At 41.9% G+C, this 72,089-nt stretch overlaps 3 protein-coding genes across 3 annotated transcripts; all 3 read left to right on the top strand.

The window, feature by feature from the left end:
* The first annotated feature begins 13,920 nt into the window (after positions 1 to 13,920).
* On the top strand, positions 13,921 to 14,859 carry LOC136747156 (olfactory receptor 52K2-like). The gene has a single exon (XM_066700108.1). The coding sequence runs from the start codon at positions 13,921 to 13,923 to the stop codon at positions 14,857 to 14,859; it is 939 nt and encodes a 312-aa protein (XP_066556205.1).
* Positions 14,860 to 31,493: 16,634 nt separating this feature from the next.
* Positions 31,494 to 36,283, top strand: LOC136747157 (olfactory receptor 4D1-like). The gene is given in 4 exon segments (XM_066700110.1): positions 31,494 to 31,905; positions 31,908 to 32,282; positions 35,338 to 35,427; positions 36,123 to 36,283. Coding segments are annotated over 4 exon segments (1,038 nt in total).
* Positions 36,284 to 44,185: 7,902 nt separating this feature from the next.
* LOC136747158 (olfactory receptor 52K1-like) lies at positions 44,186 to 44,998 on the top strand. Its single transcript, XM_066700111.1, has one exon. The coding sequence runs from the start codon at positions 44,186 to 44,188 to the stop codon at positions 44,996 to 44,998; it is 813 nt and encodes a 270-aa protein (XP_066556208.1).
* The last annotated feature ends 27,091 nt before the right edge of the window (positions 44,999 to 72,089 follow it).

The raw sequence follows: 72,089 nt of genomic DNA on the forward strand, positions 1-72,089 counted from the left end.
TGTATACTTACAATTTTTTGTAAAAGTTCTGACATGTTTAAAGAGTTAAATTTTAGGGGTTAATATATTTAATGTACTTATTTAATCTCTCTCTCTCTATATATATATATACATACACACACAGCAACATAGATGTAAGTTAAATGAAACTGTGTTAAACAAATTGAGTTACAAACTTACAAAGATTGTCTGTGTTGCCCTGTCCTTAATTAGCAGTATTCTTGCTGGCTATCTGGGGTGTGTGAATGGGGCAGAGCACAAACATCACCCTATCCATGGCCACCTTTAAGTAAGGAAAGTACAGGTGTGAATGTGTGAACGCTGCAGGGCCTGGGGTCCTGACTGCTGGGGGCTCTCACTCTGCAGGGCCAACTTAAAGTTAGGTTGTTTTTACAGCTTTTAAGGCAAGGCTGTGGTCAGGGCGGGTCTTTCAATGGAGGAGACTACAAAACATCTCCTCCAGGACGCCAAACCCCAGAAGCCAGCAGGGCTCCTGATGGCCATAGTCCCGCCCACCACTTCCCCTATAAAAGGAAGCAGGAAGCGAACCTGTGTGTGCATGCTTGGCTGGGGGGTAGCAAGGTGCACAGGAGGGCGAGAAGAAGAAGAAGAAGAAGAAGAAGAAGAAGAAGAAGAAGAAGAAGAAGAAGAAGAAGAAGAAGAAGAAGAAGAAGAAGAAGAAGAAGAAGAAGAAGAAGAAGACGGAGCGGGAGCGGGAGCGGGATAAGTTGACGGATTCACTGGCTTACGACCCTTTTTCTGGACGTGGACCATTCTCCCTCTTAAACCCTGGACTGTCTGACAACCTCCCATTGGTAACGAACTTTGATTACGGACTGTGACTACGAACCTGCCTTGCCCTTGTCGTGCTTCTGTTTGCCCGGTGTTCAGCTCCATTATTGTTTGTTTTGTAGTTAGGGATTGTTTACGTTTAGTTAGTGCTCGGACAGAGCTAGGTTTTGTTTTGCTTTTTGACACTGTGCCTGCCATTTAGGGAAGCAATAAAACAACAGCAAGCCTGTTTTGTACCCTTTGCCTGCCTTCCTACTGTGTGTTTCAAGACCAGACCCCGCCTACATACAGACTTTTCTTGGGACGGGCCCCCCAACCCGTTACAATACTATATGTGTAAATGTAAGGAATGTAACTTCAGCCTATTATTATGTATTTATTTTCAGCTAAATAAAAAATGGTTATTAAAAGAAAAGTTAAATGTAAAGATTAAGTAAATATAATTGTCTAGTTTTAAGCACATGTTTGCAATACCCTGTTAAGTAAATTAAATGTAATAAGCTGGCTTAATAAATCATAGAATATATATGTTTACACAGGTAACTCGGTAGATGAGAAGGAGCTGCATTCATAGAGGCAACAGTGAAAGATTAACACAGAGGGACGGAGAGTGTCACCCGGGAGTCAAACCGGCTCACGTGGGAATCAAGCACTAGAGTCGTTAGTAAGATAACTTACACATTGTTTTGTTGTTGCTTTTCCCCTGCAAAACAAACAGCTGCAGAAAATAGAGGCAGAGATAGAAATAGAAAATAAACAGAGAGAATGAGGTAGGCAAAGATACATGTGGGTTTTACAGTAGGTTAATACAAAAATAAAATACTAGGAGGAAAAGGATATTATAAATCCAAAACTGACATGGGCAAATATTTGAAGGTTTTATTACTATTTAATTTTAGTTTTGCACTTACAAAGTTTATGTATTTCACACAAAGGGCTTACACAGTCATTCAAAAAAGTCATGAGCCTCAAGGCCTCTGGCACCAATCACACTGTCCGGAGAAGGGGCTTCGGAGTAGGTCATCTGGGCGCCCACTGCCCCAATTACTGACCACAAAACCTGTACAATACTGGTGCCCCTCTCATGTACACTGACAGGGGTCATTCTGATCTACATTAGAGTAACATAAGACCATAACTTTTCTAAAATATGTTCTGTTTTGCAAAGGATGCATTATAATTGCAAGAAATGCTTCTACTTTTCCAATTCTTCATTTAAAAATAAATAAATGAAAATGTGATTAAAGTCTTAATTAAACAGAGAGAAGGCCTACACTCACCTAAAGGATTATTAGGAACACCTGTTGAATTTCTCATTAATGCAATTATCTAACCAACCAATCACATGGCAGTTGCTTCAATGCATTTAGGGGTGTGGTCCTGGTCAAGACAATCTCCTGAACTCCAAACTGAATGTCCGAATGGGAAAGAAAGGTGATTTAAGCAATTTTGAGCGTGGCATGGTTGTTGGTGCCAGACAAGCCGGTCTGAGTATTTCACAATCTGCTCAGTTACTGGGATTTTCACGCACAACCATTTCTAGGGTTTACAAAGAATGGTGTGAAAAGGGAAAAACATCCAGTATGCGGCAGTCCTGTGGGCGAAAATGCCTTGTTGATGCTAGAGGTCAGAGGAGAATGGGCCGACTGATTCAAGCTGATAGAAGAACAACTTTGACTGAAATAACCACTCGTTACAACCGAGGTATGCAGCAAAGCATTTGTGAAGCCACAACACGTACAGCCTTGAGGCGGATGGGCTACAACAGCAGAAGACCCCACCAGGTACCACTCATCTCCACTACAAATAGGATAAAGAGGCTACAATTTGCACAAGCCTGGTCTGATGAGTCTCGATTTCTGTTGAGACATTCAGATGGTAGAGTCAGAATTTGGCGTAAACAGAATGAGAACATGGATCCATCATGCCTTGTTACCACTGTGCAGGCTGGTGGTGGTGGTGTAATGGTGTGGGGGATGTTTTCTTGGCACACTTTAGGCCCCTTAGTGCCAATTGGGCATCGTTTAAATGCCACGGCCTACCTGAGCATTGTTTCTGACCATGTCCATCCCTTTATGACCACCATGTACCCTTCCTCTGATGGCTACTTCCAGCAGGATAATGCACCATGTCACAAAGGTCGAATCATTTCAAATTGGTTTCTTGAACATGACAATGAGTTCACTGTACTAAACTGGCCCCCACAGTCACCAGATCTCAACCCAATAGAGCATCTTTGGGATGTGGTGGAACGGGAGCTTCGTGCCCTGGATGTGCATCCCACAAATCTCCATCAACTGCAAGATGCTATCCTATCAATATGGGCCAACATTTCTAAAGAATGCTTTCAGCACCTTGTTGAATCAATGCCACGTAGAATTAAGGCAGTTCTGAAGGCGAAAGGGGGTCAAACACAGTATTAGTATGGTGTTCCTAATAATCCTTTAGGTGAGTGTGTATTGGGCAGATAGGCTAGACACAAGCTGTATTTCACTTCAATTGTCTAGTTCTGTAGTTATTGTCTACACTCACCTAAAGGATTATTAGGAACACCATACTAATACTGTGTTTGACCCCCTTTCGCCTTCAGAACTGCCTTAATTCTACGTGGCATTGATTCAACAAGGTGCTGAAAGCATTCTTTAGAAATGTTGGCCCATATTGATAGGATAGCATCTTGCAGTTGATGGAGATTTGTGGGATGCACATCCAGGGCACGAAGCTCCCGTTCCACCACATCCCAAAGATGCTCAATTGGGTTGAGATCTGGTGACTGTGGGGGCCAGTTTAGTGCAGTGAACTCATTGTCATGTTCAAGAAACCAATTTGAAATGATTCGACCTTTGTGACATGGTGCATTATCCTGCTGGAAGTACCCATCAGAGGATGGGTACATGGTGGTCATAAAGGGATGGACATGGTCAGAAACAATGCTCAGGTAGGCCGTGGCATTTAAACGATGCCCAATTGGCACTAAGGGGCCTAAAGTGTGCCAAGAAAACATCCCCCACACCATTACACCACCACCACCAGCCTGCACAGTGGTAACAAGGCATGATGGATCCATGTTCTCATTCTGTTTACGCCAAATTCTGACTCTACCATCTGAATTTCTAAACAGAAATCGAGACTCATCAGACCAGGCAACATTTTTCCAGTCTTCAACTGTCCAATTTTGGTGAGCTTGTGCAAATTGTAGCCTCTTTTTCCTATTTGTAGTGGAGATGAGTGGTACCCGGTGGGGTCTTCTGCTGTTGTAGCCCATCCGCCTCAAGGTTGTACGTGTTGTGGCTTCACAAATGCTTTGCTGCATACCTCGGTTGTAACGAGTGGTTATTTCAGTCAAAGTTGCTCTTCTATCAGCTTGAATCAGTCGGCCCATTCTCCTCTGACCTCTAGCATCAACAAGGCATTTTCGCCCACAGGACTGCCGCATACTGGATGTTTTTCCCTTTTCACACCATTCTTTGTAAACCCTAGAAATGGTTGTGCGTGAAAATCCCAGTAACTGAGCAAATTGTGAAATACTCAGACCGGCCCGTCTGGCATCAACAACCATGCCACGCTCAAAATTGCTTAAATCACCTTTCTTTCCCATTCAGACATTCAGTTTGGAGTTCAGTAGATTGTCTTGACCAGGACCACACCCCTAAATGCATTGAAGCAACTGCCATGTGATTGGTTGATTAGATAATTGCATTAATGAGAAATTGAACAGGTGTTCCTAATAATCCTTTAGGTGAGTGTATATCTAAGTAGTGTCCAGTTGTAGTGAAACATGTACAGCAAACAATTCAAGGTTCTTCAATGTATCGATTTGTGATTGTCAAAAATTGTATCTCGCAACAGATGTATAGTTCTTTTAAAAGTTTTATAAAACATCTTTTCTACAGCTCAATCATTATCAGTAACAAAAAATATGCAGCAAACAGAAATAGGTAATACGATGTATTAAAATGTCACAGAATGTGAGTAGTTTTGTAGCGGGCTATGGGTGCTTGTGGTCATTTAAAATATTTACTCCGAGGTTACCTGAAGAGGAGCTTAAGTGTCAGTGCAGGGGCTAGGGTCGGAACTAAGACTTCTTCACAAGTCTCTATTTCCTTCTCTGTTTCAAGAGCAACCTTTAGCCATTTGCTCTCTCTTTCTAACAGTCTGCAATATGTTGTAAATGAGGTTGAGGCAATTATATTCAGACAAGTTAACGGCTGATGGATTTTCTATACAGGTGTAGCACAACATCCTATCACATTTGTTTTGTAGGCTATTAAAAAATTATAAAGGATACATCTCAAACTAAAATATGTCCCTTTCATCTTATGTCTCTGCAACATCCTCATAGCACACGGGCCATCTCAGTGCACGGACCCGTCTCTCCACTTTGATCAGGGTCTGCCACTTAAGCTGTGTACACTTAACTGTTCAAAATAAATAAACGGGGTAGAATCCGATAACTCTTTGTAGAAAGCAGAATGAAGTCCATCTTAGATAGGGTGACCAAAATGTAAATAGACAGACAGAGCAGAGCAGAGAATAGGGGGATGCCTCTGCTCACACCAGGCTGTTGAGACCAAAAGGTTACAACCTGCTAGGAAGCTGACCCCCATAGGTAGACCACAGCCTCCTTTCTATGCTGAGCTTTTTCGCTGTTATCCAAACAGTCCGTTTCACCATGCAACGATTGCTTAACAGAAGACAGAAAAGTAAAATGTAACATAAAACTGTATAAATGCACAGGATCTGGCTATTTATTTATTTGTTTATTTATTTATTTTAGTTGTATGACGCTGAAGCATTAAGGTGGTTAAGGATGTTCAGAAACACTGGAAAATGGTAAGATGCCTTTTAATTGATGATTATTATCATTATTGTAGTTATTTTTTTAGTTCTTTCTATGGTTTTGTTTTGTAAATGGTATTATTACTTCACAAGATTAGTAAACAAGAGGTATGGATACAAGAAAAAGTGTAGTTTAAAAGATGAATTCCACTATTATTTATTTCAAACCAAGTGTATGGGGTGCATACATTGACCAACTAACGACCTATTTAGAAATAAATGTTTGGGGGGGTTAAAGACAAATTAAGCTTTCTAAATGTTGATACTAAAAATAACTAATTTGAAAGTGTAAAGCTTACACCTTAAAACTGTTAAAAAATAAATGACTAAGATATTGAACAAATTAGTAATTTTAAGAATAAGTAGCATCGAAATGGTTTCCCTGAAAGATTGTGACACAGTTAAGGACCTTGATTTGCTATTAAGTCTGATTGAACCCGATTCTCTAGAGTTTAGACCATACAGCACTGAAGTGCATTATTCAAAATATGACACTCGCCATTGTCTGTAATGTTATAAAATAGGTTGATAGATAGATTTCTCAGGCATTAAAGAGAATGAGCCATAGTTACACCTTAGTGTACAAGCTATATTGGGAAACTTACTCTCCCCCCATAATTTTTAATTTAGTCTCAAATAAGTGTAGCTGAATTCAAGAGTGAGTGGCTTGTTCTTCCAGTTTGAGAGGTTTAAATCCTTTTTCTAGTCTCAAGAAGCAGGGGGTGATATGTATTAGTTGTTTGACTATATGTTTAATTAAAACTTACTGATTTGTTGTTTCACACAGCTCATGTATTTTATACCATTTGTCTGCAAGTTTTATTATTTATGTTACCAACTGCTTTAGGGGCTAAAAAGTCACAAAGGCTCCCTGACCTGGCCTTTCTACTCCTGGACAGCGACATTCCAACGCTTAGCCAACAATGGGGCTGTCTGTTTTTATTTATGGTTGTATGTGTGCTGCAGCAGAACAAGTTTATTTTTATTTTTTTACAGAATTACAATACATACATACATATTTTGAACTTTGTGTAATTTGTAGTTTTGATCTGTAATTTTAGACTGTATTGCACTTTTATAATGCTCTTATGTTTTTTAAGTCGCCCTAGATAAGGGTGTCTGCTAAGCAATAAAAATAATAATAATAATAATAATAATAATAATAATAATTTGGACAGTAATGTTGCAATGTACACCGGGCAACAGCAACCCTGATTTAGGTGAAGATATGGTGCAGGGTGACCGGCCTCACACAGATACAATTCGCCGCCTCATACGTTCACCACATGAGCTAATGTAACCATGAGTGCATTCACTTATCATAGAGCCAAAGAACAAACATATATCAGTGACGTGCACCACCAGAGCAGGGGATAGGAAAGGGGCAGTTGCTTGTGCCACCCTGGCACCCCCCGTCTGCATGCCCCTTATACATACACACGCACAAATTTGTTCTTATTTCTTATTATTTCCAAATTTCCAAAAGTCCAATAGTGGAGCCATATACAACTAATTAAGTGGTGGCTGTAGGCTACTTAAAACACTTTAATACTAGTCTCCATTGGCACAGTGGTTAAGAAACAGCACTGTGAACCAGGGGTAGAACAAACAAACAAAACCATTCCTACATACACTGATAAGAGAGATCCCGTGTGCTAATAAAATCCCTCAAATGCAATTATACAATTTTAATCCCACAGTGCTATTCATGAAAAACATTGTCTCATGGTGGCATACATGATTCATTGTTTATATATAGCTGCCTTCATCATCATAATTGCTTTTAATTGTATAATCTCTGTGGAGTTGACGTGTCACTGTTATGTATAACAAATCAGCGTGGCTCAGCCACAGACACTAAAAGAGTATTCACTGAGAGATGACTCTGCATGCGGAACTGAAAGCAAGACTATTTTATCATTAGGTAAGTACTATATAATATACGAATGATCATTAATTCAACTTCTTAAGCATAAAAGCCAGTAAATTGAATGATGTCAACTGCTTGTTATTTTATTGGTTTTGCTTAATGTAGACTTCTGATTAAATAATGACATAACATCATTAAATAAGAACAGTTTTATTTGTGAGTGTATTTGTGGTGTTCTGAAAAACAGCAAAACATATCATTTTAATCTGATAACATGGATTATTTTAACATACTTTTAAGTTATCCCACTCAGTATTGATTATGGTTTCTACAGATTTGAACAGATAATTTTACTTTGAAGGATACATGGCTTAGAAATAACCACAATGCTTGAAATCTCCTCAGCTGTTCACTCTGAGTGATAGATTCAGTTGAGCACATAGAATTGTTTTTGGCTTGTCATCTTTAAATATTATTGTTTGCTTTGAAGACATTTGTCAGAATACTTAGAAATTATTTCAAATTGCACTTCAGAATGAAAAAAAAACATGCACAGCAGTGTTAATTTCGTCAAGGAAAACTAAGATGAAAAATATTCGTCAACAACCTATTTTCAGTGATAATAACTATGACGATAACAAGACAAACTACTGTGGGGAAAAAACGATAACTAAAAATAAATGCCTTCTGATTTTAGTTGACTAAACAAAAATTAAACACAAGGTTAATGGACATAAATCACAGTGCTTTGTGAGGTGACCGGTCAGGGAGCTGTTTCATGGTCCAATCATAATTATGCATGTGTTGACTTGGTCATGTAGCACAGATTATCGCAATTATGCTCAGATATGCGCTGCTCCACCAATAGGATCGTTGGGATTCTGCAGCTCTGCGCAGAACCACAGAAATCTGCACAACAGAATGGGACCTGATTGTACCCAAGCGTGTGTATCGCTAAACATTGAACACGCTTGATGTGGTTTACTGTATTGGCCTTAACGTGAAGTTGATACAGAATGTTTGAAGTTAAACACCTGTTATCTTTCAAGTCGGAAGCACTGCCCAAGGGGGAGGGGTTTCTGCACACTTCCGTAGGAACCTGTTCGAAACGTCACTCTATCAAAGCTACCATTGGCCCCTGCGCACGTCACTCAGAACAAGTCCCTTCCACTTCCTGTTCTATAAAAAGTGACATCAGTGTAGGTTCATCCTCTTTTGCCATTTCACTGGACTCGAGAACAGAAGCTCTCTGTATCTGTGTTTGTAATAAGCATTAAAACTGTGTATTTCGGCTGGCTGGCTCACTTCATAGTGTTTTTCACCACCGTTTTCGCTACACATCGTCTCTGTCTTGTGTGTGTTTAGTTATTACTGATAGCTAATCCCGATTCTGTCCCGTCCGCACACTGGAGGTCCGGCTGCACTTTCGGTTTCAGTTTTGTTCACAAGAAGAGCCTTTTAAAAATAATAGCTGTGTTTTTATAGTGCCTTATATACACCAATCAGCCATAACATTATGACCACCTGCCTAATATTGTGTAGGTCCCCCTTTTGCCGCTAAAACAGCCCTGACCCATCGAGGCATGGACTCCACTAGACCTCTGAAGGTGTGCTGTGGTATCTGGCACCAAGACGTTAGCAGCAGATCCTTTAAGTCCTGTAAGCCTCCATGGATCGGACTTGTTTGGCAAGCACATCCCACAGATGCTCGATTGGATTGAGATCTGGGGAATTTGGAGGCCAAGTCAACACCTTGAACTCATGATTAATCAGACCAGGCCACCTTCTTCCATTGCTCTGGGGTCCAGTTCTGATGCTCACGTGTCCATTGTAGGCACTTTCAGGCAGTCAGCAGGGGTCAGCATGGGCACCCTGACTGGTCTGCAGCTACGCAGCCCCATACACAACAAACTGCGATGCACTGTGTGTTCTGACACCTTTCTATCAGAACCAGCATTCACTTTTTCAGCAATTTGAGCTACAGTAGCTCGTCTGTTGGATCGGACCACACGGGCCAGCCTTCGCTCCCCATGTGCATCAATGAGCCTTGGCCGCCCATGACCCTGTCTCCGGTTCACCGCTTTTCCTTCCTTGGACCACTTTTGATAGGTACTGACCACTGCAGCCCGGGAACACCCAACAATTTTGGAGATGTTGGAGATGTTCTGACCCAGTCGTCTAACCATCACAATTTGGCCCTTGTCAAAGTCGCTCAGATCCTTACGCTTGCCCATTTTTCCTGCTTCTAACACATCAACTTTGAGGACAAAATGTTCACTTGCTGCCAAATATATCCCACCCACTGACAGGTGCCATGATAACGAGATTATCGGTGTTATTCACTTAATCTGTCAGTGGTCATAATGTTATGGCTGATCGGTGTATATTGTTGTTCATTTGTACAACATTGTAGGGCTGGTGTGGCCTCTCTCCTAGCTGGGCTAGTGGAGCAAGTGGCCAATGGTCCCATGTTATGCGAAGAGTGCATGAACGGTTTCCTGCACACCGCAATGTTATGGTTTGATGGTCATGGTAGAGCCTGCTGTTGTCCTGCATTAGCTGCGCTAATAGGTGACAACTGCTCCCGTGTTACATGGTGGTGCATGATTTGCTTCCTGCACCCCACGATGTGTTTAGTTCTCATGACAGCACAGTGGAGCTGGATGCTCTGTACCGTTCAGTGATCGTGATTTTTCCTGTGCTGCATGGAGGCAACATGAATGTTCCTGCTGCCACGCTGTTTATACTGTTATGTCCATCTGTGGCAACTCCGTTGACTAGCCAGCTGTGTGTAATTCAGTGGTCTGTGGCCCCACTCCTTCAGGATTAGGGGTTCACTGCCACGTAAATGTGTGGAAGGTGCACAAGTTGCTTGATTGCCCGCGCCATATATTGTGGAAGTAGATATATGGACTCACTCCTAGATGCACTAGTTGAGCAGCCAGCCTTGCTATTGTTAGCGGAGGGTGAAAGAGTTGACTTCTGTAGCCCTGCTTTGTATATTCTGATTGCAGATGGTCCCCGGAAGAGGGTTACTGCGGTCCTCGCTGCTGGACAGCCCAGTTTGGCCCCAAGGGGAGTTGTGTTGTTGAGGCCCCTAGCAGTACACCTTGGATCAGGCTCCCTTATCAGCTCACTGCCTCCTCCCTTGCGATGGTTTTGTTATACAGTAACCCCTCCCCCTTGGGAAGTGCTTCCGACTTGAAAGATAACAATAAGTTGCAGATCTGAAAAAGGAAGCACTGCCCAAGGTTTGCAAGGTCGTGCAGGAGTCCTAGCTCCCGGCAAAAGAGAATGAACCTGCACTGTTTAATAGAACAGGAAGAGGGAAGGGACCTGTTCTGAGTGACGTGCGCAGGGGCCAATGGCAGCTTTGATAGAGTGATGTTTTGATTGGGTTCCTACGAAAGTGCGGAGAAACCCCTCTCCCTTGGGCAGTGCTTCCTTTTTCAGATAACCAGGGTTGCATTTGCAACCTATTGTTCTTTTGTATATAGGACTGGTAAGTGCAGGTAATTAGTAAAGTTTGGATCTAGTTGGTTAACGTATAAGTACAGTAAGCCAAGTTTAGTGCTTACAACATGAAGCGCAATTCATGCTTGGCAATAGTAGGGCTTACATAGCTATTATTATTATTATTTTAATTTCTTGGCAGACACTCTTTTCCCGGGTGACTTACAGCATAAGTGCAAAACAAAGTGCAAAAATACAGTTAAGTAAACGCAGCAGTCATTACAAATTAAATTTACATAAAACATAGCAATTCAAAATATAATACATTTTACAACTTCCAATTTACACAGGCAAGTGCAGTAAGTGAGGTCATACATCCTGGAAAGTAAAAGCTATGTGCTGTCAAGATGTAGGGTCACAGTCAAGGGCTACAGGAAAGGGAGCAAGAAGGAAAGCAATCAATAACGCAAGAAGCATGATAAAATGCTATGAAGTGCTATCTAACGGGGATTAAAAGGACTAATATTACAAGTACTGTCTGAAAAGATGTGTCTTGAGTAAGCGCCGGAATGAGGTCAAGGACTCTGCTGTTTTGACTTTGGTGGGAAGGTCGTTACACCATTTAGGAGCCAGGGATGAGAAGGAGCGGCTCTGGAGGAAGGGGAGTGGAGAGGAGGTAGAGTCAGTCTTCTGGCACTGGAAGACCGCAGTGGTCTGGAGGGGATGTATGGAGAGACAAGTGTCTGAAGGTAGCTTGGTACAGTGTGGTCGAGACAGTGGTAGGTGAGGGTCAATGTCTTAATCTGAATGCGTGCCGCTATCGGGAGCCAGTGGAGGGAGTGGAGCAGTGGAGTAGCGTGTGTAAATCGGGGCAGAGAGAATATCAGACACCGCAGAGTTCTGGATGAGCTGGAGCGGGCAGGTAGTAGTTGCAGGCAGATTGGCCAGGAGGGAGTTGCAGTAGTCCAGGCAGGGGGATGACCAGTGACTGGACAAGCAGCTGCATCGAGTAGTCGGTGAGGAATGGACGGATTCAGCGTATGTTGCTCAGGAAGAATCTGCAGGTGCGTGTCAGCGTGGTGATATGCTGGGTGTAGGAGAGCGCAGGATCGAGGGTGACTCTTAGATTTTTAGTGGAAGAAGAAGGAGAGAGTGTGGTGGATTCCAAGGGGATCGAGATGGAGAGGTCAGCAGAAAGTGAGGAAGTGTGGGGGAAAAACGGGAGATCCGATTTGGAGAGGTTGAGCTTGAGGTGGTTTGAGTGCATCCAGGTGGAGATAGCAGACAAGCAGGAAGAGTTGCGAGAGGGGATGAGTGGGTAAGAAGAGGGAAAAGACAGGAAGATCTGGGCATCATCAGCGTAAAAGTGGTAGGAGAAACCATGGGATGCGATGAGGGGGCCCAGGGAGTGAGTGTAGAGAGAAAATAGGAGAGGGCCCAGGACGGAGCCTTGGGGAACGCCTGTGAGAAGTTGGGGGATGGATGAGGAACCTCGCCATGTCACTTGGTGGGTCCGGTCGCTGAGGTAGGAGGAGAACCAGGTGAGAGCAGTCCCAGAGATTCCAAGGTCAGCGAGGCAGGAGAGGAGGATGGAGTGATCGACACACAACGTTCCGGCAACTTAATATAAAATTGTGGCAACATTGTGTGTTAGGAGGGTAACAATATGCTTATGCTATATCACTTTAAACATCCAATCTTTTATTCATGAGCGAGGGAGATGTTTGAACATTATATGTTAATGCAAAAGCCAATGGACATTTTAATATTGTCAGCGAATGTGCATACTGGAATATAAAAATACAAATGTCATGATTGTATTTGCATTTTGACCTCAATAAAGCATGAATAAATGAAAATGCAACTGTGCAATTGAATAAAGTCCACTATATGCTTCCATACTGTTCTATTCTTATTACACACATTTTCAAGAGAGACTTCAAACTGAAAAGAATGTGAATTACAGTAATTTGTGGCCATGGAGTTTAAAATGTTTGTGACCTGATTTCAAATTAAGTCAATCAATATGTTTATGTTTTGCATCCATCCACTAATTGATGTAAACATCTGCCATCAGACATATTGCATAATGGTGATAATGAAGTTAAAAAAGAAAAGTGCATGGACTAAAATTACACTGACTAAAACTAAACTAAAATGACAGGAGTTTTAATTGACTAATATTAACTAATACTAATGAAAGATGAAATGACTAAAACGTGATTAAAATTGATAAGCATTTTAGTCAAAAGAGTAAGACTAAAATTAAATCTAAAGTAGCTGCCAAAATTAACACTGATTCAGTGGCACTGGCTCCCACTGTCCCCCCCTGGCCACCCCCTCAGAACTGCCACTGCACTGATGCACAGGCAATGCAAGATATGAACATTAAAACAAGTCTTGTTTTAATGGGATAAATATGTTTAATATGTTTAATATGTTCGTATATGTTCTATAAATCATACTTCAACAATACAGTGTTAAAACAACTTTTAAAGGAATGTTCATAGAAGTTAAAGCAATACATTTCAGGATAGCAGCATCCTTTCAATTATCAGATATGTGTTGGTTTGTCTGATATCACTCAATGCTGATAGGGAAATGTGTTCTTAATTTGTGAGGTGTTATATATTATTGTTACTGTGTTATTACAGTGTTTGTAACTGTAATTAATGGTACTGTATTATTATAAGTATTGATATCTTTTCAGATGCCCTTATCCAGGGCAACTTTCAGTTTACACAAGAAACATTATAAAGCATTACAAAAGTGCAGTAATACAATCAGCAGGAGAAATGAGAGTCCGTAGGTAACTAGGTGCAGCCTAGTCGAGACCATGGTAGGTAAATCTGAACTGGATTCGAGCCGAGATTGGGATCATAATTTGTAACAAATTACATAAATTGAACCTAATCTACATTTTAACGATGGCATTTAATTTTTCAGCCTTTCTGTGGGACATCGCCATGGATAACCTCTCTTCTGGAGTCTCAACTGTTTTAACCATGGAAGGCCTTGCTATACCACCTGAAGGTGTCTACCCAGCATTTATTTTGGGAATGCTAAGTTACTGTATTATTCTATTCTGTAATCTGGTTATCCTTCTCACAATTGCTCTGGATAACCGATTACATGAACCAATGTACCTGTTGCTTATCAATCTACCCATCAATGACTTGATGGGAGCTACTGCCATTTTGCCTCAGTTAATGAAACAGATATTAATGGATTCAAGGTCAATAAGTTATCTAGCCTGTGTCACACAGGCTTTCTTCTTTCACATGTACGCTGGTGGCTCTGCACTAATATTGATAGCAATGGCATATGATAGATATGTAGCGATATGTAACCCCTTAAGGTACAGTGCAATCATGACAAATGTGTATCTGCTGAAAATCATCACACTGGTCTGGGTAGTGGACCTCACTTTGATACTTATTCTTGTCGCTCTGCTTCTTCGGTTCCCTCTATGCCGATCCTTTGTTTCCAATGTTTACTGTGACAATCCCTCTCTTGTGAGACTGGTTTGTGCAGACACCACTTTAAATAACATCTATGGGTTGTTTATAATAGTTTTCGTGCAAGTGGTATTTGTAAGTGCTGTTTTCTATACATACCTTCAGATTTTATTGACATGTCTGAAGAACAAGCAGTCTGATGCAAAGAGCAAGGCTATACAGACTTGTGTCAGCCATTTAATGGTGTTTATCATTTTAGAACTGACAGGTCTGATGACACTTCTTTCATATCGTTTTGAGAAGGCTTCACCCCAGTTAAGGAAAATAGTTGGTATGTTTGCCATAATATTTCCCCCCATTATGAACCCAATTATTTATGGCCTGAAAACGAAAGAGATCCGGAATAAAATACCAATGTTTTTCAGTCGGAAGGTTTCAGCCTTCTAGTATCTAGTATCAGCCTTATAGTACAGGATCAAACATGTAATCTGAAAAATTGCTTTGTTATTATTATGATGTTTGTTCAGAATAAATATAATTTTATATTACAGTCACAGTTGCTTTAGTGAAAGATTATATTATGATTCTATTGTATTCCATGAAATTACCCCACTGACAAATATCCTATATTATTTTTCATTTCAGTGGTAATGAAACATAGATTGTTTTCTCTATTCTGTTTTATCAACTGACAGTTTTTTTGTTTTTGATGAATTAATGTAACAATTAACATATCAATATTTTGGGTGAACTACATCCATGATTACACCACACCACATGTTACATGGTACACTACATGAGTAGTGACATAATCAATGTCCCACTATAAGAAATATAAATGAACCAACACAGAATCTGGACATGAGAAGTTAATATTAAGTGACTAGAATTAATGCTCAGTATAAAAGATAATTAATGTTGAAAACATTATGCTAACACTCCACTTCAGTCCAATGGAATCTTCATAGTTTTCTCTAGCAAGATTTCTGGCTCCCAGGTGTCTTTTATACCGGAACGAGCTGAGATTAGGAGCACTCTCTTAAAGGGAGTGCTCCTAATCTCAGCTCGTTACCTGTATAAAAGACACCTGTCCACAGAAGCAATCAATCAATCACATTCCAAACTCTCCACCATGGCCAAGACCAAAGAGCTGTCCAAGGATGTCAGGGACAAGATTGTAGACCTACACAAGGCTGGAATGGGCTACAAGACCATCGCCAAGCAGCTTGGTGAGAAGGTGACAAGTTGGTGCGATTATTCACAAATGGAAGAAACACAAAATAACTGTCAGTCTCCATCGGTCTGGGGCTCCATGCAAGATCTCACCTTGTGGAGTTTCAATGATCATGAGAACGGTGAGGAATCAGCCCAGAACTACATGGGAGGATCTTGTTAATGATCTCAAGGCAGCTGGGACCATAGTCACCAATTTGCTACCGAGCAGTGCAGGGCCATCACCTTTTACAACCAATAATTCCAGGAGTTGTGTTTCATTTTTGCAGGACACTTTCACTTCAATTTTATCCATCAACGTTAAAGACTCTTTTGTGTATGTTCTAAGCACACAATCTGCAGGGTACATTTTAACATTCTTGAATCTACGGTTGTACATTTTCTCCGAGATTACTGAAATGGTGGCCCCCGTATCGAGCTCCATTTTCACCTTTACATCATTTATCTTTACATATACAAAGAATGGTTTGCTATCGTCAGTAGTAGTCTCTAAAGCAAACAGTTCATTCCCAGGACCACACTCATGTTCCCCTGGTTGGCAATCTTGCGGCTAGGGCTGCAACAGCTAATCGATAAAAATCGATAATGAAAATCGTGGTCAACGAATGTCATTATCGATTAGTTGGTCTGCTCAGGTCACAGGGAGCGAGTACAGATCAACCGGCGGCAGAAAAAAGTGTGCGGCCCAAGTCATCTAAGGCATGGGAGCATTTTACATTAAATGCAGCAAAGAAGGTGGTAACCTGCAAGTTATACAAAGCTGAACTTGTGTGACACGGAAGTACCACAGTGATGAACAAGCACATGAAAAGAAAACACGTTGGTGTCGCGGATGAAGGTGAAACATCAGCACGGTAAGCAAAAACTGTATATCTTTCATTATTATATGAAGATGTGAAAATGGTATAGTCTGGTTTAATTCAATGCTATTGTGTAAACAGCTTTGTTTACTAACTTCGGGACAGTCACACTAGATCTATTTTGTCTCGAGCTTCAGGTTGTGCAGTCCGCTAGCTCGCAACATAAAGATGGGTTGAAATAGCGCTACCACAGACAGGTTAAATTAAAACGGTGTGAACAAAGTGAAGCACTAAATCTAAACGCAGTTAATAACCAGCACTACAAGATTATGTTTTTTTTAGTGGTTTTCAGTGAATGCTTATGCACTTGTGCACTAATGCATAATGCTTCCTGTCCTTTTAATCAAGCCTGTTAGCTTGCTACTACATTATCTACTACAATTAACTTTTATGTTTTTCAAACGCGATCTACTGCGGCTCTACTACGTTCACATGCTTGTTTTCAGTCTTTCAATATTTAATTTATCTATATATCCATTAATTATTATTCAAAATTAAATGAATTATATATTTTAGATGTGTTTGGTTTATATCTTCACATCTGAACAGCATGTCTGTGTAAACAAATGTAACAAAAATGTTAAAACATAATATGTTGTATTAATTATATATTATTTAGATTTTTTATATTAATCATGGTTGTCAACTTGCCATCAACAATTATCATTAAAAACAATGCAAATATTGATTCACATATAAATTGCTTCTCCTTGCATACTCAAATGCTGTTTTTTTATTTCAGAAAGAAACAGCTCACCATGAGTGAATTTATTCAGAGGAGAAATCCCCCATGCACTCCTCAACAAGCAACCATTGTAACAGATGCCATCCTGAATATGTTGGTAACTGACATGCGGCCAATGTCAATGGTGGAAGATGAAGGATTCAAAAAAATGGTCAGCATACTCAACCCAGGATACATTCTTCCCTCAAGGACCCACTTCACAAAATTGATGGAGAGGAAGTACCTGGAGGCATTACAAAAAATTAAGAGTGCTATAAACACCACCAACAGCAGAATGGCTTTAACTACTGATATATGGACATGTGTTGCCACTGAAGCTTACCTTGGCCATTACATTGGGAATGACTGGATGATGACGTCTGTCTGCCTTACCACTATTTCACTCGAAGACATACATACCTCAACCAACATTGCAGAGTGGTTGGAAGAAGTAGCAGTCAAGTTTGAAATCCCTTCTGAGAAAATTAGTGCCATCGTACATAACAATGGTGCTAACATTGTGGCTGCTGCAAAATTACTGGAGGAGAAACATGGGTGGACCAGTATACGCTGCACTGGCCACACCTTGCAGTTGGTGATTAATGCTGCATTAAAGAATACAGGCATTACAAGAGCTGTTGGAGCTGCAAGATGTCTTGTGGAGCATTTCCAAAAAAGTAAGCAAGCTGAACCTTCAACATCTTTGCTTGACTCACTCCTTGAGTTTGGAGGCAGCAGTGAGGAAGAGAGCAGAGAGGAGAAAGCTGAGGAGGACCTCAACACTCAAATAAGAAATTAAGTCCTGGCTTACTTTGTTGAGAGGCCCCTAGCCAAGGAAGAAAATCCTTTGGATTGGTGGAGAGATAATAAAGATAAATATCCCACGTTGGCAAAATTAGCTGTATCCCAAGCACCTCAACACCACCTGAGCGTCTGTTCTCTGCTGCAGGTAACATAGCTTCAAAAAGAGAGCCAGCCTCAGCCCGGAGCATGTGGACATGCTGACATTTTTGCATTCCAATTCAAAAGTTTTGGAAGAGTGAATAAGAAACATGTTCACATGAACAACACTGAACAGTGACAGTTTCCCACTTCTTCTGCATTCTACCTCTGTATCAAACAGTAACATTTGTTTATTATTTATAATTTTGATATTTTAACAAATTCTGCTGCTTAATATCTTATTACAAACATGTTTTTGTCCTAATTTCATAATGTGAAGTTTATACGAGTACAACTCAATATTTTGTTTTGTGTTGCTTATTTATATTTTGGATATTTAAATAAGTTTTACGGTTTAAAAACTGGACAAAAAACTGGAGTTTTATTTATTTTTATAATGTGAGAATTATATTTTTAAAACTCAAGTTTTGATTAGCTTTTTTATTGATTAATCAGACAGTGTCATGTCCTTGGTGTGAGCCGCGTTCAACAGGCGGTCTCTTAACTGCATTTTTTAGTCCACAGATGAAACAGTCTTTTAAGGCTTAATCTAGAAACTGATCAAATTTGCAATTCCCTGACAACTTCTTTAAGCTTGCCATGTATTCTCTTATGGTCTCACCTTCTAGCTGGTGTCTTGCATGGAACTTGCATCTCTCTGCAATGAAGTTTATTTTCGGCACATAATATCCCCTCAGTGCCTCCAGTATTTCTTTTAAAGTCTTTTCGCTCAGTTTGGCCATTGAACACAAATCCATTAAAACTCTGTGAGTTTTCCGCCCCACTATGGTGAGAAACACTGACTTTTTTTTTTTGTCGTCTTCTTTCAAGACATTTGCTTCAAAAAACTGCTGTAGCCTGTCCTCTAAAGCTTCAAACGTTTCTTCGCTCTCCTCGAAGTGAAAATCATCGGATTTACCGAAAGTTGCATTTTTTAAATATAAACTTTATTTTCTTTTAAGTCTCTTTATCTTTTAAATAGATCCCATCCTCATCGCCAATAATCGGTTGTGTATTTAACAGATACTAATAAAGAACTAACTGCTTTATTCGGACTTCACAAGGCATCAGCAGGGCATGTGTACTGCTCACAGCTACCATTCTACTGCTCTTCCAGAAGAATCTATAACTTACATATGTAGCGCCCCCTGCCCTCTTAGGTGAGCTTGACCTAAACTCTATACGGTGGAGCACCAGGTTCAATTACTTGGTGTTTCTCGACTATAATGAATGTCCTACTCCTATACCCCTACTGTTAATTCTACATGGAAAATATTACAGGCAGAAGTAGAAACAAAAGAGAAACCCAAAGGGATTTATTTAAAGAAATGATAGAGAGAGGTATGCATAATAAAGAATGAACTAATGAGCGGTTGCTTACAAGCAGTGAGTAAAACAATTACCGGCAGGAAGAAAATTAAAAATAGATACTTTTTTACTATTACTGAGTAGTGTGCTTTCAATTAACTTAAGAGAGGTTCCAACCTTCTCCTACGTGTTACACACTATATACCCAGCAGCATAGAATTCAACAGGTGAACTTTACAAAATAAACTCACATTAACGCTTTGTAAACAATGAATATTCCCTCACAATACAGTATTATATATATATATATATATATATCAATCATTTTTTCACCTTTCTCTCATGAAAACATAACAGTGCACTTCAAGTGGGCCTCACTCTCACTCTCATTCCCCCACGATGCAGGCCAGTGTCATTGCTTGAGTGCGTGGGGGCCTTAGAAACATAAACTGGCCGCTTCACTCAAATGAGCTAAACCAACAATGCAAAATGTAACTGAACTCAATCTCTCTCTCTCTCGATCAGTACTCATGATCCTTCGTTACACTGTCCGCAATCCTCCACGAATCACCGTCACTCCCTCGCTGCTGGAGGAGCACCTAAGCTCCCGGTGATTAGGTGCACTGTCCGGAGGTCGCGGCACTCTCCAGCATTGCCAGAGGACCTGAGCGCTCCGGAGGCTCAACAGGGCTGTCTGGTGTCGGTGCTTGACTCTCCCCGTGTCCCCTGAAGAGCAACAAACATTGAAACACAATCACCCAAACCGATTTCCTCAGTGCTAGCTAATGCTGTTCTCAACAGTCTGTCAATGACATGCACCTTCAATCTTTTTAGGTCACTATGTCTCTTGTACAACGGAGAACAGAACTACAACTGCAAATATCTTTTACCCAGAAATAAAATAAATCCTTCTACAAAGATAATAAACAAATCCTCCTTACGTTTCACTGGTTATTATTTCTCTTTTCTCTTTCTTTTCGAGAAGATTTTTCTCCACTCTCCTCTCCACTATCTTCACCCAGCCCCTCCTCGCAATTCTGCCCCATAGACACCCCGACTCCCCAATAAGAATACTCATAGCTATGTTGCGGGTGGGACTAATCAATTAAACATCCAATAAAATAAAAGACATCAAACATGATGGCAGAACTCACGTTTCTCCCAAGTGCACCAACACCAAACTTGAGTGTAATCACCGGGTTTCCTTAAAGGGCTACACAACATATAGACCATTTCCATAAGGTAGACTTAACAGACTGCAGAAAATAAAAGGGACTGATTCCTATGCCACTCCTTGCTCTACAGTCAAACAAACAGGGGACATATTCTGTAAAACCAGCCGACTGTAAATTGATTATCTTTCAATATACTGACTTCATAATGAATTCCTCTTAAGAGGGTTACATAAATATTGATCATACGGGTTCCAACAATTACCATATGATCCCATACATTTATAGCCAATAGAAAGAAACTAGGCATCACGCCACCAATTTAAACACCCAAATGAAGATTGCATTTTTACTAACACATCTTTTAAAATAAACGGTTTTATTTAACCCTCAATACAATACAGCCAGCTTGTCTTATTGAGTGACAAGGAGCAGCGCCTCGCAGGGCACAGCAGCACCGAGATTTTCGGTCCCTCCCCTTCTCCAAAAGCTCAAAGCCCAAATGGTGGTTTCACAAGCACCCCTGATGAAGGTGTCATTTGATAGGTTACATCCCCACCAATAGCAGGTTAACAGCCTTTCTGTACCTGAAGTCAGGAAGTTGGAAGAAAATAAGTTTGTTTACTTTAACACAACTATTTCTGAGGAAAAAACAAAATCGAACACGAACCGCCATTTCCTCTCAACAGTGGAAGCGCATTCCAACATTCCATCCTATAATAAGCGATGATGACCTGCAGGTTTGACTGGAATTTTAATGTTGTATTTCTTACTTCCTTTTTTAATTTAAAGTGTCAATGCATGCTTTTTGTTGTTGTTACATATGACTGTGGGGCTCATTTGAAGTGTACATTTGTATTATTGCCCATATTATGATAAAAAATGCATTAATGTATATGACAGACAGGAGACCAATAAACTGAATCCTAGTTGTGGAATTGTCTTGCTTTTGTGAAAAACCAAAGCCAATAAGCGCAGGTGTATAACTGATACCGGTGGTTGCTGTGAGGTATTAAAGTATGTAAAGAAATTGGAAGCGAAGTATAGAAATACAACATTCAGTAGAAGAGCAGAATTAGAGGTAATAGGTTTCTCACTGCCGTTTGAAAGAATCGTGCATGACTCGGGAGATGGTGAGGCTTCAGATGCAGGTGCAGGAAGCCCGGAAAGCCATTTGCTTAACTTGCAAAATGTGGATTCTGTAGTTGACGGGTTACAAAAAGAGATAAGGAAAGTGAACGATTTGACCTCAGAATGTAAAGCTTTGGCAGATGAAAGAGACAGAATACATAAGAACATAAGAAAGTTTACAATCAAGAGGAGGCCATTTGACCCATCGTGCTCGTTTGGTGTCCATTAATAATTAAGTGATCCAAGGATCCTATCCAGCCTATTTTTAACTGTTCCCACATTTTCAGCATTACCACATTGTTGGGGAGTTTGTTCCAGATTGTGACTACTCTCTGTGTAAAGAAGTGTCTCCTGTTTTCCATTTTGAATGCCTTGAAACCGAATTTCCATTTGTGTCCCCGGGTGCGTTTGTCCCTGCTGATCTGGAAAAGCTCCTCTGGTTTGAAGTGGTCGATGCCTTTCATGATTTTGAAGACTTGGATCAAGTCCCCACGTAGTCTCCTCTGTTCCAGGGTGAAAAGGTTCAGTTCCCTCTTCTCTCAGGACATTCCCTTCAGACCTGGAATAAGTCTGGTTGCTCTCCACTGAACTGCCTCTAGAGCAGCGATATCCTTCTTGAAGTGTGGAGCCCAGAACTGTACACAGTATCCAGATGAGGTCTAACTAGCGCATTGTACAGTCTGAACATTACTGCCCTTGTTTTAAATTCTACACTTTTGACAATATACCCTAACATTCTGTTTGCCTTTTTTATTGCTTCCCCACATTGTTTGGATGGAGAAAGTGAGGAGTCCACATAGACTCCTAGGTCTTTCTCATGCGATACTTCATCTAGTTCTATTCCTCCCATAGTGTAATTATAGTGGACATTTTTGTTACCTGCATGTATTACCATGCACTTGTCCACATTGAATTTCATCTGCCAGGTGTCGGCACACAACTGAATATTATCTAAGTCCCTTTGAATAACCTGTGCTGCCGAGATTGTATCTGCTGAGCCACCTATTTTCTTATCATCTGCAAATGTGACAAGTTTGCTAACTATCCCATAGTCCAGATCATTAATATAGATTAGAAAAAGCAAAGGCCCTAGTACTGATCCCTGTGGAACTCCACTAACAACCTCACTCCAGTTAGAAGCAACTCCTCTAATCGACACCCTCTGTTTCCTATACATCAACCAGTTCATAATCCATCTACTTACATTACCCTGAATGCCTACAGCTTCCAATTTGAGGATCAGTCTTTGGTGTGGAACCTTATCAAAATCTTTTTGAAAATCTAAGCACATCATATCATATGCTTTCACATGATCTACAGCTGTAGATGCATGTTCAAAAAACTACAATAAATTAGTAACACATGTCTGCCTCATCTAAACCCATGTTGACTATCTCCAAGAATATGGTTTTCATTAAGATGCTCCTCTATTTTCTGTCTAATCATGTTTTCCAACATTTTAAGTGATGCAGGTGAGACTGATTGGTCTGTAATTTCCTGGCTCAGTTTTGTCCCCTTTCTTGTGGATTGGTATGACATTTCCTGTCTTCCAGTCAGTTGGCACATCCGCTGTTCTAAGTGTCATTTGGAATACTTGAGTTAGCGGCCTATAAATCATTCCCCTCATTTCTTTAAGTAGTGTTGGAAATATCCCATCTGACCAGGTGATTTGTTTGTTTTTAATTCTGCTAGTCCCTTTAGTACCTCCTCCTCATTTATCCTGAACTCTCTTACGGTTTGATTGGAATGATTGTTAACCTGTGACATGTTATCTGTTTTTTCTTTTGTGAAAACCTCTGTGAAATACTCATTTAGAACATTTGCCACATCTTGTTCATTTTCCAAGGTACTTCCATTTTTGCCCTTCATCTGTTTCACTTCCTCCCTTACTGTTGTAATATTGAAAAAAGCTCTTTGAATGAGTTTTAGCTCCAAGAGCATATTCTATGTATTTTGTTTCGTCTCCATCCCTTTTGTATGCGCTATACAACATTTTCTTTCTCTTGATATTTTTTTGCATACTTATATAAAACCATTTTGGCAAATGTTTTTTGGTCCTCAATTTGCCAAGTTATGGTACAAATTGCTCCTGAGCCTCAAGTAGTATATTCTTAAATAGACACAGAGAGGAAAGAGAGGGGGATTCGGTTTTATGAGGCTGAGGTGAAGATTATTAAATTGAAAAATAATTGAGAACGATTTCAGACAAATTAGCCCGGACGAGTGTTAGAAATGTCAATAAAAGCAATAGACATAGAGATGACAAAAATCAAGAAATGCAGAGAGAAGCACTTCAGCTTAGGGAGGAGAAAGATCAGCTTGCATTGACTAATGCTAATTTAGAGCAGAGCATTGAGGTGCTAAAGGAAGAGATGCATAGTAAAAGAAAAGAGAGCATGAAACTTAATTATTATAGAATAAAATCTGCAAAGGATGATGAACAAGTGCTTACTGTTCTGGCAGTGCGAGTATGAAGAAGTAAAGGGAGAGTTAGACAAGTTCTTAGAGAACAGGACCGAAACATATGTGGAAAACAGATGTGGAAACAGAAGGGATGTGTATATGGACTTAGTTGCTAATATGGGAATTAGCATGCATAAGGCATCTCAAGTTGTTACAGTAGTTTTAGAAAAACTGGGTGGTACACAGGTAGAAAGACTACAGTGTAGAATTCTTACACTACTGTCGTCTTTTTTAAGGATGGTAAGGAAATAAGTATTTGATCCCCTATCAATCAGCAAGATTTCTGGCTCCCAGTTGTCTTTTATACAGGTAACGAGCTGAGATTAGGAGCACTCCCTTATTTCCCTCATTAACATGCAAATCAATGTATAACTTTTTTGAAATGCGTTTTTCTGGATTTTTTTGTTGTCTCTCACTGTTAAAATACACCTACCATTACAATTATAGAATGATCATTTCTTGTCAGTGGGCAAACATACAAAATCAGCAGGGGATAAAATACTGTTTTCCCTCACTGTATCTGAAAAAGGAAGCACTGCCCAAGGGATAGGGATTTCTGTGCACTTCCGTAGGAACCCGATCGCAATGTCACTCTATCAAAGCTGCCATTGGCCCCTGCGCTCGTAACTCAGAACAGGTCCCTTCCCACTTCCTGTTCTATAAAACGTGGTGTCAGCGCAGGTTCGTCCTCTTTTGCCGGAAGCCAGGACTCCCGCGCGACCTTGCAACCCTTGGGCATCCTTTTTCAGATAACCGGGGTTGCATACGCAACCTATCGTTATCTTTCAAGTTGGAAGCACTGCCCCAGGGGGAGGAGTTACTGTATAACAAAACCGTTACGCCCTCCGCTTACAAGAGCAAGGCCGGCTACTCTACTAGTGCAGCTAGGAGCGAGGCCGTAATCTACTTGCACAGTGTGTGGCACGGGCAATCAAGCACTTGTGCGGCCTCCACGCAATATCATGGCAGTGGACCCCTGACCCAATAGGAGTGGGGCCACAGACCCAATGAGACAAATACAATATAATACATAGCTGGCTAGTCAAGAGAGTAGCCGAGCTGAACAATATACAATTAAAACATATCGCGTGACAGCAAGACCTTCATGCTGTCAGCACGCAGCACAAGAGCATCCAACTCAACTAAACAGTACAGAGTGAAAGAGCTCCATTGTGCTGACAATTTAGATTTTGTACAAACGAACTATATACACCGAACTCATGCACCGCCCATGGAACAAAGGAGCAGTTGACAACTGCTGGTTAGACCAGCTAACGCAGGGCAACATTAGCTCTACTGTGTTAATAAAGGAACTATATACACAATGAGGCAGTGAAACTCAAGCGCCATCAGCTGGGAACAGCGGCAGTGAACTCCATTCTACAATTTTAGATTGGAGCCACAGTCCTGCTGTTTAACACATAATACATACACTCACCTAAAGGATTATTAGGAACACCTGTTCAATTTCTCATTAATGCAATTATCTAACCAACCAATCACATGGCAGTTGCTTCAATGCATTTAGGGGTGTGGTCCTGGTCAAGACAATCTCCTGAACTCCAAACTGAATGTCTGAATGGGAAAGAAAGGTGATTTAAGCAATTTTGAGCGTGGCATGGTTGTTGGTGCCAGACGGGCCGGTCTGAGTATTTCACAATCTGCTCAGTTACTGGGATTTTCACGCACAACCATTTCTAGGGTTTACAAAGAATGGTGTGAAAAGGGAAAAACATCCAGTATGCGGCAGTCCTGTGGGTGAAAATACCTTGTTGATGCTAGAGGTCAGAGGAGAATGGGCCGACTGATTCAAGCTGATAGAAGAGCAACTTTGACTGAAATAACCACTCGTTACAACCGAGGTATGCAGCAAAGCATTTGTGAAGCCACAACACGTACAACCTTGAGGCGGATGGGCTACAACAGCAGAAGACCCCACCGGGTACCACTCATCTCCACTACAAATAGGAAAAAGAGGCTACAATTTGCACAAGCTCACCAAAATTGGACAGTTGAAGACTGGAAAAATGTTGCCTGGTCTGATGAGTCTCGATTTCTGTTGAGACATTCAGATGGTAGAGTCAGAATTTGGCGTAAACAGAATGAGAACATGGATCCATCATGCCTTGTTACCACTGTGCAGGCTAGTGGTGGTGGTGTAATGGTGTGGGGGATGTTTTCTTGGCACACTTTAGGCCCCTTAGTGCCAATTGGGCATCGTTTAAATGCCACGGCCTACCTGAGCATTGTTTCTGACCATGTCCATCCCTTTATGACCACCATGTACCCATCCTCTGATGGCTACTTCCAGCAGGATAATGCACCATGTCACAAAGGTCGAATCATTTCAAATTGGTTTCTTGAACATGACAATGAGTTCACTGTACTAAACTGTCCCCCACAGTCACCAGATCTCAACCCAATAGAGCATCTTTGGGATGTGGTGGAACGGGAGCTTCGTGCCCTGGATGTGCATCCCACAAATCTCCATCAACTGCAAGATGCTATCCTATCAATATGGGCCAACATTTCTAAAGAATGCTTTCAGCACCTTGTTGAATCAATGCCACGTAGAATTAAGACAGTTCTGAAGGCGAAAGGGGGTCAAACACAGTATTAGTATGGTGTTCCTAATAATCCTTTAGGTGAGTGTATATACTCATATATACATCACGGGGTGCAGGAGCTGGCTCATGCGCCACACGTGGAACACAGGAGCAGTTGACACCTGTCGAATAGCGCAGCTAACGCAGGGCAACTACAGCTCTTACCGTGTGAATAAATTAACTATGTACACAGCAGGGCACAGGAGAACTCAAGTTCTCTCCGCTGGAGGACAACAGCAGCGGTCCCCTGCTCTATTGCGTAATACAGCCAGAGCGGGCCACAGACCTGCTGACCAATATACAGAGCGGGGTACAGGCCAACGCATGCAACACCGCAACACAATGTATAATGAACAAACTATATACAGGGTGGCCTCATAAGGCAACATGCCTGTAGGCTGCATGACAAGCCCTGGGAAACACATCGACAGGGCTGTCTGTACATCCAGGAGCAGCTCGCGTGGGTGCTCGACTGGAAGGCATAGTCCGGTGGAAGGGAAAGACACGGTTCGCTAGCTCCCTCAGGATGCACTTACAGGGGCAGACTGGGAGAGGAAAGGCAGGAGCCAGAGCCTATAGGCTACTGGGGCTCAACTGCAGCCAACACCGGGTTCCCAATGGAAGGGACCGGTCCCATCACATCCAACCTGTAGAAGCGGGCAAATGTAAGCGGCGAGGCCCAAGCTGCAGCCGCACGAATGTGGCCCACGATGTGGCAACGACCTCAAGTCGAGTGGGCCACCAGGTGATCAGGCACCGGGGTCTCGGTGGACTCGTAGGCCATGGTAATGGTGTCCACAATCCAACGCGAGAGGCGCTGCTTTGAAAGCGCCTGGCCCTGTGTCCATGTTCCATAAGACAAAAACAGTTGGTCTGAGCGCCGAATGTTCTTAGTACATTCCAAATAGCACCTGAGGGCCCGCACAGGGCAGAGCAGGTGAAGCCGAATCTCTTGCTCTGAAGCAAAGGGAGGAGGATGAAAAGCCATCAACTCAATAGGCTTGTTGACATGGAATGGAGACAGCACTTTTGGGAAAAATGCAGGGTTAGGCTGTAGCGTGACCCTGGAGCCAACTCCCGCAAACGGACACACGATGGGTGTACGGGCAGGGCGTGTAACTCGCTCACGTGTTTTGCAGAGGTGATTGCCAGCAAAAACGCAGTCTTAAGTGGCACCAGCTTCAGTTCAGCTGAGTTCAGTGGCTCAAATGATGCTTGGGAAAGTCCAGCTTGGTCCAGCACTACATCAAGACGCCATGCAGGCAGTGAAAGGGTTCCGTCGAGCTCCCTTTAAAAAACTGCACAGCCAGTAAATGAGACCCAGGAGGCTCGCCATCAATCAGAACATGACATGGGAGATGGCCGCCAGATACACTTTGAACGTGGACAGGGACATGCCCTGGTCCAACAGCTCTTGTAGAAATTGCAATATGACCCCGATGGGGCAATTCATTGGGTCTTGACCGCCGTCTTGGCACCAGGTGTGGGCTAGCACGTCGATCCCTAGGGTTCCTGAGCGGTCTTGGATGGAGAACCATAGTGGGCAGTGTGTGGACTCTGCCGAGGCAAAGAGATCCACGTCCACCCTGTTGAACTGGCTCCACAGTTGTTGTACCACAAGCGGGTGGAGGCACCATTCCAAGACCGGGGGGCCTCTCCGAGAGAGGAGGTCCGCCGCCATGTTAGACAGGCCTGGGAGGTGAACTGCTATGACGGAGCGGAACCATGGCTGCGCCCACAGAAGCAGACGCCATGCTAGACAGTACAGTCTATGCGACCGTAGACCTCCTTGCCTGTTGATATAGGCAACCACCGCTGTGTTGTCCGGCCGGACCAGCACATGTCTGTCCTGCAGGACTGGCAGGAAATGAGACAGTCCAAGGAGTACTGCTTGTAACCCCTAGCATGTTGATATGGAGGGCCCGTGCGGTCTCGGTCCACCTGCCTCGGATTCCACGTCCTTTGCAGACTGCTCCCCAACCCTGCTTGGAGGCAGCTTTCGTCATGACTGCTCGGTGGTAATCTGGCCCCAGGGGCACACCAAGGGTCAAATTGTGGGGGCTCCGTCCTGCTCGGCCTAAAAACAGGTCCGTGTGTATCCGAACCTACTCCCTCGAGTGAGAACAAACCAGCCAGTCGTCTAGATAATTGAGGACGCAGACCCCCTGGCAACGCAAGGGGGCTAGCACGACGTCCATGCACTTGGAAAAAGTGCGTGGCGCTAGTGACAGGCTGAAGGGGAGAACAGCAAACTCGAACGCTCGGCCCTCGAAGGCAAGCCGGCAGAGGAGCACTTCACGTGGGCGAGATCTCTTACGACACACCGCGGCTCCGGACGAGCAGCCGGGCCTCGGATTTTACTGCCGCTGCTAGCGCTCCTGCTGTGGAGGAAAAAGCCCTGTGGACAAAAAAACAACACAGCAAGCAGTCGGAATATATATAGCACTATATAAACACGACTATTATTTTTAAAAGGCTCTTCTTGTGAACGAAACTGAAACCGAAAGTGCAGCCGGACCTCCGGTGCGCGGACGGGACAGAATTAGCTATCAATAATAACTAAACACACACAAGACAGAGACGACGTGTAGCGAAAACGGTGGTGAACAACACTATGAAGTGAGCCAGCCAGCCGAAATACGCAGTTTGAATGTTTATTACAAACACAGACACAGAGAGCTTACGTTCCTGTGTCCGGCGAAGAAGCAAAAGAGGACGAACCTGCACAGACGTCACGTTTTATAGAACAGGAAGTGGAAGGGACCTGTTCTGAGTGACGTGCGCAGGGACCAATGGCAACTTTGATAGAGTGACGTTTTGATTGGGTTTCTATGAAAGTGCGGAGAAACCCCTCCCCCTTGGGCAGTGCTTCCTTTTTCAGAGAACCAGGGTTGCATTTGGAACCTATCGTTCTTTTGTATATAGGACTGGTAAGTGCAGGTCTGGTAATTAGTAAAGTTTGGATCTAGTTGGTTAACGTATAAGCACAGTCAGCCAAGTTTAGTGATTACAGCATGAAGCGCAATTCATGCTTCGCAATAGTAGGGTTTACATAGCTATTATTATTATTCTTATTATCCTTCTTCTTCTTCTTCTTCTTCTTATTATTATTATTATTATTATTATTATTTTTATTTCTTGGCAGACACCCTTATCCAGGGTGACTTACAACATAAGTGCAAAACAAAGTGCAAAAATACAGTTAAGTAAACGCATCAATCATTACAAATTCAACTTACATAAAACATAGCAATTCAAAATATAATACATTTTACAACTTCCAATTTACACAGGCAAGTACAGTAAGTGAGGTCATACATCCTGGAAAGTAAAAGCTACGTGCTGTCAAGATGTAGGGTCACAGTCAAGGGCTACGGGAAAGGGAGCAAGAAGGAAATCAATCAATAAAACAAGAAGCATGATAAAATGCTATGAATGCTATCTAACGGGGATTAAAAGACTAATATTACAAGTACTGTCTGAAAACATGCGTCTTGAGTAAGCGCTGGAATGAGGTCAAGGACCCTGCTGTTTTGACTTTGGTGGGAAGGTCGTTCCACCACTTAGGGGCCAGGGATGAGAAGAAGTGGCTCTGGAGGAAGGGGAGTGGAGAGGAGGTAGAGTTAGTCTTCTGGCACTGGAAGACCGCAGTGGTCTGGAGGGGATGTATGGAGAGACGAGTGTCTGAAAGTAGCTTGGTGCAGTGTGGTCGAGACAGCAGTAGGTGAGGGTCAATGTCTTGAACTGAATGCGTGCCGGTATCGGGAGCCAGTGGAGGGAGTGGAGCAGTGGAGTAGCATGTGCGAATCGGGGCAGAGAGAATATCAGACGCCATCATATGTCATATGTTAATGCAAGAGCCAATGGACATTTTAATATTGTCATTGTCAATAAACTAAACTAAAATGACAGGAGTTTTCATTGACTAATATTAACTAATACTAATGAAAGATTAAATGACTAAAATATGATTAAAATTGATAAGCATTTTAATCAAAATAGTGAAACTAAAACTAAATCTAAAATAGCTGCCAAAATTAACACTGATTCAGTGGCACTGGCCCCACCTGTCCCCACTCAGAACCGCCACTGCACTGATGCACAGGCAATGCAAGATATGAACATATTAAATATGTTTAATATGTTTAATATCTTCGTATATGTTCTATTAATCGTACTTCAACAATACAGTGTTACAACAACTTTTAAAGGAATGTTCCTAGAAGTTAAAGCAATACATTTCAGGATAGCAGCATCCTTTCAATTATCAGATATGTGTTGGCTTGTCTGATATCACTCAATGCTGATAGGGAAATGTGTTCTTAATTTGTGAGGTGTTATATATTATTGTTACTGTGTTATTACAGTGTTTGTAAACTGTAATTAATGGTACTATATTATTATTATTATTGATTTCTTAGCAGATGACCTTATACAGGGCAACTTGCAAGTTTACACAAGAAACATTATAAAGCATTATAAAAGTGCAGTAATACAATCAGCAGGAGAGATGAGAGTCCGTAGGTAACTAGGTGCAGCCTAGTCAAGACCATGGTAGGTAAATCTGAACTGGATTCGAGCCAAAATTGGGATCATAATTTGTAACAAATTACATAAATTGAACCTAATCTACATTTTAACGATGGCATTTCATTTTTCAGCCTTTCTGTGGGACATCGCCATGGATAACCTCTCTTCTGGAGTCTCAACTGTTTTAACCATGGAAGGCCTTGCTATACCACCTGAAGGTGTCTACCCAGCATTTATTTTGGGAATGCTAAATTACTGTATTATTCTATTCTGTAATCTGGTTATCCGTCTCACAATTGCTCTGGATAACCGATTACATGAACCAATGTACCTGTTGCTTATCAATCTACCCATCAATGACTTGATGGGAGCTACTGCCATTTTGCCTCAGTTAATTAGGCAGATATTAATGGATTCAAGGTCAATAAGTTATCTAGCCTGTGTTACACAGGCTTTCTTCTTTCACATGTACGCTGGTGGCTCTGCACTAATATTTATAGCAATGGCATATGATAGATATGTAACCCCTTAAGGTACAGTGCAATCATGACAAATGTGTATCTGCTGAAAATCATCACACTGGTCTGGGTAGTGGACCTCACTTTGATACTTATTCTTGTCGCTCTGCTTCTTCGGTTCCCTCTATGCCGATCCTTTGTTTCCAATGTTTACTGTGACAATCCATCTCTTGTGTGACTGGTTTGTGCAGACACCAATTTAAATAACATCTATGGGTTGTTTACAATAGTTTCAGTGCAAGTGGTATTTGTAAGTGCTATTTTCTATACATACCTTCAGATTTTATTGACATGTCTGAAGAACAAGCAGTCTGATGCAAAGAGCAAGGCTATACAGACTTGTGTCAGCCATTTAATGGTGTTTATCATTTTAGAACTCACAGGTCTGATGACACTTCTTTCATATCGTTTTGAGAAGGCTTCACCCCAGTTAAGGAAAATAGTTGGTATGTTTGCCATAATATTTCCCCCCACTATGAACCCAATTATTTATGGCCTGAAAACGAAAGAGATCCGGAATAAAATACCAATGTTTTTCAGTCGGAAGGTTTCATTCTTCTAGCATCTTGTGGATCAACAATGTAATCTGAAAAATTGCTTTGTTATTATTATGATGTTTGTTCAGAATAAATATAATTTTACATTACAGTCACAGTTGCTTTAGTGAAAGATTATATTATGATTCTATTGTATTCCATCAAATTACCCCACTGACAAATATCCTATATTATTTTTAATTTTATTGGTAATGCAGTCTATTCTGTTTCATCAACTGACAGTTCTGTTACCAATATTTGTGGTGAACTATATCCATGATTACTCATGTAGTGTAGCATGTAAAATGCAGTGTGGTGTAGTGACATAATCAGTGTCCTGCTATAAGAAATATAAATGAACCAACACAAAATCTGGATACAAGAAGTTAATATTAAGTGGCTAGAATTAATGCTCAGTACAAAAGATAATTAATATTGAAAAAAATATGCTCATACACTGGAATCTTTATAGTTTTCTCTAGGCTGAATATGTGTTCAACAACAAAAATGTAACAGAAAATATACATATATGGTAAAAGAGTTTATGACTTATCTATAGCTTCAGATTACTAATAAGGAATATGTGTAGCTTAGTTCCAAGCCCGGAATCCCCCCTGCACCCCAGCTCAATGTTGAGCTATAGGAACATTCTGCTGAGTCTTGCAAATATTACATGCTGAATACCATGTACACACACATTCCAGACTGTCACTTATTAACTCTACAAGGAGGATTCTTCAACATATTTTCCAATGAAAGGAAACTACTACAACTGTATGTGTGACAACTATTGCAGCTTTCAGGAAACACCAAATAGCATGGTTTGGATAAATGTTTTTCTTTAGCAGTCTCAAAGTCACCCCTGCTGCAATAATTGAAAGCTGACAGATAAACTGCTCATATAAGTACTTTTCAGTAATAAATAAAAATAAATACATAAATAAAAATAAAAATCACTAATGGTTTATCTAGTTACAGACAACAGTGACCATAATCGTTTGCCAAGATTTCTGCTTTTTTAATTTTTTTATTTTTTAGTTTCCTGATGTACTGTTTTAATTGTTACACAGTTACTAGAGTATATTACTGGCAGATTACTTTGTTTTCTATTATTGCTGAGCCTTTATGAAGTTGCCGATTAACTTGAGTGGAAGTAAGATTATATCGCCTGATTCATTCGCAGTTGTCTATGGTACTGACCTGAGTGTCAGACCCTCTACATGAATTCCCTGGATCACCGCTAGACGTCACCCCTGTCTCAAGATTTGCAGTTTTCCCTTCTAATAATTGAATTACCATCTTCACCTGTCTCCTCCCCTGCTCATCTGCCCTGTCTATTTATACTCAGTCTAGCAATTTCTACCATGTGAAGTCTTGTCTTGCCTCCTGTGCAGCAACACTGAGCCTTTTTCCCTCAGTTAGTCTTTTGTATTGCTGACCTCAGCTATTCCCTTTTGCGACAACTGCCTTTCGGATTCCTCTTCTGGTTTTGTACATCTGATCGAATGACCTTGGTCTGGTTTTCCCCTCTCAACCTTGTTTGCTGCCTCCTGATCCCTCACCCCTTCCCTCTACCTGCTATGCCCCACACCTGGGTCTGCCACTCGCCTGTCAGTCTTGTCATGACAGACATGACAGAAGACTTCACCTCTGCTATGAACCCAGTGGATCTCCCAGATCTCCACACAGCCATGGTATCCCAAGGTGTCCTGCTAGGAAGACACAAAGCCATGTTAAAGGAGATTTCTACCACCTTTAATCAGCTCGTTTTGACTCTCCAACTAAGTCCACCTCCGGCTATACCTCCTGCTATTGTGGCTACCGTGGCTAGTGCACCTGCAGCGGATGCAAGATCGGTCCATCTCGTCGTACCTCAGGACGAGTACTACTGCAGTGTTCTTTATATTTTTCACACCAACCTGCTCCCTTAACCCTCCTCACGGGAAAAGCCCTTCAATGGGCATTGGCTGTATGGAATCAACAAGGTGAAATCACTCAATCTCCCTCGCACATTTTAGAGACGTGTTTAACCATCCTGTCGAGGGAAATGATGCTGGGGAACAGCTCACCATTCGCCAGGGCCACTTGACAGCAGTATATTAGGCATTCAAATTCTGCACCCTGGCCGCTTCCAGTAGATGGGATGAGCATGCTTTCATCACTATCTTTCCACAGGGACTGCATCCTAATCTACAGTCTGAGCTCGCCTGTAGAGTCGAGCACTCAGTTAGAATTTTCTAAATGCTAGGAGTAAGCACCCCACTCCCAACTTACCTTATATGTCAGCTAGCTCCAGTTTCCCACACTGCCCCCTATGCAAAGCAGAACTGATGCAGATTGGCCGCACTCGCTTGTCAATGGAGGGATGTCAGAAGAGGATACAGCAGCACCTCTGCTTATATTGCGGCCAGTCAGGTCACTTCCTTGCCTCTTGCCCTGTCCATCCCAGTGTCCCCATTGTGTATCCGGATACTACTGTGAGTACTGGACAATGTCCTCTTGTAACCTCCCTTCAATGTTGTATTCAAGGCAAGCTGCAGTTGGGTTCTAAACATGTATTTGTCTCTGCTCTGTTAGATTCGTGGTCCACGGGCAACTTCATCAACTAGTCGACAGTCAGCCGATTAGAAATTCCACTCTCTCCATATGTGCCCCCACTACGGATCAGAGCCATCAACAATCAGCTTATCGGCACCGGTCATGTCTCCTAGAAAACCATCCCCCTAACTCTTCACATTGGACTTCTACACACCGAACAGCTGCCATTCCTGGTCGTGGACTCCCTGGGAGCAGACCTCAGTCTTGGATTCCCATTTCTCACCATCATAACCCGATTGTCTCGTGGAAGAATAGGGAGATACTGTCCTGAGGACATGACTGTTTTTCATTGATCTCCTTCCAGGCACGGCTCCTCCTAGGGGTCGCATCTGTCTTCTTTCCCTCCCGGAGTTTCAGACTATGGAGGACTGCATCAAGGAAGTGCTGGAGCTGGGTATAATTTGTCCTTCCACATCACATCAAGTTTATTTTTTGTGGCTAAGAAGGATGGCGGATTTCGGCCATGTATCGATTATAGAGGACTCAACTCACTGTAAACTATCGCTAACCCCTACCCTTGGTGCCTGCTGCTCTGGAACAGGTGCAAGGAGCCCAATTCTTCACAAAACTGGACTTGCGGAGCACCCATAACCTGATCAGAATCAAGGAAGGTGATTAGTGGAAGACTACAGCTAACAGTCATTATGAATACCCTGTTATGCCCTTCAGTCTGATAATTGCCCTGTCAGTCTTTCAATCATTTGTTAATGAGGTATTGAGACTGTACTTAAATTGCTTTGTCATTGCTTATATCAGTGATATACTGATTTATTCCGCAAAATTCTCAGAGCATGTTTCCCATGTACACCAGGTACTCCAGTGTCTGTTGCAAAACGAGCTGTATGTAAAAGCTAAAAAATGTTAATTCCTCTGTAAATTAATTGGATTCCTGGGCTACATTATAGATGGTCCTGGAAGACCCTCTACCTTGCTGATTTCTGTTCTAACCAAGTTATCATTTACTTCATTGATCTAAATCAAAAATTCCCCTCCACTTCCTCACTAGAAGCAGAAAAAGCACACACAAATAGCAGCACACTTTTGCCTCGTTTCCCCGCATACAGTCTCTCTTGTCCTTATCCCTAACAGTCTCGATCTTCACTCTCCTCTTGGAATCTATGACACTCTCTCCCTCTTCTTCCGCTAAGAACCTAGGAGTCATCCTCGATCCTGCGCTCTCCTACACCCAGCACATCACCACGCTGACATGCACCTGTAGATTCTTCCTGAGTAACATATGCCAAATCTGACCCTTACTCACCGACTACTCTACTCAGCTGCTTGCCAATGGTTTTGGCAGTAGTAATGCTACTCATTTTAACTTCTTCTGCCATCTTGAATATGCATCAAGCAAAACAAAGAACATCTCCCTATTTTTCTCACAAAAATCTAGGTGAACTGTTTGCCATGGTCTCTCTGTCCATTTCCAAGGGTGTACTGGTATTTTTCCCGGCAAGTTTCTGTGTAACTGACATGTTTGACATGCATTTACCACCCGTTCAATTTCACTGTCTAAAGCTGGCCACCAAAAATGGCTTCTTGCAATGCACTTCATTTTTACCATTCCCAAATGATTCCTGTGTAACTCCTGTAACATGTTTTCCTGCAAAACCTTTGGGATGACTTCTCTCATACCCCAATGCACACAATAATTTCTGTCAATTCATGGCATTTGTTCTTGTAGGGCCTCAGATTTTCATCTTGTACAAATTCAGGACAGCCATTTAAAGTATAGTACTTTACCTTACACAACACAGGATCTTTTTCTGTTTTCTTGGCTACTGCACTGGCAGATACTGGACGTACATCAAGAAAAGACACTCTAAACATTCAATCATTGTTTTAACCAATTTTATGAAACGGTAACCTTGACAACACGTCCGCATTGCCATGCTGAGCTGATGCCTTGTAACTGATCTCATACTGGTATTTCGCTAGGATTAAAGCCCAGCACTGCATTACTCCAAAATTTTCATTAAAGGCTTGTGATCTGTAACTAATTCAAATATTCTGCCATACACATACTCATGGAAAAATTATTCCCATAGCCTCTTACTCTATTCATGGATAATTTCTTTGGGCCTTGCTGAGCATTCTGGATGCACAAGCTATCGGTCTTTCAGAACCATCAGCAAACTTGTGAGCTACAGTGCCTTGCGAAAGTATTCACCCCCCTTGGCATTTTTCCTATTTTGTTGCATTACAACCTGTCATTTAAATAGATTTTTATGTGGATTTCATGTAATGGACATACACAAAATAGTCCAAATTGGTGAAGTAAAATTAAAAAAATTACTTATTTAAAAAAAATTGAAAAAATAAAAAACAGAAAAGTGGTGCATGCATATGTATTACCCCATTTGCTATGAAACCCCTAAATAAGATCTGGTGCAACCAATTACCTTCAGAAGTCACTTAATTGTTTAAATAAAGTCCACCTGTCACATGATCTCAGTATATATGCACCTGTTCTGAAAGGCCCCAGAGTCTGCAACACCAAGGAGCTCTCCAAACAGGACAGGGACAAAGTTGTGGAGAAGTACAGATCAGGGTTGGGTTATAAAAAAAAAATATCCGAAACTTTGAACATTCCATGGAGCACCATTAAATCCTTTATTAAAAAATTTAAAGAATATGGCACCACAACAAACCTGCCAAGAGAGGGCTGCCCACCAAAACTGGATCAGGCAAGGAGGGCATTAATCAGAGAGGCAACAAAGAGACCAAAGATAACCCTGAAGGAGCTGCAAAGCTCCACAGCGGAGATTGGAGTATCCGTCAATAGGACCACTTTAAGCCATACAGTCCACAGAGCTGATGGATGGCGCTAAATACAGGGAAATTCTTGAGGGAAACCTGTTTCAGTCTTCCAGAGATTTGAGACTGGGACGGAGGTTCACCTTCCAGCAGGACAATGACCCTAAGCGTACTGCTAAAGCAACACTTGAGTGGTTTATCTGGAAACATTGAAATGTCTTGGAATGGCCTAGTCAAAGCCCAGACCTCAATCTAATTGAGAATCTGTTGTATGACTTAAAGATTGCTGTACACCAGCGGAACCCATCCAGCTTGAAGGAGCTGGAGCAGTTTTGCCCTGAAGAATGGGCAAGAATCCCAATGGCTAGATGTGCCAAGCATATAGAGATGTACCCCAAGAGACTTGCAGCTATAATTGCTGCAAAAGGTGGCTCTACAAAGTATTGACTTTCGAGGGGTGAATAGTTATGCACGCTCAAGTTTTCTGTTTTTTTGTCTTATTTCTTGTTTGTTTAACAATAAAAAAATCTATTTTAAGGCAACAAAATAGGAATAATGCCAAGGGGGGTGAATACTTTCGCAAGGCACTGTCTAACAGCACTTGTATGGCGATGTATCACAAGCAAATACTACTGGTAACAGAATCCAAATGTACCAAAAGGCTCTATGAACACGGGTGCTAAAGGGTTCTTTGAAATGCATCCTGAATTTTGGATGTCCAAATCCACTCTTTATGTCCTTTTCTAACAATTTGGTCATTGGCTTCATCAACATCGACAGATTCAGTAGGAATTTCCCATAGTAAATCTAATTCTAATTCTAATTCAAACTAATGCTAAAAATGGCCTAAATTCAGTCATATTCTTTGGAACCGGAGCTTTTTCAATTGCCTCAGATTTCTCTTTTAATACTAGAAGCGCCAACATCTAACAAGCACCAAAGCCAGTCATTGTAACCAATAGCTCTTTAACAGCTTTGATATGATAATCAAAGCCAAATCATCATATAAAACTCAGGTGTTTTATTCATGAACATCAAATTTATATAGCACAAATGGAGTATTAAACTGAAATATGATTATAAAACAATAATATTATTGCTACTGATGCAGGACAGTGCCCTGTCTGAATGCCAAATATATTATATTCGCACCATTGTTGCAGCAAGATTGTGTAACCCATGTATGAATTTAAGCTTTGTGTATTGCTCCGGAGAAGCCAGGTGCAGTAGTTCTATGTAGCTGATTTTTAGAAAAACATTTTCATCCAAGGCCATAGAGAGGACAGAAGACAAAGGAGAAGTGTGTGATCAAGTTTGGGGCACCTCTTTGATGTCATCTAGTTGCCCAGCAACCAAAGGGAGTTATCTTGTATATGATAGCATGTTCTTTAGAAAAACTTTAGATGTGTCTTGCCGACTGACCATTTCCGGAGTGCTTCGTTGTAGCTGAATAAACTATTTTGGTATTATTTCAGTTAAATCGGGTCCTGAGTATTCCTTGTCCTTCTATTTATTGAGGGAGTAAAATTTCTCCCTATCACTATAAATAACATCAAAGCACTTTTCTAAATGCACACACTGCAGTCAAAACAAATAACTATATAGCCTACAATAAGCAAAAAGCTCAAAAACAGCATACAATAAGGGAATGAAACAAGTGTAAATGTAAATATTGGAATAATGCTCAAAAATAATATTTTATAGTTCCAAAATAACTATTGTATTAATCAAAACATAATTGTACAATAAAGTATACATTTTCAACACTGTGTAAACTTTGTTTTCAACATACAGTGCTTGTATTCACTGTAGCTTTGTATTTCCATAAACTATTTACTAAATATTTAGTCTGCATACCTGACAGCTCGGGACAGTCCACACAGGATATGTTTCTCCACTTTCCCTACTTATACATGTACCACACACTGCATTTTGACAGCCTCTCCAGGTGAACACTTTTGCTCCACAAATATATAGCATTGCAATAAATGCTTCTCCACTGATAATGTCCATGAATCATTATTTTGTGTGTGATATGCTGTGCTATTGCACTCTGTACTCTGCAGTAGCAATCGCATATTGATCAGTAGAGTAAAAGCACTAAAAGTCCATTTGTACCTGGTGTTTCACTCGTAATGTTTTCACAACACTGTCACAAACCCATGAATTATGTCATTCCCAGTATCACTGATGCCCCTGAATCATTGAATCATTTTCATATACACGACATTTCCAAAACCAGCTCTGTTCAGTCTCCATTTCGAATCCATGTTTATTTCGGGGGTAATCACTGTATCCACTCAGTGAATCTGAGTACAGTTGTAAGAAAACACCTGTAATGCTATAGACAGGTAGAAATCACCACTTGAGCGTGAGATTGACTGTATTGTAAAGGGCAGGCAGGATTATGCATTAAAAAACTGTAGGCATGTTTAATACGAATGGGTATGAACAGTATATTTAGGAACACAGAGTAATTCAAATTTCAATAATCAAATCGGTCAAATTGACTGGCTCAGCACTTCTAGTTTTAAAGGCCTAATACCGTCCCTGTCAATGATGTGACCTAGAAATTTCCCACTGTTCTGGAAAAAGGTCTTGTTTTACTTTAAACCCATGCTGTGCTAATCTTTTTGATTCCAGATTCCATAGGTGTTCAGGTATTACCGGTTAATCTTTACCAGTCACTAGAATATCCTCAAAATAACAAATGACTCCCTCTAAACCTTGCAATTCAGTTGCCATAATGTGTTGAAAAATCTCCGGAGTACTAGAAATGTCATAGGGCAACCTATTGTACTGAAACAGTCCCTTTTGCTTGTTAAAAATTAAGTACTGCTTACTTGAGTCACTTAACTCAACTTGCTGATAAGCCTGTGCAAAGACAATTTTGCTGAATTGCTTTCCATTTGCTAGTTTTGTAAACAAATCTTGAGCCCTCAGAATAGAGTACGAATCTGTCTCTAGCAAAGGGTTAATTGTTAATTGTTAGCTTTACAAAACGTGGGCGTAGCTTTTTCTGCTACATTCACTGTTTAGTCCATTTTATTTTGTGTCCCTTCATTGTGTGGATGACTGGAGCTAAAGTGCATTGAAATGCAGTCTGGCTTCCTGCTGCCTGTGTGCATTGCAGTTCCCTCTTGTTGCATCAGCGTTGTGATCACTGGGCGCCACAATGGACACAATGTAACTTCCATCCCACAGTCTGCGTAGTTGGGGGACATTGACATAGCGTGCATTGATTGGACGATTCTCCAATGTCACTCCACTGAGTGTTCGCTCGCCTGCAAGCCTTCGCCAGATGTCCCACCTTTCCACATTTCCTGCAAGTATAGTCCTTGAAACAGCACTGCCTCATTTGATGTGTGGTTCTGAGGCATTGGTAACAAGTGGTCTGGAACTTGCTTCTTTTGTGATCAGCCTGATCCGCTCTTGTGCTGAGGCTGGCAGTGCTGTAAGGTGCCGTCAGCTGAATTTGTCTTAGACAAGCCATGGTGCTTCAAAGCTCTTAAACATGTCAACGGTCTTTGACCAGGTCAGCGATTCCCCATAAGCAGCTGCTAACAGACGACTCAGTTCTCGATTTGCTATACCAACAATCAGTTGTTCTCTTAATTGCTCGTTTAAAGCCTCCCCAAACTGACTTGGTTCAGCAGGTCCCTGTAGCAGCAATATGTACTGCATTCGCTTGCGGCCATGAAAAGCATATCGATTCACCACTACATTTTTTTGGTTCAAAATGCTCCCATAGTGCCCTCAGTAATTCCTCTTGCTGTAATTCCTGGTTACTTTTTGGAGCAATTAAATATTTTAACAAGGCAAAATTCCTCATGCCAATTTCTGACAAACACACTGCCTTTCTCCTCTCTGTGGATATCTAATTTGCTACAAAGACATTTTCTAAACGCTCTTCAAAATTTGAAAAACGACTAACTCGCCTGGTTGAATTCCAAAGTGGAAGCTGTATTTCCGAGATACGCCATTGCCTTCACTCCCTTTTTTTCATCCGATTTGTAGTGCAGATATTAACATCCCTTCCCTAGAGATCCCATTCTCGTTGCCAATTTTCTGTAGTGTCTCTGCAAACCACCAGGCCTAAGCAAACCACCAGGCCTTGGCCATGATTAGCATTCTGATGATTTTAGAATGTGTAGGATGATTGTGTTAAAATAAACTGGTACTATTCTGGTTGTTGCACCAGGAGGAGTACATAAAATGGAGGATGCTCGACTGTGGCTGTTGCATTTTCACAGAGACTCAGTTCCACTGCTGTTTAAATAGGCTGCAATGCCTTTTTAATCGAAAAGAAAACCCTCTCAATATATCCAGATGGCTATTGGTACCTTTTAAATGGGTGATAGGGCTTATATGTATTTGATTTAATATGTTGATGTTTTTTTTTTTATTCTGACTTTTTATTTCAGTTACATTGTAGCTGTCCTTGTATGCTAACTTTGCTTTAATGGAATGCCTTACTATCACGTTTTGAATGATTACACTTAATGAATCTGTATACAATTAACTTACTAGCTTTCATCACTTTCATCTGAGTGATAGGTTAATCTGCAATCATAGACATCTCAACTGACCTGGCTTCCTGTAGAGAACCCCATACCCTACCATACCATATGGATTTTGTTCTAAACAAGCTCTACATTACTTAATTGAACCCTTAATTGAACTAATAATTTCCTAAATCCAAGCCTTTTTATTATTTTAAACAGTCAGGGTATTATATTGTAGAATTGTATGAAGAACTTACAAAAGAAACAACTTTTTTATCACACAATTTAAAAAGTCAAATCTAACCAGTTTGTTACTTTAATTAAAGTTCAATTAAGTAATTGAGAGCTCAGTTGGAACAAAATCCAGCAGGGTAGGGGGTCCTCCAGGACCAGCATTGGGAACCTCTGCTTTAAAGTATTGGCTTGATTCAACACTAATTGTAACAAGTGCAGCCTGTAAGAATGTACAAAATTCATCCGGTTTATATTCTAATCAGATCAATTAAGTAACTGGGAAGTGAGCTGGAAGTCAAAAGACACAACTCCAGAAATTGAGATTGAAACATTAAAAGATAATATATATAATTATTCTTTCCATATTGAATTGGGCTGTAAATGACAACTTCATAAACAGCTTATATTGTCATGAATGCTGAAACAATAATAATAATAAAATCCCTCAAATGCAATGATAAAAGTTTAATCCCACAGTGCTATTCATGGAAAACATTGTCTCATGGTGACATACATGATTCATTGTTTATATATAGCTTGCTACTTATATAATTGCTTTTAATTGTATAATCTCTGTGGAGTTGACATGTCACTGTTATGTATAACAAATCAGCGTGGCTCAGCCACAGACACTAAAAGAGTATTCACTGAGAGATGACTCTGCATGCGGAACTGAAAGCAAGACTATTTTATCATTAGGTAAGTACTACATAATATACAAATGATCATGACTTAAACTGTTTAAGCATAAAAGCCAGATTAAATTGAATAACTGCTTGTTATTTTATTGGTTTTGATTAATGTAGACTTCTGATAAAATAATGACATAACATCATTAAATAAGAACAGTTTAATTTGTGAGTGTATTTGTGGTGTTCTGAAAAACAGCAAAACATATAATTTTAATCTGATAACATGGTTTATTTTAACATACTTTTAAGCTTTCCCACTCAGTATTGATTATGTTTTCTACAGATTTGAACAGTTCATTTTACTTCGGAGGATACATGGCTTAGAAATAAACACAATGCCTGAAATCTCTAAATTTCCTCAGATGTTCACTCCGAGTGAGAGATTCAGTTGAGCACAGTTTTTGGCCTATCATCATTAAATATAACTGTCTGTTGTGCTTTGAAGAGATCTGTTAGAATATTCATAATTCATTTAAACGTTCAGAATGAAAAAACAACATGCACAGGTAATGCATGATATGAACATTAAAACACAAGTCTTGTAATTTTAGAGCTCATATATGTGCTCTAAATCATACTCAGTTGCTGTACAATAGCAACAATAATAATGTGTTACAATAATGTGTTAAAACTTTCAAAGGAATGCTCCTGGAAGTTAGAGCAATAAATCAGGACAGCAACCAAAATGACTGACTACACCACCACCAGCAGCCCCAGTAATTGTATTGAGGAGGGAGGACCTCAACCACCATGAATAAATATTATTTATTTATACTGATAGTATTCTTCCTGGGCAGGATGGAAGATTTGCACACCTAGTACACAGACACAGGAATGATATGGAGCCAGGCTTCACTTTTATCAACAGTGTTTGACCATAATTTGTAACAAATTACATAAATTGAACCTAATCTACATTTTAGCCATGACATTTACTTTTTCAGCCTTTCGGTGGGACATCGCCATGGATAACCTCTCTTCTGAAGTCTCAACTGTATTAACCATGGAAGGCCTTGCTATACCACCTGAAGTTGTCTACCCAGCATTTATTTTGGGAATGCTAAGTTACTGTATTATTCTTTTCTGTAATCTGGTTATCATTCTAACAATTGCTCTGGATAACCGATTACATGAACCAATGTACCTGTTGCTTATCAATCTACCCATCAATGACTTGATGGGAGCCACTGCCATTTTATGTATATATGTAGCGATATGTAACCCCTTAAGGTACAGTGCAATCATGACAAATGTGTATCTGCTGAAAATCATCACATTGGTCTGGGTAGTGGACCTCACTTTGATGCTTATTCTTGTTGCTCTGCTTCTTCGGTTCCCTCTATGCCGATCCTTTGTTTCCAATGTTTACTGTGACAATCCATCTCTTGTGAGACTGGTTTGTGCAGACACCACTTTAAATAACATCTATGGGTTGTTTATAATAGTTTTCGTGCAAGTGCTATTTGTAGGTGCTATTTTCTATACATACCTTCAGATTTTATTGACATGTCTGAAGAACAAGCAGTCTGATGCAAAGAGCAAGGCTATACAGACTTGTGTCAGCCATTTAATGGTGTTTATCATTTTAGAACTGACAGGTCTGATGACACTTCTTTCATATCGTTTTGAGAAGGCTTCACCTCAGTTAAGGAAAATAGTTGGTATCGTTGTCATGATATTTCCCCCCACTATGAACCCAATTATTTACGGACTGAAAACGAAAGAGATCCGGAGTAAAATACCAATGTTTTTCAGTCAGAAGGTTTCAGCCTTCTAGTATCTAGTATCAGCCTTATAGTATAGGATCAAAAATGTAATCTGAAAAATTGCTTTGTTATTATTATGATTGTTCAGAATAAATATAATTTTACATTACAGTCACAGTTGCTTTAGTGAAAGATTATATTATGATTCTATTGTAATCCATGAAATTACCCCACTGACAAATATCCTATATTATTTTTCATTTCAGTGGAAAAGAAACATTGATTGTTTTCTCTATTCTGTTTTATCAACTGACAGTTTTTTAGTTTTTTGATGAATTAATGTAACAATTAAAATATCAATATTTTGGGTGAACTACATCCATGATTACACCACACCACATGTTACATGGTACACTACATGAGTAGTGACATAATCAATGTCCCACTATAAGAAATATAAATGAACCAACACACAATCTGGACATGAGAAGTTAATATTAAGTGACTAGACTTAATGCTCAGTACAAAAGATAATTAATGTTGAAAACATTATGCTAACACTCCACTTCAGTCCAATGGAATCTTCATAGTTTTCTCTAGGCTTAATATGTGTTGTAATTGATAGAAACTATGATATAATGAATAACATTGAAGAACCTCAATGAGTATAGATGAGGGAAGTCTCTGCATTGTCCAAACAGAAACCTTTATTCATACTGGTATGGGAGAATGTCTATGGAGAATCCAGCAGGCAGTGCCAATAAGTTCAGAATTTACACAAGATTAAAAAGGAAATCATGTCATTCCACAGGACTAGAACAGAGAAAATATACATATAAGGTAAAATAATGTATCCGTTCTCTATAGCTTCAGATTACTAATGAGAAGTATCTGTAGCTTAGTTCCAAGCCAGGAATTCCCCTGCACCCCAGCTCAAGTCTGAATGTGCTGAGAGATATCGATCTGTAGAAGTGGTGGGGGCTGTATTAGGATCGTCCAAAGACCCCCAAGGTCAACTGACCAAGTATAAAATGTTAAAATAATACAAATTAACAAAATATATAAAGAATGAAAAATAAATCAGAGTCCTTAGGGGGAAAAAAAAGAAGAAATAATGTTAAGAGAACCTCTATTAAATAAATATTTTATTCACACAGAGCTACTTAGTAATTTCTAATAATAAGAAATGTCTAGAGATCTCAACTGTTTTAGAAGTGGTCTTTCTCACCAAGAGGCTGTGTAAAAGATATGTGCCCAAATACCCTGAACATAGATGAAATTAAAAGAAATGGAAAGCCAAATATACAATATAATTAATATAATGTACTACTACACGATGAAATACATTTCCAGAGTTACGGACAATATCAAACGTCTTATTTAAAGAAAGGTTAATGTAAAGCTTGAATAAATACAATGCTCAAGATTATGTGTGTGTGTGTGTGTGTGTGTGTGTGTGTGTGTGTGTGTGTGTGTGTGTGTGTGTGTGTGTGTGTGTGTGAGAGAGAGAGAGTCGGTTTGATTTATGTTTGTATACATGACTGTCAGTGTCCACGCAGTGGAGTAGTTTTACGGCATGCAGGCGGAAGATCACTGCCCTTCTGAACACTGAGTTTCAGCCCTTCCTCCACTTTGCTCACCTTTTAATAGTTAACGACATTTTCTTACAAAGAATTAAATGTTAGTCCATAACTTTAGAAAATCCTGAATATATACGAAATTCAAATCAATGGAATACATATCATTGTGACAAGACAAATAACAAATATCATCTCACTAATTAGCAAGCTTGTAATGTAAAGAAATGGTAAATTGAATACACACAATTATAATGTATATTCACACCACCGTGTGATGTAAATGAAATGTAACGTTACGAAGTTAATTTAAGAAAATCTTAAATATATACAGGGAAAAAAGTATTTGATCCCCTGCTGATTTTGTACGTTTGCCAACTGACAAAGAAATGATCAGTCTATAATTTTAATGGTAGGTGTACACTCACCTAAAGGATTATTAGGACACCTGTTCAATTTCTCATTAATGCAATTATCTAATCAACCAATCACATGGCAGTTGCTTCAATGCATTTAGGGGTGTGGTCCTGGTCAAGACAATCTCCTGAACTCCAAACTGAATGTCTGAATGGGAAAGAAAGGTGATTTAAGCAATTTTGAGCGTGGCATGGTTGTTGGTGCCAGACGGGCCGGTCTGAGTATTTCACAATCTGCTCAGTTACTGGGATTTTCACGCACAACCATTTGTAGGGTTTACAAAGAATGGTGTGAAAAGGGAAAAACATCCAGTATGCGGCAGTCCTGTGGGCGAAAATGCCTTGTTGATGCTAGAGGTCAGAGGAGAATGGGCCGACTGATTCAAGCTGATAGAAGAGCAACTTTGACTGAAATAACCACTCGTTACAACCGAGGTATGCAGCAAAGCATTTGTGAAGCCACAACACCTACAACCTTGAGGCGGATGGGCTACAACAGCAGAAGACCCCACCGGGTACCACTCATCTCCACTACAAATAGGAAAAAGAGGCTACAATTTGCACAAGCTCACCAAAATTGGACAGTTGAAGACTGGAAAAATGTTGCCTGGTCTGATGAGTCTCGATTTTTGTTGAGACATTCAGATGGTAGAGTCAGAATTTGGCGTAAACAGAATGAGAACATGGATCCATCATGCCTTGTTACCACTGTGCAGGCTGGTGGTGGTGGTGTAATGGTGTGGGGGATGTTTTCTTGGCACACTTTAGGCCCCTTAGTGCCAATTGGGCATCGTTTAAATGCCACGGCCTACCTGAGCATTGTTTCTGACCATGTCCATCCCTTTATGACCACCATGTACCCATCCTCTGATGGCTACTTCCAGCAGGATAATGCACCATGTCACAAAGGTCGAATCATTTCAAATTGGTTTCTTGAACATGACAATGAGTTCACTGTACTAAACTGGCCCCCACAGTCACCAGATCTCAACCCAATAGAGCATCTTTGGGATGTGGTGGAACGGGAGCTTCGTGCCCTGGATGTGCATCCCACAAATCTCCATCAACTGCAAGATGCTATCCTATCAATATGGGCCAACATTTCTAAAGAATGCTTTCAGCACCTTGTTGAAGCAATGCCACATAGAATTAAGGCAGTTCTTAGATGTGGTCATCTTTTGGTCCATTGTTGTGGGTCCAGAACCTGTAACAAAATAAACACTCATACTCACATTAGTACATTCACTTTGGATTTACAAAGTAATTTAGGCACTCTGATGTTGCCACCCTCCTGTTGGGGCTGGAATTTCTTATTTGTTAGTATGGTGTGGTTTGACCTGAGTTCAGTGTCTTCACCTCAGGCCACCCTCCTGTCCATCAATGCAGACACTGGTATCAGTGGCAAGGAGAACAGTATGAGGACCAGACCAGCATTTGTGTAGACCAGGTCGAAGAGGAAGGAAGAATGTCAGCTACATACTGTAGAACAGAACTATCATAAGGTCTTAGATCTATATTCTCTAATGCCTCAGGTGTAGCTTTGTGAAAAATTGCAGGGCTTTTATGAAATCCCTGTGGAAGTTGATTCCAAATGTATTGTTTATCTCCAACAGTGAATGCAAATTTGTCTTCCAAATCTGGGTGCAAAGGTAAGCTCCAAAACTCATTACTAATGTAACAGTGAAAGTTAGGTTGTAAAACATTAATTAAGATGTTAGGGCTAGCTACAATAGGATGAAGGTGTGGTGTAACATTATTAAGATTTATGTAATGTATGGTGAGACACTAGGACTCTGGAGTGGAGGGTCGCTGGTTCAATCCCAGGTGGGGGACTCCGCTGCTGTACACCTGAGCAAGGCACTTTACCTACATTGCTCCAGCAATGCCCAGCTGTATAAATGGGCAAAATGCAAAAAACAATGTGATATACTGTAACAATTGTAAGTCACCCTGGAAAAGGATGTCTGCTAAGAAATCGAGTAATAATTGTATTATGCCTTTAACTGCTGTAAGGCCTCAGGTTTCATTTCATATTGTTTATGAGGTTGGTGTGAGGGGCATGTAACCTGTATGGGTGGAATTCAGGCTATACCACAATCTTGTATATGAGTTGCCCACATTTTTGGATATTGTGAACAAACAATACCAAATGGAGTATCTGCCCAATGATGGGTGAGAGGTGTTGCAGAACAGACTGAAGGATGTCTGTAAATGTGTCTAATGCCATTGCTATGAGCATTAGTCCATTGTATCTGATTGCTGCTTGTGTTTACTATTGCCCCAGCCTCGAGAAAAGTGCCCTCATTGTTACAATGATAAGATGATTGTCTAATTAGTTGTGCTTAATTGGAATTATACTGAGTCTTGTTCCACAGAGCATTGGCTTCTCCCCCTCCACCCCTCTGCCAGCACTGTGCTGCTGTATGTCGTCTAAGAGATCAATGCGCACATTGAGGGGGGCCACTGCCCCTTGAGCCCAGTTTATTATTATTATTATTATTATTATTATTATTATTATTTTTATTATTATATATATATATTATTTTTTAATTATTTCTTGACAGACACCCTTATCCAGGGCGACTTACAACATAAGTGCAAACAAAGTGCAAAAATACAGTTAAGTACAAGGCATCAATCATTACAAATTCAATTTAGCTAAAACATAGCAATTCAAAATAATACATTTTACAAATTCCAATTTACAATTTTCCTGTACGGTGAAAGCTAAGTGCTATCAAGATGTAGGGTCACAGTCAAGGGCTACGGGAAAGGGAGCAAGGAGGAAAACAAATCGAAAACACAAGAAGCATAATGAAACTGTGAAAGTGCTATCTAGCGGGGATAAAATGACTAATATTAAAAGTACTGTCGTCTTGAGTAAGCGACGGAATGAGGTCAAGGACTCTGCTGTTTTGACTTATTCCAACACTCACGAGTCCTATGTCCTGTTTTATCACAGATCCACCATCTTTCATTCCGTGACATGGGGTTTGTAGTTACCGCAGCTACTGCAACTGCTTTTGTCTTTCCCTTATTTTGTTTTGTGCTGACCTTGTTTGCCCACTGCAAAACAGCCTCATATGTGTCTCCCTCAGTCACATGCATACTCAGTATGTGAGTATGAGGTTTACCAAAACCAAGCATTTTCAAAACAATTTACTACGCTTAGGATCTGTGTGTACTGAATACTCATTGAATGCTTTGAATTTCCTTTCAGCATACTCATGAGGAGTTTCACCTGAGCGCTGTTTCACTTCCATTATAGCCCCCCAATTTCATTTGCCCGAGCCCAGGTCATCCTTTATTGATGCCCTAAACTCCTTGTATTTATCATCGACATCCTCTTTGGACACTTTTGGGCATTTAGCTTTCACTATGACATGTACATCTTATAAGTGCATTATATGTATTTCCTTCATTTCCTCGAACTGTTCCCAAAATTCCACATTAGCGTGGGCTGGTTTCAATGTTGGTAAATCTTTTAGGAGAGTGTGTAATTCTCCTGGTGTGAATAGATGATGTATGTTAGTCGTCACCTGACTCTCCGATTCATCTGCGTTCCCCTTTTCTGTTTTAATCCTGGTTTTTATTGGAGCCATTTTAACAGGTCGATCGCTAAATTTACTAAGGGATAGAAAGGCTTGTGTGAATGAGGCGACACATTGCCCTATTCTCCACAATGTTCTCTTCCATACTCCCATGCCTTCCGATCTAAATCATCCCAGTTGATATCATTATTCTCACTGAGACTCACTGAGACTCGACAGCTGCACATTTCTTTCCAACCATATGTAATTTCTCTTTCTTCCTCAAGCATGCTATTTCTTCCTGCAGTTCAATCTTCCTCTTTCTCTTTCAATGTAGTTTTACAACATAACAACATTTCCCTTTATTCCTGCTTTTCCTTTTCCATTTTCTCATAACACTTAGTCACAATTACAACTGCTTTATCTGCTTTATATTCACTTTCCTTTCCCCACCAATGTATCTGTGCACTGGGGCTCCATTCTGGATCCCAGCCACCCTTTATCATTCTGCTTTCTACATTAAGACAGACCCGATCCATAAGTTTGGAAGACATATATAAAATCAAGCTAGGTACCTTGTATTATTCATCTATTTATTTATATAACTTCATCTATTTACTAATTAATTTCTTATCACAGTACGTTGTGAGCAGGGACTGTGGTTTATTCCCTATTTGTTGTTCACCGTACATTGTGATAAGGGACTGTGGTTTATTCCCTATTAATTGTATATCACAGTACATTATGAACAGGGACTGTGGTTTATTCCCCTTTTGTTGTTCACCGTACATTGTGATAAGGGACTGTGGTTTATTCCCTACATCGTGAATAACACGTCTTCTCGTTTAACACATGCAGCTGTATTGTGTCTCCTGAATCCAAAAAGTTTTGCACTAGCCGTGATTCATTAATTAAATCAACATAATGATTTTATATCTTCATACAACCTAGTGGTTAAGATGAACATTTATATGTTCATTTAATATAATTCTATAGTGCCCTGAAACTCCACCCTCGAGTATGCTAGTGCTATATCATTATTCAGTGCCCTGAAACTCCACCCTCCATTATGTTAATTCTTCAGTGACCCAAGGTTACAAAAGGCATAGACATCTCCTCACCATCCCCCTAGCTCAAGAAGCTCCGCACCGACATAACCCTTGTCCATTTGAAAGTGGTAACCCCTTTGGACATGTTGAAGAGACAGCCTCACATCACTCACATAGAGAAAAATATCTATTTTACTAAAGAATCAGGAGGGCTTAAATAGACCTCTTGTGGAGGGGGGGTGTGTGTGTGTGGGGTTGAAAAACAGCTGAAGACCCCCACTGTTGAACCCTCTTTTAATGAAGCAGACTGAGTATAGAGAATAATATATTTATATTACATGCCCGGCATGGGAGCTCCCCAACCTCAGCTGAGTCTCTACGAACAACAGAATATAACAGATAAGAAGTCCGGTCCCATGGTCATCATTAACAACTGTCAATCAATCAGTATGATGTGACATCTTCAGCCTGTTTGGAAAAACAATGAAGTCCACAAACAGACTGTAACAAACAAGCAGCTGTGGGCTACCATTCCACTGTGTGGTCCTTTTATCATAGAGAGAACAGATGTGCCTTGTTGACTTTTGCTAACCTGATGAATCTAATTTGCTTGCTCTGTATACAGTGAGGGAAAAAAGTATTTGATCCCCTGCTGATGTTTGCCCACTGACAAATAAATGATCAGTCTATAATTTTAATGGTAGGTGTATTTTAACAGTGAGATACAGAATAATAACAAACAAATCCAGAAAAACACATTTCAAAAAAGTTATACATTGATTTGGATGTTAATGAGTGAAATAAGTATTTGACCCCTTCGACTTAGTACTTGGTGGCAAAACCCTTGTTGGCAATCACAGAGGTCAGACGTTTCTTGTAGTTGGCCACCAGGTTTGCACACATCTCAGGAGGGATTTTGTCTCACTCCTCTTTGCAGATCCTCTCCAAGTCATTAAGGTTTCAAGGCTGACGTTTGGCAACTCGAACCTTCAGCTCCCTCCACAGATTTTCTATGGGATTAAGGTCTGGAGACTGGCTAGGCCACTCCAGGACCTTAATGTGCTTCTTCTTGAGCCACTCCTTTGTTGCCTTGGCTGTGTGTTTTGGGTCATTGTCATGCTGGAATACCCATCCACGACCCATTTTCAATGCCCTGGCTGAGGGAAGGAGGTTCTCACCCAAGATTTGATGGTACATGGCCCCGTCCATCGTCCCTTTGATGCGGTGCAGTTGTCCTGTCCCCTTAGCAGAAAAACACCCCCAAAGCATAATGTTTCCACCTCCATGTTTGACGGTGGGGATGGTGTTCTTGGGGTCATAGGCAGCATTCCTCCTCCTCCAAACATGGCGAGTTGAGTTGATGCCAAAGAGCTCGATTTTGGTCTCATCTGACCACAACACTTTCACCCAGTTCTCCTCTGAATCATTCAGATGTTCATTGGCAAACTTCAGACGGGCCTGTACATGTGCTTTCTTGAGCAGGGGGACCTTGCGGGCACTGCAGGATTTCAGTCCTTCACGGCGTAGTGTGTTACCAATTGTTTTCTTTGTGACTATGGTCCCAGCTGCCTTGAGATCATTAACAAGATCCTCCTATGTAGTTCTGGGCTGATTCCTCACCGTTCTCATGATCATTGAAACTCCACGAGGTGAGATCTTGCATGGAGCCCCAGAACGAGGGAGACTGACAGTTATTTTGTGTTTCTTCCATTTGCGAATAATCGCAACAACTGTTGTCACCTTCTCACCAAGCTGCTTGGCGATGGTGTTGTAGCCCATTCCAGCCTTGTGTAGGTCTACAATCTTGTCCCTGACATCCTTGGACAGCTCTTTGGTCTTGGCCATGGTGGAGAGTTTGGAATGTGATTGATTGATTGCTTCTGTGGACAGGTGTCTTTTATACAGGTAATGAGCTGAGATTAGGTGAGTCCCTTTAAGAGAGTGCTCCTAATCTCAGCTCGTTACCTGTAAAAAAGACACCTGGGAGCCAGAAATCTTGCTGATTGATAGTGGATCAAATACTTGTTTCCCTCATTAACATGCAAATTAATTTATAACTTTTTTGAAATGCGTTTTTCTGGATTTTTTTGTTGTTATTCTGTCTCTCACTGTTAAAATACACCTAACATTAAAATTATAGACTGATAATTTCTTTGTCAGTGGGCAAACGTACAAAATCAGCAGGGGATCAAATACTTCCCTCACTGTACATATCGCATGACAGCAAGGAGCAGTTGACACCCACTGGTTAGACTGGCTGACACAGGGCAACAATAACAATGAACGAACTATATACAGGGCGGCCTCTTAAGGCAACATGCCTGTAGGCTGCATGACAAGCCCCGGGAACACATCGACAGGCTGTCTGTACATCCCGGAGCAGCTCGCGTGGGTGCTCGACTGGAAGGCATAGTCCGGTGGAAGGGAAAGACACGGTTCACTAGCTCCCTCAGGATGCACTTACAGGGGCAGACTGGGAGAGGAAAGGCAGGAGCCAGAGCCTGCAGGCTACTGGGGCTCGACTGCAGCCAAAACCAGGTTCCCAATGGAAGGGACCGGTCCCGTCACATCCAACCTGTAGAAGCGGGAAAATGTAAGCGGCAAGGCCCAAGCTGCAGCCGCACAAATGTCTCCCAAGAGGGCACCTTGAAAAAGGGCCCACGATGTGGCAACGCCTCGAGTCGAGTGGGCCACCAGGTGATCAGGCACCGGGGTCCCAGTAGACTCGTAGGCCATGGTAATGGTGTCCACAATCCAATGCGAGAGGCACTGCTTTGAAAGCGCCTTGCCCTGTGTCCGCACTCCATAAGACACAAACAGTTGGTCTGAGCGCTGAATGTCCTTAGTGCATTCCAAATAGCACCTGAGGGTCGCACAGGGCAGAACAGGTGAAGCCGACTCTCTTGCTCTGAAGTGAAGGGAGGAGGATGAAAAGCCATCAACTCAATATTCCTGTTGACATGAAATGGAGACAGCACTTTCGGGAGGAACGCAGGGTTAGGCCGTAGCGTGACCCTGGAGCCATCTCCCGCAAAACGGACACACGATGGGTGTACCGACAGAGCATGTAACTCGCTCACGCATTTTGCAGAAGTGTTTGCCAGCAAAAACTTAGTCTTAAGTGACACCAGCTTCAGCTCAGCTGAGTTCAGTGGCTCAAATGGGGCTTGGGAAAGTGCATCCAGCACTACATCAAGGCGCCATGTGGGCAGTGAAAGGGTTTGAGGAGACCGTAGCCATCGAGCTCCCTTTAGAAACTGCACAGCCAGAAAATGAGACCCAGGAGGCTCGCCATCAATCCGAACATGTCGAGATGGCTGCCAGATACACTTTGAGCGTGGACGGGGACTTGCCCTGGTCCAACAGCTCTTGTAGAAATTGCAATATGACCCCGATGGGGCAATTAATTGGGTCTTGACCGCCGTCTTGGCACCAGGTGCTAAACATCCGCCAGCGGTAGAAATACTGCGACCTCGGAGAGGGAACCCTTGCCGACTGAATAGTGGCAACTACCGCGTCCGACAGACCCCAGGCAATCAATCGCTCCCGCTCAGGGGCCAGGCCCAGAGCTGAGAAGGCCCAGAGGAAAGGCAGGAGCCAGAGCCTGCAGGCTACTGGGGCTCGACTGCAGCCAAAACCAGGTTCCCAGAGGGAGAAGGGGGAACAGTGGGAATGCGTAAAGGAGACAGCGCGGCCACTTGTGAGCTAGCGCATCGATCCCTAGGGTTCCTGAGCGGTCTTGGACAGAGAACCATAGTGGGCAGTGTGTGGACTCTGCCGAGGCAAAGAGATCCACGTCCACCATGCCGAACCGACTCCACAGTTGTTTTACCACCAGCGTGTGGAGGCGCCATTCCGAAACCGGGGGGCCTCCCCGCCATGTTGGACAGGCCTGGGGGTGAACTTCTCTGACAGAGCGGAACCGTGGCTGTGCCCACAGAAGCAGACGGCGTGCTAGACAGTACAGTCTGTGTGACCAGAGACCTCCTTGCCTTTTTTGAAATGCATTTTTCTGGATTTTTTTGTTGTTATTCTGTCTCTCACTGTTAAAATACACCTACCATTAAAATTATAGACTGATCATTTCTTTGTCAGTGGGCAAACGTACAAAATCAGCAGGGGATCAAATACTTTTTTCCTTAATTGTATATATATATATATATATATATATATATATATATATATATATATATATATATATTGTGTTGTGACTTTATTATTGTACCCAGATGTTATTATAACCTTGGGAAACTGATCGTAACAGTGGGGACTTGATTCAAGTCTTCAAAACCATGAAAGGCATCGACCACATCAAACCAGAGGAGCTTTTCCAGATCAAAAGGGACACACGCACCTGGGGACACAAATGGAAATTGGGCTTCAAGGCATTCAAAATGGAAAACAGGAGACACTTTTTCACACAGAGAGTAGTCACAATCTGGAACAACCTCCCCAGCGATGTGGTAGAAGCTAAAAGTTTGGGAACATTTAAAAATAGACTGGATAGGATCCTTGGTTCACTCAGTTATTAATGGACACCAAACGAACACAATGAGTCGAATGGCCTCCTCTCATTTGTAAACTTTCTTATGTTCTTATGTTCTAATTAAGTAACTGAGTAGTGAGCTGGAACATATTTAATTGGGCTGTAAATGACAACTTCATAAACAGCTTATATTGTCATGAATGTTGAAACAATAATAGAGGTTTGTTTTGCTTTGCTGTCACTTTTACAAACAAAACCATTCCTAGATACACTAATGAGAGACATCCTGTGGGTTAATAAAATCCCTCAGATGCAATTATAAAACTTTAATCCCACAGTGCTATTCATGAAAAACATTGTCTCATGGTGGCATACATGATTCATTATCATAATTGCTTTCAATTGTATAATCTCTGTGGAGTTGACGTGTCACTGTTATGTATAACACATCAGCGTGGCTCAGCCACAGACACTAATAGAGTATTCACTGAGAGATGACTCTGCATGCGGAACTGAAAGCACTTTAACATTAGGTAAGTACTATGTAATATACAAATGACCATTAATTAAACATTTTAAGCATAAAAGCCATTCAAGTAAATTGAAAGATGTCATCTGCTTGTTAATGTATTTGTTTTGCTTAATTTAGACTTCTGATTAAATAATGACATAACATCATTAAATAAGAACAGTTTTATTTGTGAGTGTATTTGTGGTGTTCTGAAAAACAGCAAAACATATCATTTTAATCTGATAACATAACATCTTAACATATTTTTAAGTTCTCCCACTCAGTATTGATTATGTTTTCTACAGATTTGAACAGTTAATTTTACTTCAGAGGATACATGGCTTAGAAATAAACACAATCCCTGAATATTTAAAAATGATTTAAAATTGCACTGCACAAAACAACACGCACAGGCAATGCAACATTGAAACACAAGTCTTGTAATTTTAGAGCTCATATATGTTCTTAAAATCATACTTAGTTGCTCTATAATAGCAACAACAATACTGTGTTACAACAACTGTTAAAGAAATGCTCCTGGAAGTTAGAGCAATAAGTTTCAGGATAGCAGTATCCTTTCAGTTTTCAGAGATGTGTTGGATTGTCTGATATCACTCAATGCTGATAGGGGAATGTTTTCCTAATTTCTTAGATGTTATACATTCTTGTTACTGTGTTATTACAGTGCTAGTAAACTATAGTTAATGGTGTTATTATTATTGATTTCTTAACAGATGCCCTTTTTCAGGGCAACTTGCAGTTTACACAAGAAACATTATAAAGCTTTACAAAAGTGCAGTAACACAATCAGCAGGAGAGATGAGAGTCCGTAGGTAACTAGGTGCAGCCTAGTCGAGACCACACAGAAGGTAAATCTGAACTGGATTCGAGCCAAGATCGGGAGCCAGTGAAAGTGTCCCGAATAACGGCACAGGCACCACGGGGTTAATCATTTCACCGGTAACTAAAATGCCCGACTACACCACCACCAGCAGCCCTAGTAATTTTATTATGGAGGGAGGACCTCAACCACCATGAATAAATAGTATTTATTTATACTTATAGTATTCTCCCTGGGCAGGATGGAAGATTTGCACACCAAGCACACAGACACAGGAATGATATGGAGCCAGGCTTCACTTTGAAGCCTGTCACTTTTATCAACAGTGTTTGACCATATTTTGTAACAAATTACATAAATTGAACCTAATCTACATTTTAACCATTGATTTACTTACTCAGCCTTTCTGTGGGACATCGCCATGTATAACCTCTCTTCTGGAGTCTCAACTGTATTAACCATGGAAGGCCTTGCTATACCACCTGAAGGTGTCTACCCAGCATTTATTTTGGGAATGCTAAGTTACTGTATTATTCTTTTCTGTAATCTGGTTATCCATTATTATTGCTCTGGATAAGCGATTACATGAACCAATGTACCTGTTGCTTATCAATCTACCCATCAATGACTTAATGGCAGCCACTGCCATTTTGCCGCAGTTAATGAGACTGATATTAATGGATTCAAGGTCAATAAGTTATCTAGCCTGTGTCACACAGGCTTTCTTCTTTCACATGTACGCTGGTGGCTCTGCACTAATATTGATAGCAATGGCATATGATAGATATGTAGCGATATGTAACCCCTTAAGGTATAGTGCAATCATGACAAATGTGTATCTGCTGAAAATCATCACACTGGTCTGGGTAGTGGACCTCACTTTGATGCTTATTCTTGTCGCTCTGCTTCTTCGGTTCCCTCTATGCCGATCCTTTGTTTCCAATGTTTACTGTGACAATCCATCTCTTGTGAGACTGGTTTGTGAAGACACCACTTTAAATAACATATATGGGTTGTTTACAATAGTTTCAGTGCAAGTGGTATTTGTAAGTGCTATTTTCTATACATACCTTCAGATTTTATTGACATGTCTGAAGAACAAGCAGTCTGATGCAAATAGCAAGGCTATGCAGACTTGTGTCAGCCATTTAATGGTGTTTATCATTTTAGGTCTGATGACACTTCTTTCATATCGTTTTGAGAAGGCTTCACCCCAGTTAAGGAAAATCGTTGGTATCTTTGCATTAATATTTCCCCCCACTATGAACCCAATTATTTATGGCCTGAAAACGAAAGAGATCCGGAGTAAAATACCAATGTTTTTCCATCAGAAGGTTTCAGCCTTATAGTATAGGATCAAAAATGTAATCTGAAATGTTTTTATGAATTCATGTAACAATTAATATTCCAATATTTGTGGTGAACTATATCCATGATTACTCATGTAGTGTAGCATGTAACATGTAGTGTGGTGTAGTGACATAATCAATGACCCACTTTTAATAAGAAATATAAATGAACCAACACTAATTCTGGATACAAGAAGTTAATATTACGTGGCTAAACTTAATGCTCAGTACAAAAGATAATAAATATTGAAAAAATATGCTCACACTCTAGTTCAGTCCACTGGAATCTTTATAGTTTTCTCTAGGCTGAATATGTGTTCAACAACAGAAATGTAACTGATCAAAAATATGATATAATGAATAACATTGAAGAACCTCAATGAGTATAGATGAGGGAAGTCACTGCATTGTCCCAACAGAAACCTTTATTCATACCGGTATGGGAGAATGTCTCTGGAAAATCCAGTGGGCAGTGTCAATGTTCAGAATGTACACAAGATTATATAGCAAATATGATGTCATTCCACGGGACTATAACACAGAAAATATACATATATGGTAAAAGAGTTTATGAGTTATCTATATCTTCAGATTACTAATGAGAAATATCTGTAGTTTAGTTTCAAGCCAGGAATCCCCCCTGCACCCCAGCTCAATGTTGAGCTATAGGAACATTCTGCTGAGTCTTGCAAATATTACATGCTGAATACCATGTACACACACATTCCAGACTGTCACTTATTAACTCTACAAGGGGGATTCTTCAACATATTTTCCAATGAAAGGGAACTACTACAGCTGTATGTGTGACAACTAATGCAGCTTCCAGGAAACACCAAATAGCATGTTTTGAAGTAATGTTTTTTTTAGCAGTCTCAAAGTCACCCCTGCTGCACTGATTGAAAGCTGACAGAGAAATTCAGTGAACTGCTCATAAAAGTATTTTTGGAAAATCATCAACTCCACTCTTTACATTGATTGTCAGTAACTATATATATCCATCCACAAATAGATATGTTACACATCTTTATCACTATCCTATTATATTGTTTTAATTTGTCCTATCCTGCCCACTATGCAAAAAGTTGCATTGAAAGATTTCTTCAATAAAGACACCTACACCAATTTCTAATAAGAAGAGGAATATCTCAACAGCTCCAAGGATTTATCCCACTTCATAGGTTCCAGGTGAAGCCAGTTACAATGGTTCTAGGACTTATGCTTTGAAAAATATACCACACCAGAACAACATATAGTCAGTGGTTTAATGGTATTCTGGTAGTGTGGGGGGGTTGCCTGCACTGCTGGGACTCTAAAGGCAGGGCTCATTAAACAGAAGGCAGTGTTATGGTGCAAAAGTGTTGATGTATTGAATTTACAGCGCACTGTGATCCAACCAAAAGACAGAGAAGCTAGGTAAAAACCCTAGATCATATTTGACCCTAAACTAAACATATACACAAGTCCCTATCTAAACACGTAACTAATGAAAACCATAAACATAACAAACAGCAACCAGTCCAAATCGAAATCCATGAACACAATTCACACCAAAGACTTCTCTCATTCGCTCTTCTCTCTGACTCCCAGGCTCTCCTTCTGCCTCTCCACACCAGAAAGTAAGATGCTTTATTGAGGAGGGGAGACTGTCATAGGGAAGCAGTGGCACTGGTGCCTCCTCCATTAATTCTCCTCCACCTAGACCTGAGGAGGTACAGCACAATTTGGGGAGGTCTTTAACCATGCCACCCAGCATCGCATCATAGTTTTCACAAGCCATTCCATTAAGACAATATAAATACAATGACTAAGACAATTAAAAATGGTACTAAATATTCTAAAATATTAAAAAAATACTACACACATTTTTCAATACAAATTCTTAATTGGTGTCTTTCAATGAAATTCAAGGTTTTACTATTAATGAAAATTCCCAGCCCAAATACAAAGTCCTCCAGTACTGTAAGTGATTTGTAAATACTTTAACATTACAAGTGCAGAGTTATCACAATTGCTCAATAGAAGGACAATAGTCACAAAACCCACCTGAGTGAAAGACACATGAATACTGGAGGGTTTCCCTTATGCAGACAGTCTGTATCCCTAGACCAGGGATGGCTAACCCTGTTGCTGGAGAACCACAATCCTGCAGGATTTCCAGGTCTCTCTAAATCATCAATCATTGGATACCTTGAACGCAGGGACATTTTGCCTAATTAAGCACCACAATTGGTTCAATTACGCAGTTAACGATCTGGATAGAACAAAAACATGTAGGCCCTGTGGCTCTCTAGGACCAGGGTTAGCCACCCCTGCCCTAGACGAACGAATCCACCTAAACATGACTGTGTCTTCCTCATGCGACTGCATCCAGGGTGTATCCTGCCTGCATAGTTGGGGGTAAGGCGTTAGTAACGTAATGTCTTAATTTGGAGTTAATATAACGCATTAGAGTTTTAATTGGAATAATAACATTACGTTTACTTTCCGTGAAAAATAAAGAAGTGTTTTCACACTACATTATATGTTCTTCATCTAAATTATGTGGTGTTTACATTGTAACCAAGTGTTACTATGAAACCCATTCCTATTCCGTTGAAGCACAGGAATCGAAGCGCTGACATTGGTCATTGGAGTAACTCAATAATTTTTTATGCAGCCAATCACTTTTCAGGTAATGTTTGTCAATTATTTTGTATGTGGCTAATCACCTTTTTCATGTATAAACGTAAGGTGGGATTTAAAAACAAGAATCCCTGAAGGTTCATGTAGTTACAGACAACAGTGACCATAAGCTTTTGCCAAGATTTCTGCTTTTTTATTTATTTTTTTGTTTCCTGATATGAGAGATGTCACTATTTTAATTTCTGCATTCATATTGAAAGGTTATTTAAATTAAAGTAAATTGATGTGCTGTTTAAGTGTTATAATGAAGCTGGCAAATTGCAATATTTAGTTTGATTTTATAGTGTTGATTCATTTTGTACCTTAATAGCCTCCGTACCATTTAATTCCCATGCAGGAGATGTTTTCGAGTGTGCAACAATTCCTACTGTGCTTGCACTTTATGTGTATTCACTGTTTTAACTGTTAAACAGTTTAGAGTATACTACTTGCAGATTGTGTTCTATTATTGCTGAGCCTTTATCAAGTTGCCAATTAACTTGAGTGGAAGAAAGATAATATCTCCCAGTCTGATTCATTCGCAGTTGTCTACAGTACTGACCTGTGAACAAAGGTAACCCACGGCCTTACAGTTTATTTGTTCGGCATACATTTAAAAAAGGCATTAACACATTATGTAAATAATTATCAAAAAAATAAATAAACCAACCAACCCCCAGACACAGCACACAGCACACAGCACCCAGCACACAGAACTCCTCTAAACACAGTCTCAAATGCCTTCCCATTACACAGCTCCATTACAATCTCAATATCTTTCACCCAAAGCTGGAGCTTTGCCCCCCCACAGCTGGACCAGAAGCTGGAAATCACCCAAGCCAACTTTCTCTCTATGTGGGTGCCAATCTGTGGGGTGACGGCAGTAATTACTGTTCAATATTCTGTATGCGAGTGACTCATTATCATTACTTTCTTTTCAACAGGTCTGTAAGAGGGCACTCTCACGGCGAATGCAGCAGGCCCAGATTCTGTAATCGATAAGGTTAAATAAGGGGTAATAAAGTAATAAAATCATTTTCCATTAATCAAGTTACTGCATCTGTTTACTTTCCATATGAAAATAACCAAGGACTTGTCTTATTAGTGGCAGTGTTTCACTCTCCCTTTTTTCATAAAGCTTGCTCTCACCTGCTGCAGACCTCCCGGCTGCTTCTTGTCATGGAGGGTGCCGTGACTGTTTGGCTTTAATTACATTGCTTATCACTTGTATTTTTGTTTCTTCACTTAATAGCATGTTATTTTGTCCCCCCTGTTTCTTTCACTATTTAATGTATTAATTAGTTTGATTGTCACCTATGTGGCCAACATTCCTATTTGGATCCACCTGCATCCCTCCGCCGCATTGCCCACACCTGTGCCCCCGACCTGAGTGCCTGCAATTTTACTGGCTGGTCTTAGTGGTGAGGGCACGGAGAAACACAGAGGAGAACAGAGGCTGGGTGGCGAGACAGAGCGGGGGTATGACAGACAGCTGGCTCGTCCCGGCAAGAGTAAGACCGGGCGGTGTTGAGGAAAAGGCAGGGAGGAGAGACGGAGATGAAGGGGATGTGAGACCTGGCTCCCACCTGGTCCCAGTGGGTGGAAGACGGTGACACACCGGCGGCTATGCCCCTGACCGCCAGCCAGAGAGGGCCAACTGTGTCTCAGATGGGTCAACTTCCAATGCCACTTCACCTGTCACTCAATTCAAACTTCCCTTGTCTTGCCTTGTCCAGTTCGCAGCTTCTGTTCGGTCTCCTTTCTGCCCTCTTCCATTTCAGTCGGGAGGTGGGAGGAAGCCAATCTGTAGGGCGGCTCATCCCGCAGTGGAGGCAGGGGCGCCCGACTCTTATCTGCCCAGTTCCCGAGCCCCCAGAGTGAGCAGTCAGGGGCACTAAAGTGTGGGGCTGCCCTTCTTCTGCCCAAGCTACCACGGGGTGGTCAGGGCCAGTACCCATCTCCTACTCTCCCATCTTCTGCCACCTTGGCCCCAAGCAGAGAGCTGGGTCTCGCCCTTCCCTCAACCTTTTTCCACCTGCTTTTTCCATCTCCTTCTCTTGTCCTTGTCCTTCCCAGGTGAGCACCGAGGTCTCTGCTCTCCTCCACCACGTGCTTTCTCTCTTTCCGTCCTGCTGCCCTGCTGTGCGGGTACATGCTATGTCCTGTCTGTCTCTATTCTGGCCCTGCTTTAACTCAGATGGGGGGGCAGAGTTGGTATAATGAAATTCTGCTGGCCAGTCGCAGGGCATCAGATGTTTTGCACAGGTGTATGTGCTTAGTGAAGAACTCAACAGAATAATTGATTAGTTAAGATACACATGTGTAAATAAAGAATGTGTCAATAAACAATGTGTAAACAATGTAAGGTCCTTTCCCACAAATACAAAATACACCAAACAATACAAGAATAATAACACAAGAAAAACACAATCAACTTAAAAGGCTTATCACCCCATGTGACATATACAAAATATTATCAATAATACAGCATCCCATAAAGCTGTTCCTGGAAAGTCTCTTCTGTTTTTTGTATTTTTGTTTGATGAATAATTCAGTTATTGGGCTTAAATTATTATGTGTTTGAGACATTCAGTGATTGATAACTTAGAGACACATGAAATCTACAGGATTGTGGAGCTGCAGGAACAGGTTTGGCAACCACTGCACTAAAGAGATTAAGCAAACCACCAGGCCTTGGCCATGATTAGCATTCTGATGATTTTAGCATGTGGAGGATGATTGTGTTAAAATCAATTGGTATTATTCTGCCTGCTGCGCCAGGAGGAGTACATAAAATGATTAATTAAGGATGCTCGATTGTGGCTGTTGCATTTTCGCAGAGACTCAGTTGCATTGCTATTTAAATAGGCTGCAATGCCTTTTTAATTGAAAAGAAAACCCTGTTTACATATTGTCACGATCTTGCTGTTGGTACTCATTTACAGAGGTGTGGATAAAGGCAGTCACACGACAACAAACTTCTTCCAACCGAGTAGAACGTTTATTAATACACTTACAGTACAGAACACCCAGTTGTGATGCGCAAACTCCAGTGCAGAACGAGTGACAGTGTGCACTGTCCAAGCCAGGAGCTTGCGAGCAATCAACTACGTAACCAATTCAGCATTTCCTTATTTTTCTCAATAGCCAAAGCATCTGATCAGAACTACCCTCACCATTGGCCAATAACAGAACACATGAGCACCTGGTGCTGAAGCATAATATGTCCCCCCAACAACTTAACCCCTGTAACACCACCAGCCTTCTAGCAGTGCTGAGTCCCTTCTAACTAGATTTGAACATTATCCCAACAGAACATAAAATGAAAGTCTTAGTCCTTGTAGCGAGCAGGAACATGCACAGGTCATTCTGTACGTGTATGACTGGTCCCTTCAAGAGGATCAGAATCACTGCTGGAATCATCACCACAGTCTACCATCTTCTGAGACTGTCGAGCAGCAGGTTAACGTTTCCAATGGACTTGAGTCTCTGGCTTCTCTTGACTGGTGTCAGGATTCTCGTTGATATCACTAAGTTCAGGGTGTGAAATTGTATGCCTCAACCTTTGCATCCACCCTGGGATACTATCACTAACGAATGGTTGCAATCGATCATGGTGTAGAACCTTCTCGCCTCAGCGATCTCTGACACAATACAGCACTGGTCCCAGGGGCCTGTGGAACTGCCACTCAGCTTCCAACAAGACCGACTTCATCTCCGCCTTTGCATCCCACCACTCCCTGGATTTCCTCGCTCTCACTGAGATATGGATCTCCCCGGACAACTCATCCACCGCTGCTGCCTTATCCTCTCTGTTTGTCCTGTACCACTCCCCTCATCTAACTGGGCGGGGAGGAGGAAAAGGGCTCCTGCTCTCCCCTTCTCTACTCTTCTCTGTCCCCCCCTCTCTCTCCTCTATCACGACCCACAGTTTTGAATTCCATGCAGTGGAAATCACCTCTCCTTCTCACCTCTTCGTTTTAGTTCTCTACCATCCCCCAGGTCTACTCGCCTCCTTCCTGGATGAACTCGACTTTCTTCTCTCCTCCCTCCCCTCGCTGTCCTCACCTACCATCCTCCTGGGAGACTTCAATATCCACCTCTCCAATCCTTCCCACTCTGCCGGATTTCTTCCTCCCCTTCACTCCTTTAACTTCTCTCTCTCCCCGTCTCCCCCCACTCACAGGACAGGCCACCAGCTTGACCTCATCTTCTCTAGAGGCTGCTCCCCTTCAACACTCTCCGTGACACCAATGGACATCTCGGACCACCACTTCATTTCCTTCTCCCTTTCCTTCCCCTCCTTCCCCACTCCACCCACTCCCTGTCACCTTCCACCGTAATCTCCACTCTTTCTCCCCCTCCACCCTTGCCTCCACTGCCCTCACCCTCTTACCTTCCATTGACTGTTTTTCCCATCTATCTGTCAACTGTGCTACCTCCTCTTTGTTCTCCTCCCTACCCTCCTCAGGCTTGGCTCTCTGCTGTTCTCCGCTTAACCCGAACTAGTCTGCGTGCCGCCGAACAGAAGTGGAAAAGGACCAAACTCCCAGCTGCCCTCGAAGTCTACTGCTCTCTACTGTCCACATTCTCCTCCTCACTCACCTCAGCCAAGAATTCTTACTTCCAATTACTCTTTGAATCCACTGTCAACAACCCCCGCAAACTCTTCTCCACCTTCTCCTCCCTCCTTGCCCCCCTCCCCCTCCTCCTCCCTCATCTCTCACTACTGAAGATTTCACCTCCTTCTTCTCCTCCAAGATTGCAGACATCCGCAGGCTCTTCAATACTCCACCCTCCTCTCCCATCACACCGAAACCTCCCACCGATCAAGCTTCCTTTTCTTCATTCTCACCTCTCTCAGATGCTGAAGTTTCTGCTCTCCTCCTACATCACAAACCTACAACATGTGCCCTGGACCCTCCCTTCTCGCCTCTTCCAAGCAACCACTCCTGATCTTCTCCCCTTCATCTCCTCCCTCCTCAACTCTTCACTCCTCTCTGTCTGTTTCCCCTCTGCATTTAAACAAGCTGCTGTCATCCCACTCCTCAAGAAACCAACCCTTGATGCCACCTGTCCTCAGAACTACCGCCCTGTCTCCCTACTCACCTTCCTCTCAAAGACTCTCGAGCGGGTGGTCCACCGTCAGCTCTCTGATTTTCTGTCCCAACACTCACTCCTTGATCCTCTGCAATCCGGCTTCCGCACAGCTCACTCCACTGAGATGGCTCTCCTGGCTGTCACTGACTCTCTCAGCTGTGCTTGGGCGGCCTCCCTCTCCTCAGTCCTCATCCTCCTTGACCTCTCTGTGCATTTGACACCGTTGATCACTCCATCCTCCTCTCCTGCCTCGCTGACCTTGGAATCTCTGGAACTGCTCTCACCTGGTTCTCCTCCTACCTCAGCGACCGGTCCTACCAAGTGACATGGCGAGGCTCCTCATCCACCCCCCAACCTCTCCTCACAGGCGTTCCCCAAGGCTCCGTCCTGGGCTCGCTCCTGTTCTCTCTCTACTCTCGCTCCCTGGGCCCCCTCATCGTATCCCATGGTTTCTCCTACCACTTCTATGCTGATGATGCCCAGATCTTCCTGTCTTTTCCCTCTTCCGACCCTCTCATCCCCTCTCGCATCTCTTCCTGCTTGTCTGCTATTTCTGCCTGGATGCACTCACCTCAAGCTCAACCTCAAGCTCAATCTCTCCAAATCGGATCTCCTGTTTTTCTCCCACTCTTCCTCCCCTTCTGCTGACCTCCCCATCTTGATCCCCTTGGAATCCACCACACTCTCTGCCTCTTCTTCCGCTAAAAATCTAGGAGTCACCCTCGATCCTGCGCTCTCCTACACCCAGCATATCACCACGCTGACACACACCTGTAGATTCTTCCTGAGCAACATACGCCAGATCCGTCCCTTCCTCACCGACTACTCGACCCAGCTGCTCGTCCAGTCACTTGTCCTCTCCTGCCTGCACTACTGCAACTCCCTCCTGGCCGGCCTGCCTGCAACTACTACACGTCCACTCCAGCTCATTCAGAACTCTGCGGCTTGTCTGGTATTCTCTCTGCCCCGTTTCGCATATGCTACTCCACTGCTCCGCTCCCTCCACTGGCTACCAATAGCGGCACGCATTCAGTTCAAGAGTTTGACCCTCACCTACCGCTGTCTCGACCACACTGCACCAAGCTACCTTCAGTCATTCGTCTCTCCATACATCCCCTCCAGACCACTGCGTTCCTCCATTGCCGGAAGACTAACTCTGCCTCCTCTCCACTCTCCTTCCTCCAGAGCCCGTTCCTTCTCATCCCTGGCCCCTAAATGGTGGAAAGACCTGCCCACCGAAGTCAAAACAGCAGAGTCCTTGACCTCATTCCGGCGCTTACTCAAGACACATCTTTTCTGACAGTACTTGTAATATTAGTCCTTTTATCCCTGCTAGATAGCACTTCACAGTTTCATTATGCTTCTTGTGTATTCGATTTGTTTTCCTCCTTGCTCCCTTTCCCGTAGCCCTTGACTGTGACCCTACATCTTGACAGCACTTAGCTTTTACCGTCCAGGATGTAGGACCTCACTTACTGTACTTGCCTGTGTAAATTGTAAATTGGAATTTGTAAAATGCATTATATTTAGAATTGCTATGTTTTAGTTAAATTGAATTTGTAATGATTGTAATGATTTTGCACTTTGTTTTGCACTTATGTCGTAAATTGCGCTGGATTAGGGCGTCTGTCAAGAAATAAAAATAATGATTTATAAAAATCAATCGACCACCCTACTAACAGTTTAAGAAAACCTTTTTACATGGATTGCACCATGATTTGAAAGTAATCCCGGGCATCTCATTTGTTGCGACCGATGATTGGGAGAATATGTTCCCTAAAATTTGCAGTGCACAGGAATTAGTGAAACAAGGAGCTTGAACATCTTTTAAAATTGATTACACCAGGAAAACTGAAAAATAATCCTGTGAAGAAGAAGTCGAGGGGCCTCATGTTTTGTTAAACACAGTGCCTGACTACAGGTGTTGTCCCCCTCATAATCCAAATTGGGAAAAGAAAGAATTCTGGTCACAAGCGTAATAGAGGCAGACATGAATGCACTCGTGGTCAAACTGAAACTAAACCCAAGTTGAAAGGACAGCCAGAGACACCCCAAGGGGCGGTTCCTAATTTGACTGCTCCTGCCTACGATGAATCGAAGGCAGCACCGACTGCTCCTCAGTATTCCACTCCTCCCCTGTATTCGCAGAATGAGCTACTGCTCCTGCATCAGGAAGTGCAACAACTGTGCACTGATATCATAGAGAAAGCAGTCTATGCACAACAAGTATAGGGGTGTGTGGCCTCCCTGAAGGAGGGACATATGGAACTGGCCAATCTTAAGAGCAGCAGGTGATGGAGGCCCACAGCAATGCATGTTCTTAGACACTGGCATTTCTGTATCTGTCCTAAATGCTCAATCTCCATACACACATCCTTTATCTACAGGAGAGGGAACAGTCCCTGCAGCTAGTCAGGGTCTACCCTGATACACACTCGGCCCAGCCTCTCAGGCAGCCTTCAGGAGCTCCATGTTATCTGACCTCGGCTCCCAGGCAGAAGCCCAGGCAGCAGTTGCGCCCCCCTGCCGATCTTCGAACCGGAAGGCAGCCGCCCCCCACAGGAGCCCGGCACCAGGCCTTACGTCCTGGCCCCTGGATCAGGAGGATGGCTGGTGGACCTCCGCCCCCTTCCCCTCCTGCACTTCGGCCCTGTGACATTCCAACAGTCTCTGGCCCTCCGGTCACGCAGACTGTACTGTTTATCATACCTTCTGCTTCTGTGGGCGCAGCAACAGCTCCGCTCCATCAGAGCAGTTCACCTCCCCGGCCTATACAACACGGCAGCGGACCTCCTGTTTTGGGGAGGCCCCCTGGTTTTTGAATGGCAACTCCACCCACTTGTGATACAACTGTGGAGCCAGTTAGGCAGAGCAGAAGTGGATCTCATTGCCTCGGTTGAGTACACCCATTGCCCACTATGGTTCTCCGTCCAAAACCCTTGGGATCGACACGCTAGCCCAAGAGTGGCCAGCTGTCTCCTTTTATGCGTTTCCACCATTTTCCCTATTCCTGATTGCCCTCCTCAACGGAGAGCCTTGTCAACTCCCAGTGATAGCGGACTTGTCCCAGGTGCAGGACATGCCTTGGCACCCCAATCTGGGCCTCCCCCAGCTCTGGGCCTGGCCCCTGAGCATGAGCGTTTGATTGCCTGGCGTCTGTCAGATGCGGTAGTAGCCACTATTCAGTCGGCGAGAGCTCCCTCTACAAGGTCCCAGTATTTCTACCGCTGGGGGATGTTTAGAACCTGGGGCCGGTTGTACTAACAGGATCAGAAAACAGGATCGGATGCGGGCTCACCGGATCCGGATCATGAAAGGCATTGTATGAAGCAGATTGAGATCAGGCTCCGCTGATCCAGTTGTTTGATCCAATTATTAAGCAGCGCATGTGGTAACTTAGGACTTAGGACATTTCTTAAAACTATGGAGTAGGGACGCTTCTCAAAGCTACAGTAGTTTGTAACTGGGGTGCTGGAGAAATACGAGCTTTTACATATTTCTTTACAATAATGTAAAAAATAAAAACCTAATCGCACACAAACTACACCTCACTATAAAGACACAAAAGTAGAATGCACAGTTCAACATTATATTGTTTATTTGAAAGTGCAAATCTTTGTAAATAATGTAAGTCACATTTTTGTTGTTTATCTGTGCTTAATCAGACTTGTATACATCGATCATGTTACCTACTGTTTGCTGAAATCTGACGGTTGCAAAACGCTAAACGCAGCTTCAAACGTTTTGGTAAGCCATGATTGCGCTTTGATGTAGGTCCTAAAACAGGATGAATTATGTCTGCAAAGTTAAATATGTTTAATGCTGTTAATCTATACTGCTTTCATAAGTCTTCCTCACGAAAAATCTCTAAAGGCTTTTGCCTGTCTTTAAATACCCTGCGGGGTAAATACCTCTGCGTGTTTGACACCAGCGAACTAGATGAAGTATCTAGAGTTTCTGCATTTTAAAAAGTCAGATCAAGCTCTGATCCTGATCAAAAGCAGGATCATTTCTGACTTCGGATCTGAGCTCAGATTAAGCCCTCATCCATTTAGTACACCACAATTGAGATCAAGATCAAGATCGGATCCCATTAGTACAACCCGCCCCAGGTGCCAAGGTGATGGTCAAGACCCAATTAATTGTCCCATTGGGGTCATATTACAATTTTTACAAAAGCTGTTGGACCAGGGTAAGTCCCTGTCCATGCTCAAAGTGTAGCTGGTGGTGTATCTCCACATGTCATGTCTGGATTGATGGCCATCCCCCATGGTCTCATTTCCTGGCTGTACAGTTTCTGAAGGGAACTCGATGGCTACAGCCTCCTCGCACCCCTTCACTGCCCGCATGGCGCCTTGATGTAGTGCTGGATGCACTTTCCCAAGCCCCTTTTGAGCTACTGAACTCAGCTGAGCTGAAGCTAGTGTCACTTAAGACTGCATTTTTGCTGGCAATCACCTCTGCAAAACGCGTGAGTGAGTATCACGCCCTGTCCATACACCCATCCTATGTCCGTTTTTGCAGGAGATGGTTCCAGGGTCACGCTATGGCCTATAAACCCTGTGTTCCTCCTGAAAGTGCTGTCTCCATTTCATGTCAACAGGCCTATTGAGTTGATGGCTTTTCATCCTCCTACCTTCACTTCAGAGCAAGAGAGTCAGCTTCACCTGCTCTGCCCTGTGCGGACCCTCAGGTGCTATTTGGAACGCACTAAGAACATTAGGCGTTCGGACCAACTGGTTGTGTCTTATGGATCGCGGAAACAGGGCCAGGTGCTTTCAAAGCAGTGCTTCCCGCATTGGATTGTGGACACCATCACCATGGCCTACGAGTCCACCGGGACTCCGGTGCCTGGACACCTGATGGCCCACTCGACTCAAGGCGTTGCCACATCTTGGGCACTTTTTCAAGGCGCCCCTTTGGCAGACATTTGTGCGGCTGCAGCTTGGGCCTCGCCACTTACATTTGTCTGGTTCTACAGGTTGGATGTGACGGCACAGGTCACTTCCATTGGAAATCCGGTGTTGGCTGCAGTCGAGTCCCAGTAGCCCACGGGCTCTGGCTCCTGATTTCCTGATTTCCCAGTCTGCCCCTGTTAAGTGCATCCTGATGGAGCTATCTGAACCTTGTCTTTCCCTTCCACCGGACTATGCCTACTAGTTGAGCAGTCAGGCGAGCTGCTCCTGGACTTGCGGTAGCCCCACTTTGTATATGCTGATTGGAGACACTGCCCAAGTGCTGCAAGGCCACGCGGGAATCCTAGCAAACAGGCAAAAGAGGACGAACCTGTGCAGATGTCACATTTTATAGAACAGGAAGTGAGAAGGGACCTATTTTGCAAGATGTGTGCAGGGGCCAATGGCAGCTTTGATAGAGTGATATTTTCGATCTGTGCTCTTCCGTAGGAACCCAAAACCCTTCCCCCTTGGGCAGTGCTTCCCTTTTCAGATAACCGGGAGTGTATTTTCGCAACCTATCATTTTAAATTAAGTATAGAAACTTTTTTTAATGACACAATTTAAAAAGTCAAATCTAAGCAGATTGTTACTTCAATTATAGTTTAATTGAGTAATGGAGAGCTTAGTTGGAACAAAAACCAGCAGGGTAGGGGCTCCTCCAGGACCAGGGTTGGGAACCCC

Source organism: Amia ocellicauda, chromosome 3 (assembly GCF_036373705.1).
Source record: "Amia ocellicauda isolate fAmiCal2 chromosome 3, fAmiCal2.hap1, whole genome shotgun sequence".
In the NCBI taxonomy this organism is placed as follows: Eukaryota; Metazoa; Chordata; class Actinopteri; order Amiiformes; family Amiidae; genus Amia; species Amia ocellicauda.

Coding starts and splice junctions, on each gene's coding strand:
- LOC136747156 (XM_066700108.1), top strand. CDS start 13,921: ATGGATAACCTCTCTTCTGGAGTCTCAACTGTTTTAACCATGGAAGGC.
- LOC136747158 (XM_066700111.1), top strand. CDS start 44,186: ATGGATAACCTCTCTTCTGAAGTCTCAACTGTATTAACCATGGAAGGC.